Genomic DNA, 72,089 nt, shown 5'->3' with positions numbered 1-72,089 from the left:
GCACACCCTTTCACAAAATAGCAAGCTCACCATAATTTTGGTGAGTGTTGGGTATGGTAGGCATGCAGGGATGAGAAATGACTTGGTGGAAAGGTTTTACATCACTGAATTTGTTGGTAATTCAGAATTAGAAAAGATGGGGACTCAGTTTACTCTTTCAGTAACCCCAAGGTTGGAGTGTAGTGGTCAGAGGCCAGGGGGTCTCCTCAGGACGTCAGGGATGAAAGCCATTGTACATGTGGTGGGTCAGTGGCAGTTCTGGGTGATCAAGAGGATGCCATGGAGTCCTGTGAACTCAGCTGGAGACCCCATGATCTGTGGCCAACTGTGTCTCTCTCCTTTTTTGTAAAGCTGGCTGTCTTGCGGCTGTCCTGGAGTCCCCCTGTTTCTGCAACTCAGTGTCCCCTCAGACAACTCAGTGCTCTCAGACGAGACACTGAACCAGTGATCCCGTGTGAATGCTCGCCACTGTCCCTGTTTTCATTTAGCCTTGCAGCCTCCTGATGCTACAGCGTTCTGTTCTTTTCTCCTCCGCAGTCATGCAGTAGAGAAACTTGCATTGTCTTGATTCCACCTGCAGAGGACTCTCTTTGGTCAAAAATATATGGGTTACTAGGAGTCAAATTGTAGTGTTTTATGGGGCTCTTCCAGAAAAAACCACCAGGCTGGCCAGGCAAGTAGCCCTCAATATCCCACAGGACCTGACGGGCACCCTGCCTCACTCCTCATGGGGACGGCTGTGTTCTATGTGCATGGTGCTCCCTGGACCCAGGCAGCCCGGCAGCTGGTGCTCTCCATGAGGGCCAACAGTCCCCATCCATCGTGGGCGAGGCCTGGTTCATCTTCACTCTGTGGGAAGGGGATTGCAAGATTAGGGGCCTCAGTCAGGCTGTACTCTTTTCTCCCCAGTTCTGGAAGGGATTTAGTGATCCAAAAAGCAGACGATAACCTGCTGCACAACCATTTCTGCTCTCTGGCCCAGTTCTTGGCTTTCTTGCCAAAGACCTGGGCAGGGAAGACATCACAAAGCAGGACTTCTCCCTCCTATAAAAATGTCTGATTATGTTTCAGAATGCTACTTAGACTGAGCTTCCGCTTTGAAGCTGTCCCTGACCTCAGTCTAGGGTGACCCACTAGCCCTGGTTTGGCCAGAATTTTCCCTTTTTTAGCACTAAAAGTCCTATCTCCTAGGAACCCACTCTGTCCTGGCAAGATGGGATGGTTGGTCACCCTCCCTCGCTCTGCTCTCTCTTGTGAGCCTGCATACCTGTAATTGCACACGTCACACTGTGTATTCACTGTGTCTTCTCTGTTAGAGTGTGGCCTCCGTTGGGAGAGGGGTGCAGTCTGGTTCATCTTTATCTCCCCTCATGCTTGGTACTAGTGGGTGCCCCATAAAAATTTGTTGAGCATGAATCACTGCTCAAGGCTTAGATGCTGGATGAATGGCTCTACTTCCCATTGAGGTTTCAGGAGCTGGCCAGGCAGAAATTTGCACCTAAGAATTTGTGCTGTGGATCCCTCAATAAGCCACGTCTCTGACAGGGCCCCTACTTTATTCCTGACAAGGAAAACCTGGAAACTCCAACTTTGCAATGATTATGGGGGCCTCATAGTATAGAACTGCTACCTGTAGCAAAGTCTTATTTAAAAACTATTGACTTTCTTCCGAAATGTTTATTGTAGACAACTGGAAAACACAAACAAAAGCATATAATGATCCACAATTCCATCATGGAGAAAAATCACTTCTTTAGCATATCTCCTTTGCCGAACAAAAATTAAATCATAATTTTGTAGCCTGTTTTCTTATCATCTAATATAAAGCAAACATTTTCCCTTGTGTCTTAGTCTGTTCAGGCTGCTATAAAAAAAATACCATAGACTGGATGGCTTAAACAATAAGAATTTATTTCTTATAGCTCTGGAGGCTAAGTCCAAGATCAAGGTGCTGGCAGATTCAGGTTCTGGTGAGGACCTGCTTCCTGGTTCATAGAAGGCCATCTTGTCACTGTGTCCTCATATGGCAGAAGGGACAGAGAGCTGTCTGGAGTCTCTCTTACAAGGGCATTAATCCCATCATTAGGGCTCCACCTTCATGACCTAATCACCTCCCCAAAGCCCCACCTCCAAATACCATCACACTGGGGATTAGGTCTCAACATACGAATTTTGGGGGACACGAACATTCAATCTATAGCAACTTGTCAGTAGCATTCTTCTACCATATAATTAAAAACAGATTTTAAGAATTTTTGTAAAAAACAAAAGAAGGCTCACCGGTTTTTATTTGTACATTTTTAGTATGCTGAGCAATTTAATCGTAAAACATATAAAGTTAATATATGCTGATTTTTAAAAAACCAGGGCCATTCTAAAAGGGAAAGAAGAACTCCCAGTCCTCATTGTTAATATTTTGGTGTCTGTGTTTCAGACATTTTCCTGTGCACGGACACACACGTCCATGTACACACAAACACATATTACCAGCAAGGCTGAACATCTCTTGATGTGCTTACTGGCTGTTTGAATTGTTCATTTCTGAGGTATTTGTTCACGCAAGTTGCATTTTTTTCTGGTTGGCATTCAATTTTTCACATGGATTCATATGGTCATTTGAGCATATTAGGGCTGTTAAACACTTTGTTTTAAAATTTTAACAATAGCTCCCTTAGAATTTAATTTCTTTTAGACATTTTTTTTTCTCTTTCGAACTTTAAATTTTAATGGAGCCTAATATACCAATATTATCTTTTTAGTTTCTGCCTTTGGCTTAATGTAAGAAAGGCCTCAGCCACCTCTAGAAGATTTTAAAACATCTATGGCTAAGTATGAATTCCCTTTTTATATTTTAATTTTTAATCCAGCTGGAATTCATCTGGCATAAGGAATTATGCAGTAAGAATCCAAATTTACTTTTTTCCCCCCAGAGGCTAGCTAATTGTTCCAACATCTTTTTTCTTTTAATAAGAAATGCCAGCTCTAGCATATATATGTAGTGTTCCTATTATTGTTATTCTCCAAATATATTCTACAATTGCAGTTTTGATTTTTTCCCTTAACCAGGCAAATTTAGAATGGTCTAATCCCTCTGGAGTGGGCTTCATTTGTTGTTTTCCTCTGTGATATTAATCTACTTATAGCTGGTTTTATTCTGCTGTGGTCTGTAAATATGGTCTCAGCTAGTTGGAATTTATTAAGGCTTCCTCTGTGATGTAAGATGGTTCAATTTTTGTAACTTCTATTTTGTACATTTTGACAAGAAGATACAATCCCTGCATAGTATAGACCTCTCTCTCTCACATCTGTAATTTCTATCATTAAGAGTCTGTTTGTGCTTTTTCAAAAGAGGGATTTGAGATTAGGAACTTCGTTTGTTGGGGAAGGAGACCATTTTGACCTTTAGATTAAGTAATTGCTTAGTTTACTAGAAAGTTCTTTTCTCCCCCCTAGTTTTATTGACATACCACACTGTATAAGTTTAAAGTATGTAGCATAATGACTTCACGTACGTATACATTGTGAAATGATTGCCGCAGTAAGTTTAGTCACCTCAAAATAATTTTTTTCTTTCTGACGAGAACTTTTAAGATTTACTCTCTAGCAACTTTCAAATATACAACACAGAAATACAGTCATCATGATTCTTTTACTAGAGAGTTCTGCACAAGTTCTGGGGTCAAATTCTCAGATAATAACACACTACTTTGCTTTTTTTTTATTGAGGTAACGTTGGTTAGTAACAGTATATAAATTTCAGATATACATCATTATATTTTGATTTCTGTGCAGATTACATCATTTTCACCACCCAAAGAGTAATTACCATCCATCACCATACACACGTTGAGGTACTTTTCTTCTATACCCATTTTGTTTAGAGTTTTCATAATAAATGGATGCTGTATCTTATCAAATGCTTTCTCTGCATCTATTGAGAGGATCATGTAATTTTTGTTTTTCATTTTGTTAATCTGGTGTATCACATTGATTGATTTGTGTATGTTGAACCATCCCAGCATACCTGGAATAAATCCTATTTGATCATGATGGATCGTCTTTTTAAGGTATTGTTGTATTCATTTTCTAGTATTTTGTTAGGTATTTGTGCATCGATGTTTGCCAGTGATATTGGCCTGTAATTTTCTTTTTTTGTGTTGTCTTTATCTGGTTTTGGTATCAGGATAATGTTGTCTTCGTAGAATGAGTTGGGAAGCTTCCCCTCCTGTTCAATTTTTTAGAAGAGTTTGAGAAGGAAAGATATTAAGTCTTCTTTGAATGTTTGGTAGAATTCACCAGGGAAGCCACCTGGTCCTGGGATTTTATTTTTTGGGAGATTTTTGATTGCTGTTTCGATCTCCTTACTGGTAATTGGTCTATTCCAACTCTCCGTGTCTTCTTGATTCAGTTTTGGAAGGTTGTATGATTCTAAGAATTTATCCATTTCTTATAGATTATCCATTTTTTTGGTGTATAGCTTTTCTTAGTCTTCTCTTATAATCTTTTGTATTTCTGAGGTGTCCATTGTAATTTCTCCACTTTTATTTCTGACTTTATTTATCTGAGCCTTCTCTCTTTTTTCTTGGTGAGTCTAGCTAAAGGTTTATCCTTTTTGTTTCTCTTTTCAAAGAATCAGCTCTTGGTTTCATTGATTTTTTTCTATTTTTTTTTTAGTCTCTATTTCATTTATTTCTGCTCTGATTTTTACTATTTCCTTCCTCTACTGATTTGGGGCTCTGTTTGTTCTTCTTTTTCCATTTCCTTTAGGTGCACTGTTAGATTGTTTATTTGAGATTTTTCTTGTTTGTTGAGGTAGGCCTGTATTGGTATAAACTTCCCTCTTAGAACCACTTTTGCTGTATCCCATACATTTTGGCATGTTGTATTTTCATTTTCATTTGTCTCCAAGTAGTTTCTGATTTCTCCTTTGATTTCTTCATTGACTCAATCGTTGTTCAGTAGCATTTTGTTTAATCTCCACGTATTTGTGGCTTTTCAGATTTTCTTCCTGTAGTTGATTTCTGGTTTCATACCATTGTGGTCAGAAAGATGCTTGGTGTTATTTTAATCTTCTCAAATTTATTGAGACTTATTTTGTGGCCTAATATGTGATCTATCCTGGAGAATGTTCCATGTGCATATGAAAAGAATGTGTATTCTGCTGTTTTTGGATGGACTGTTCTGTATATATCTACTAAGTCCATCTGGTCTAATGTGTCACTTAAGGCCAATGTTTCCTTATTGATCTTCTGTTTGGATGAGCAATCCATTGGTGTAAGCGGAATGTTAAAGCTCTCTACTATTATTGTATCGCTATCTATTTCTCCTTTTATGTCTGTTAATAATTGCTTTATATGTTTAGGTGCTTCTATGTTGGGTATATAGATTTTTATAAGTGTTATATCCTCTTGTTGGATTGTTCCCTTTATCATTATGTAGTGCCCTTCTTTGTCTCTTGTTACAGTTTTTGTTTTAAAGTCTACTTTGTCTGATATAAGTATGCTAACCCAGCTTTCTTTTCATTGCCATTTACATGGAGTATCCTTTTCTGTCTCTTCACTTTCAGTGTGTGAGTCTTTAGGTCTGAAGTGTGTCTCTTGTATGCAGCATATATATAGGTCTTGTTTTTTTCTCCAGTTGGCCACCCTATGCCTTTTGATTGGACCATTTAGTCCATTGACATTTAAAGTAGTTATTGCTAAGAAAATACTTATTGTCATTTTGTTACTTTTTTTCTGGGTGTTTTAGTAGTTCTTCTCTGTTCCTTTCTTCTTTTCTTGCTCTGTTCCCTTATGGTTTGATGGCTTTCTTTAGTGTTATGTTTGAGTTCCTTTCTCTTAATTTTTTGTGTATTTATTATAGGTTTCTATTTGTGATCACCATGAGGTTCATATATAATAATCTAAGTATATAGCAATCTATATTAAGTTGGTGGTCTCTTAAGTTTGACCTCTTGCTAAAAGCTCTATTTTTTTATTCCCCTCCTCCCATATTTTATGTTTTTGATATCATATCTAACTTCTTTTTTGTGCATGTGTATCCATTACCCTCTTATCATGGAAATAGATAATTTTAGTACTTTTCTCTTTTGACCTTCATATTAGCTTCCTAGGTGGTTGATCTGCTACCTTTACTGTATATTTGCCTTTACCAGTGATTTTATGTTTGTTTTTCTTTTTTTTGGGTAATTTTCTTATTGCTACTTGTGGTCTTTTATTTTCCACTTAAATACGTCCCTTTAGCCTTTCCTGGAAGGCTGGTTTCTTGGTGATCAGCAGCTTTAGTTTTTGCTTGTCCAAGAAGATCTTTATCTCTCCTTCCATTCTGAATGATAATTTTGCCAGGTAGAGTATTCTTGGCTGCAGGTTTTTTCCTTTCAGCACTTTAAATATATCATGCCACTCCCTTCTGGCCTGTAAGGTTTCTGCTGAGAAGTCAGCTGATAGCCTTATGGGGTTTCCTTTGTATGACTCTTGTTGCCTTTCTCTTGTAGCTTTGAAGATTCTTTCTTTATCTTTAATTGTTGACATTTTACTTATAATGTGTCTTGGGGTGGGCCTCTTTGGGTTTATCTTGTTTCATGCTCTCTGTACTTCCTGTGCCTGGATATCTGTTTCCTTCCTTAGGTTAGGAAAGTTTTCAGCTATTATTTCTTCAAATAGATTCTCTTCCTCTTTGTCTCTCTCTGCTCCTTCTGAGACACCTATAATATGGATGTTAGTGTGCTTGTTTTTGTCCCAGAGGTCCCTTAGACTGTCCTCATTTTTTAAAATTCTTTTTACTGTTTAGTTTGGGAGATTTTCTATACTCTTTCATCCAGCTCTCTGATCTGTTCTTCTGTATCATCTACTCTGGTATTGAGTCCCTCTAGTGAGTTTTTCGTTTCCATTATTGTATTCTTCATTTCTGATTGGTTCTTTCTTGTACTTTCAAATTCTTTGTTGAAGTTCTCACTGAGTTCATCCATTCTTCTCCCAAGATCAGTAAGCATCCTTATGACTATTAGTTGGTACTATTTGTCAGGTAGATTGTTTATCTCTGTTTCGTTTAGTTCTTTTTCTGAGGATTCGTCCTGTTCCCTTATATGGAACTCATTCCTCTGTCTCCTCATTTTGTCTCTTTCTCTATGCTTATAACTATGTATTAGGTAGGTCAGCTATGTCTCCCAATCTTGGAGAGGTGGTCTTTTGTAAGAGATGCCTATGAGGCCCAGCAATGTGCTTCCCTCTTGTCACTGGTTTCAAATTTTCCACGAGTGTACCCTGTGTGGGCTATGTGTGTCCTTATGTTGTAGTAGACTTGCTATTGCTGCAGGTGCACAGAGAGGCTAGGCTGTCCCGCTTGCCACCTAGTTGTAATGCTCAGCTGCCTGTGGCTGTTATGGTCCCCTCAGCCACTTTATTGGGTATGGAGAGCCCCAGCACAGTTGGCTGAAAGGTCTAATAGCACATTTCTGCTGCAGTATTTCTGTTAAGTGAGTAGGCCTCCAGTGTGGCTGGTTACTAGGCTCAAGGGCTTGTAATTACTGCAGGCCTCCAGCCTGAAAGCCTATTGTCAACCCTCTCAGGAGTGCAGCTAGGTGGGGTGGGCCCCAGGCATGGCAGCACATAATTGTTTCAGGTGTTGGAAGGTGGGGCTTGTTCCCTATGTTACTGTTTGAGAAGCATAAGTCAGCTGCAGCTGACAAGTCCCACCACTTGCAGGTCTTCACACCCATCAACACAGCCCTGCCCCATGTGCACACTCTGACCCACTGAAGTTGACCCACTCACCCTGCTGCAGAGGCCCCACACACTCAACCAATGCAGGCCCGCCCCTGGCACATAGCCTGCCCCTTGTGCACACCCTGTCCCACAGAGGTGGACCCACTTACCCCACTGCAGAGGTCCTATGCACCCCACCTATGTGGGCCCACAAGATGCCCAAGTGTTTGCTGTTGGGTGGGGCCAGTCCCTAGAGTGGGCCGCCTGCCCTGGTTGAGCTGGATTAAATCAGTGGTCTAGTGGGTGGGGCAGATCCCAGGGCTAACAGGCCAGGGAAAGAACTCCAATGGTGTTTGCCAGTGTCTATGTCAGCACAATTGTACTAGGTCACAGTAATGGCTGCTGCCAATGTCTCAGTCCTTAGGGAGGTGGTCCCACCATGGGGAGGTCTCACCTCTCGCTGAAATATGCCCAGAGCCTAGTAAGTGAGTCTCCTTTCACCGAGGACTGTACACCTTTCTTTCTGATGATTTTAGGTTGCTTTCTGAAATGGGTGAATTTGTGCCTGAGCTCTTAAGAGTGTGTTTTCTTTCCCTTGTGATCAATAACTTTTCGGGACATATTTTCTGTTGCTGTTAATAGCCAGCAAAACCAGATATTATGACACTCATCTCAGTTGTGCTGAATCCAAAAGCTACTTATTGTGGCAAAGCTCTCCCACTCAGATCCCCTACCCCTCCAGGAAAAGCTTCATACCTTAAGATTGCTCCTGGCTGTGATGTGCCACAGCTAAAACATGTTTTTTTCCTCTCCAGAAAGGAATTTCTCCCTCTTCCACCTCAGCCACCCCCTTGTTATGGGGGTTCTTTTTATCTAGTTTTCAGTTCTTTCTCAGGGGTAACTGTTCCAAGAGTATTTGTAAATTTGTGTCCGTGGGAGGAGGTGAGTTCAGAGTCCTCCTACACTGCCATCTTCTACTTTGCTTTTTTAAAAGATAATTATTCTTTTCTTTCAACTATGATGAGCTGTTTTATTTTAGATCTTTCTCTTATGTACAGAATACAGTTGAGTTTAACGTTTTGATTTAATGTGAGAGTTTTTACCCCCGTTGATGGCTTTATCCTTTATATATGCTTGTTATATTGATTGTGTTTGTTCTAATTTAAGTTGCATTGATGGTGGCCCCACTTGGCCATCCTTCCTGGTGGGCAGAGTATACTCTCCTTCCTGCTCCCTCGACACTGGGCTTTGCCATGGGCCTGCTCTGACCAATGCAGTGTGAATGGAAGTGATGGTGGCCAGTCTTGAGCAGGGACTTTAAGAAGCAACTTGAGTTTGGCTTGTCCCTTGAGCTTCTGGCCTCTTGTGTAAGAAGCCCTTGACAGTGGCTGCCTTTTCATTTTGGATGTAGAATGAGATGACATAGGAACCCAACTAAGTCTAGCAGTGCTGCAGCCAACCTGGAGACCTCTGAGCAAGAAATACATGTTTGCTGTGATAAGCCATTGAGATTTTGGGTTGTTTGTTACCACATTTCTCTTTTCTTTTTTCCATCCATTCTTTAAAACTCTTTTCTTCCCACCTTCCCTTCCATCCATTCATCATCAAAAAGCCATTAGCAGACCAGAATGAAGTAGGCAGCCCAAGCAGGGATCAGGGTCTGTGTGCAAGGTGGGGACAGAGCCTGTGTAGGGCTAAGAGACTGGCCATGTATGGGGGGATTGAGAAATATGTTGAGGATAATGGGAGTCAGGTATCTTACTATTGGAAAAGGAGAGAACGTATATGGAAATGGAGACAGCTGGAATTAGGGCTGCCAGATTTAGCAAACAAAAATACATGATATCATTTGGGACATATTTATACAAAAATTTGCTTGCTATTTATCTGAAATTCAAATTTCACTGGGCATCCTGAATTTTATCAGGCAACCTTAGCTAGAAATAATCTTGTAGTGTTGGATTGGAATAGAGTAACTAGCATGAACTCATGGTTTTTGATATATATAGACAAATATAGAAATAGATATAGATGTAAACTTGGTGTGTACATACATGTGTTTTCTACCTCTGTCTGCTCAAAGGGCTTGGGAACAATGATGCCCTATTAGCTATGAGCACACTTAGTATCCAGATCTTGGATCCTTTACCAGAGCTACTAGGAGAAATGGCTTATTCCAGGGCTGGGGCTGGGAAAGGAAAACATGGGCCTGGAACACCCTGTTGTGCCATAAGGTGAGGAACTGCTCCATGAATGATGGAGAGCACAGAAGCCAGCTTGAAGTAACTACCACTGGACAACTCTGGGACAGTTTGAGTATCAAAAGAAACTATAATAGTAACTGATTATAATCCATTGAACAAAATAGAAATCCTTAAGTTCACACTGACATAAATAAATAAATGAACAAATAAATTGGGAGAAGAGAAAGCTCTTCCTTACAATAGAAATAATGATGGTAATAGAAAAATCCCTATTTGGCAATTTTCGTCATAATAATTAGTGCATGCAAGATATGTCAATGGATGCCAAAATTAGTGTGTGTTAGTGTACTGAGGAAGAAAATTTTATGCAATTTCAAAGCATTTCCCTGAAAAAGAATTATTAATCATAAAAGGGAAAAAGTATCTTTGCAGGAGAGACCTGGCAGATACCACCTTAATGAAGTCATCAAAGCTAACACCACTAGGAAGAGCACAAATGGATATTAAGTGCCGCCCAGTAGGGTGCTATGAAGAGAACACGTTATTTGGGATATTCCAGGCAAAATGAAAAAGCTGGCTCTAATCATGAGGAAATATTGGAAAAATCCAGTTGAGAGACATTCTACAAAATGACGGGCCTATAAACTTCAAAAAATGGCAAGACCATGAAAGTTAAGAAAACAGGGGAATTGTTCCAGATCAAAAGAAACTAGTGACTCAGCATGACTGGGTGGAACATGTGGTCCTGGATTTGATTTTTTGCTATAAAGGACATTATTGGGATAATTGTGAAACCCATAATTGTGAGGGATGTCTGGGAATAGGATGTATAGGAATTCCTGATCTTATTCTTTCAACATTTCTGTAAATTAGAAACTCATTCAAACTAATGTTTTTGAAAAAGGTTGCTAATTAAATATCTATTTTATTTTAGGTTTGCTACTTTTTTAGCTTCTTTGATTTTTGTTCTCCTTGATAATTTCAAAAGCGTATATACTCTAAGTTGTTGCTTCTTTTTCCAAATGACGTATTTAAGCTTCCATCTCTCAATTTATTACTTCAGAATCGAAGCAGTATTGATTGACTTTGGAAGATAAAATGAGGAAATTAGCACATTTATTTTTCCTTCTACTCCCTCTTCCACTCCTTTGAAGATGCTCTGAGATTTTTGTCTTGCATTATGTAGGTTTTTCCAGAATGATAAGATTTATAGGTTGTTGTGGAACCATAATAACTCCAGGGTCTTAGATTCAACAATGTGTTTAACACGTTTCAGTATTATTTCAATTTCTCTCAATTGGCAGACTTACTTTTCAGTGGTTTTTAGGAAGGGTGTCTAGGTGATAACATTTCCTGATCTCTCTGCATATTTTACAATGCCTTCTTCTTTATTTTAAATATATATAAAACATTGTACGTTTTTAAATCACTTCTTTTCCTTGCATACTGTAGACATCACTCCACTACTTTTTGCCATTCACGTTTCTCGATGGAAGTCTGAGAGTTATCTGATTTCTTTCCTATGTCAGTAACTTATTACGTCAGCCTGAATGTTGGGTACTTTGTTCATATTTGAAATTCAACTACTTGCCAAATTTGGTTTGCTGGGAGTTTATTATTATTCTTATTTTACTTGGTATGGAGCGAGCCTTCTGAGCTGTAGATACAAATATTTCATTTCACAAAGATTTTTTTCTATTGTGAATTTTAATATTGCTTGTTTCCTTTTTGGTTATTTCCTCCAGGCCCAGCAGTTATGTATATATTAGATCTCCATTATCCGTCTGCCACGTCAACCATAGTTCATCCAAATGCTTTCATCTTTTAAATTCTTTCCTTATTCGTTTCAGTTGATTTTCACAAACCTATGCTCTGTGCTATCATCATAATTCCATAGATTTAATTCTGCTTCGAATAACATCTTAAAATTTTATGCTATCATTTGTCTCAAACATTTGTACTCAACTCTTCTAATTGCCTTTTCTTCCCAGTATATCTTGTTCTATCAGCTTTCATTCCATTTCTTTGATTACCTTGGGAATGTAAGTAATTGTTTTCCAAAAACTTTGATTTCCTAGATTAAATTATCACCTAAATTGTTTTTTATTCATTATATACTAATTTCCATTTCCTTTTTTTTGTTGTTGCTGCAGAATTATTGTCTGGATACCATGTTGGTCATTTTTGAATAAGGACGTTCTCTCCTGGATGGCTATTTTTTCTAAATAGTTTCTGTAGAGTTTCACTCTATTCTTTATCTAGCAATTGTTTGGATCCTCGCTGTCCATCTTGATCTGGAGCCTGCATGGTCAGCATTTACATTTTCTGTTTGGCCACTGAGCTACCTGAGGAGGGTGCAAGTGACGTGGGGTGTGAGAAGCTGCATCCAGGAAACTGGTCTTCCCACTAATTAAATCTTTTTATTCTTCAGTAAATTTTTTGGTTTTCAGAATAGTTGGGATCTAAGCAGGACACAGAGACTATTTGAGTACTTTAAACAGAAGGAATTGAATGCTGGGAATTGGAACACATGGGTAGTGAAAGAACTGAGAAGGCAAATGGGACAGTGAGGCTACCCAGAGAACAGCAACAGCAGGAAGCCCCACACTCTAGGCTGGAGAGTCAGAGGGAGGAGGCAGTGTTACTGGAGTCAGTGGCTAGAGTCACCTGGCAGAAGGTAGATGCTTGAAGGCATTGTCCAGTGGGAGCAGAAGCCACGGAGAAAACACCATCCCTACAGAGCTATCTCCTGAGGCACAGAAGGAGGGGTGAAATACCCAGTTTCTTTCTTCTGCTACCCTTCAATCTGCCAGTAGTGCCTCCCATTGGCCAACTCCTGCCAGAACAAGCTGACATAGGGGCCCAGAAAATGCAGTCTAGAGTTGTCAGCCACTTTGTCGTAAAGACCAGAGCAGGGGCAAGTAGAGACCTGAGGGCCACAGGTCAGGACTGGCTAGATTTTTTTCTTCTTCCCATAGAGGTTCTGCATATATATATAAATATATATATATATGTTTTTTTTTTTTGCTAAGTTACTTCCCAAACCAAATCATTATACACACACACACACACACACACATACACCCAGATAGTGTGAGTGAGATCTGCTTTCTATATTATCTTTTATAGGTTGTTTGGGAATGCTATTGACTTTTATGCATTTATTTATTTTGTAATAAATAGTAAACTGATTTATTTACTTTGTAATTAATAGTCAACTTTTCGGATTCTCAATTAGTCCTAAAACCTTTCAGTTTTTCTAGTTGATGATTTTGGGTCAAAATTTTCTTTCTTTATGATTCCTGTGGCCAATCCTGTGAGACTTCCTGCTCCGGGGAAGTCTTAGGCGACCACAGCCTCAGAAGGAACTCTGCTATCCCAGCTGTGTCTGGATTCTAGAGCCACCTGTTCAGAGTCCTCCAGGTCAAGGAGGCACGTGCTGCCTCCAATCTGATAGCTGCATGGGTGTAATACTTGCAGTGTCATCTCTTTTATGGGAAGAACTGTTCTGCCTTGCTTCTAACCCAGAAGTCCTGCTCTCATAAAACAGCCTGTGCTTCTCCCGGAACATCTAATTCTGGAGCAGTTCTGTCATTTTCCCTGGTGTTTTCCTCTGCTCATGTCCATTCCCAGTATTCAGCCTTATACAATTTCTAGAGCAGGTCTGCAAATGTATGTCACATCTGCTGCCTCTACTCCTTGCTTCCTACTTAGAGTGGACATCATTAATTAAGTTTAATTAACTAAATTGATTAATTAAATTAAGATTAATTTTGTTCATTTTTTGATGAATATGACCTCAGAACACTTCTTGAAATTCTGCCGGAAGGCTCTGCCAGTGGCGTGTGAAAAGGCAACATATTTCCCATCCTGGACCTCTTCGCAAAGTCCAAACTCCAGAGAAAGCTTCAGCAGGTGGTGGTTTGTTACAAGGCAATAAACCCAAGGTGTCCCTTCCAGTGTGATATTGACTGACTGTATGTAGCCATTTTTTTCCTTCAGGGGAAATCTTACCAGGAAGCATTGAACAGTAACAATAACACTGATGACATGAAATAAAGAAAAAAAAAAAAGCAGAACTGCTGTAGATAAAGAGAGAGTGTGATTCAGAGTTCCGTTGGAGGCTGTCTTAGACTGGGTTCCCTGGAAACAGACCCTGAGATGGAGAGTTGCATACAGAAGGCTGCTGGGGAGTGCTCCTGAGAGATGCATCTGCAGAGAAGTGAGGACAGCAGGAGGGCAGAGAGAGAGGCTGACCCTCCGAGGCATTTGTAACTGGAGGCCCTAGCTGATTCTCCAGGCAGCTCTGGGGGGAAATTTGGGTGGGGCGGGGCTCCTCAGAATTGCACCAAATTGAAGATAGGCTAAAACTTTATATCCCTACATCAGCTAGCCATTGACCATGGGCTAATCCTAGCAGCAGGGAGGGCAACCTTGGACAGGCAGCTCCAGTGGGATATTGTGTCACAAACTTAGCACATACTGGTTTCTTCCTGCCACATACTCGGTTGGATCATCTGGCCCATGTAGCATTGCTGATTGGACCTGCCTAATAATAATTTTAAAAGGTATCAGGTACAATAACTTGTCATTTGCTTTGGAAGGGATGTCCCAACATGCCTCAGCCTGCTTGACCCCTAAAAGCTCTTCATTGATCTAGTGGGTTCCTCAGTCTTGTTAGGACTTATCTCCTACCTTTGGAGCTCAGGTCTCTTACCAAGATACTCCAAAGTACTTGCCACTTTCTACAAATCCAGTTGATGAACATGATGTCATTGATATTGTGGAGCAGTGCACTGTTCTGTGAAGTCTCCAGAATGTCCAAGTTCCTTTGGATCATATTATGACAGAGGCCCTGGACGGGAGGTGAGGATTTAACAGACATTGAACAAGGCCCTGGTGGAAGACAATCTCTGTATACTATCCATTCATCCCATGTAAATATGAACTGCTTCTGATCCTTCTTTCTGATGGGGTTGGAATAAAAATGCTAGTCAGTTTAATAGCTATGGATATGCTGAAGATTGTGTACCACATCTGGCAAGCAGACACGATTGGGACTTCTATTTAGTTAAGTCTGTGGTGATCTGTGTGCTGACGCAGCCCCATACTGGCCTGTGAGAGCCGATTGCTACATTTTCTGGAGCCTTGCGAGCTCCAGAGTTGTAAAGCTTATGGTGGGAGCATTATACCACAGAAACTGGCAAAAACTACAAAGCGAGTCTCCCTGCAACCCCTGGAGAGCCAGTCATTAGACATTTTCCTGCATACTACTGTTGGATGTCCACTGTCATCCAGCACCATCAGCACAGTTTTTGGGGGTCGGCCCTGTGGCCGAGTGGTTAAGCTCATGCCCTCCGCTTCCATGGCCCAGGGTTTCACTGGTTCGAATCCTGGGTGCAGACATGATACCACTCATCAAGCCATGATGACATGGCGTTCCACATAGCAGAATTAGAAGGACCTATAACTAGAATATACAACTATGTACTGGGGGGCTTTGGGGAGAAGAAGAAGAAAAAGAAAAAAAAAAAGATTAGCAACAGATGTGAGCTTAAAAAAATACAGTTTTTGTAGGGTTAAAGTGGTGAACTAAATGGGGATATTATGGCGATTACCATTCTTGCATTCTTCAAAATTTTGATGATGGAACTAATTTTTGCCATTCCCCTTGGGATATGGTATTGTTTTATATTTACTGTCTTGGGTGGGGGGCAGTGGGGACTTTTCGGAGGCCTCCACTTGGCTTTCACCACTACAATAACTCTTATCCCACAGATCAAGAACCTGCTATAAGAGTTCTGTTATTGATCATGTATGCCCATTCCAATTATACATTTGGGTTCGGGGAAATGATCACTGGATGGGTCTGTGGGCCCAGTGGACCCATAGTGAGCTAGACCTGGGTCACAACTGGACTGCATATTTCTCGATTGTAATGGATGATACCATGGTGCTTTCTGGCCCTGGGAAAAGGCGATCAAAGTCGCCTCAGACCCGGGTCCAAAAATCCATGTAAGTTCCCATTTTCCCACTTGATGGTTTCCTGGGTAAATGGCTGTAGGTCACTTTGGGGAAGAACTGGGAGAATTATTACTGAATACACTTGCTGTGGTATTCCAGTGTCTTTTATCGTGGGGACCTGACTTCTCTTTCAGTTGTTCTAGAAGTGAGAACTGGCTCAGATCCAGAAGGCTGGCAAGCGATCATGACTTTTTATTTGGGCAGCTGCCTACAAACTCTTGATCACCCATTCTTGATTTCTTTTAGTTATATAATTTGTGCACTATGCTTGCCAGCTGCCCATCAGTCTTTCCCCTAGGAGTACTGTATTATATTTACCATCTCTCCATAGCTTTCTGAGGGTCACTGGCTGCTACTCTGACCTTGCTTTCATTGTGATAACTGTATCACTTTGCTTCAGATGGTGAGGTGCTGCCACTAGTGCTCTATTATTTCATGATTCCCATTGCTTTCATGAGCTCAGTTCTGCAACAGTTTCCTACTCTCAGCCTTAGCTACAGAGGACAGCCACCACTAAGCTTCTCATCAAAGGTGGTGCCCCTCTCATGAGCACATTCTTTACCTCTTTGGTAAGAAAGCGTCCTCTGGGCCCTCCTATGGCACACAGCGGGCTGGTAGGGGGTTTCTAGACTTACCTAGTCTATCCCCTCTAGCATACTCACTTCTCTGAGCTTTGAGTTCTGAGCTTTCCAGACCATTTCCTATTTCAGTTTTGGTATTTCTAATTCATAGGGCCATTCACATGGGTCAACACATTTTCCAAGCTTCTAAGAGCCATCCTAGCAGTGGAGTGCTTGCTAGACTTGTATATTATGGGAGAGTGCTCCATACTGACAAACTGTCCTTTATCCAACTTTGTGTCCCATGTTCCCACATCCCAGTATCCATTCTCATGCATACTTTCTCCATTCCTGCCAGCACATATTGGCCAGATCCTGCAGCTCCTTTGGTGTATAGTCCCTACTCTCCCTTAGCTGATCCAGTGCATCCCATTTAGGGGACGCTGGGATTTAACTTTGTTATCTGTCTGCTCTCAGGTGAGGCAGGGGGATAAGCATTATCTTTTAAGGCTTGGCATCAATCAGGGTCCAATCAGGAGACAGACACTACATAAGTAATTTGAAGAGAGAAAATTTAATCTACAGAATTATTAATTAGCGAAAGATATTTGATTACAGCAAGGGATAAAAGAGGACTCTAAGGAATGTAGAAACAGCACACGTGGAAAGTAGCTACTACTGTTAGGGCTGAGGGAGAGTGAATAAGGAAGGGAATAAGAAAGAACTTAGAAGAGACATCTTCTTCTTGCCAGGCTGAGATCCAGACCTCCTTGGAGAAGGTGTGGCTGCCATGGGAACGCACAGAATGCTGGTGGTGAAGAAACTTTCTGGAAGGCCTAGCTGGAGCTGGTGTGCAGGAAGCAGCTCACTGGGTGGGGGAGAAGATTGGCAGAGGATGCATGGAGGAGAAACTGGTCCACAAGGGCCAGCAAGTAAGTAGCACCAGGTTTCTTGCACGCTGGCAGCCTGGCGAAAGAAAAATGGCACAATGGAACCAGTAAGGGAAGCTCTTTCCTCTGGCTATGACCTCAGAGTGTCACTCTGGTGCCCTTCCTTACTGACAAAGATGTTGCACTATCTGAAAAGGAAGAAATGGTTACAAGATCTAACTCCAGGGTTGCAAAGTGTGACTACTATTCTTTGAAAGGCCTGCTTACAAGATTGGCCTTTGGCTGGCATCTAGGAACCTAGATTTGGGAGAGTTCTCACCATTCCTAGAACTGATAAATGTGGCTCACTGTGCCTACACTGTTTGAACAAACTATATGGTTTATGTTGAACACCTGCTTGCCTTCTGGGAGTCTGGAATTTGGGTATGTGCAAGGCAGGGGGTGCTTACATGGTCAGCTCCCAATAAAAACTCTGGAAGCCGAGTCTCTAACAAGCTTCCTGGGTCGGTAACATTTCACATGTGTTGTCACATCTTGTTGCTGGGAGATTAGGTGCCTCCTGTGTGACTCCTCTGGGAGGGCCCCTTGGAAGCTGGTGCCTTGTTTCGCCCGGACTTTACCACATGCGCCTTTTCCCTCTGCTGATTTGCTTTATTTCCTTTTGCCATTATAAATCACGACTGTGGGTTTGACGATATGTTGAGTCCTAGTGAGTCATCAAACTTGGAGTGGCATTGGGGACCCTTGACACACTAATAGAGACACCTGCTTCATTTGAGGCCTTTTAATGATCTTTAAGCAAGTTGCGGGGCAGTTGTTCTCACAAAGGGGAGTAAACCTCTTCTGTGGGCCCACAGGGCTCAGGGGAGTCTGGGAGCTAAAACTTCTCAATTGCATTTACTCAAATATCCCCATTCCAAGTTTCAGGGTCTGACACTTTTTCTATGAGCGTCCTGATCTTGGCAGAGGAAACCTTCCAGAAGGAGAGTTTAATTTTCTCTAGAGCTCCCCTTCTCTTGTGATTAAGTTCTGAGTCCGATCATTTTCTCTGCTTGTCCACTGGCTACAAGAGATCAACACTTCCTTAAATGTTGCCTAGAACGCCCTCGGGCTCCCACAAGTTTTCTTGAATTGTTGGATAATCATCCTGAGCTTGTCATAATCTTTCTTCAATAAATCAAAAGCCCTCAGCAACAGCTACTCAATTCTTCTCATTGAACGTATACCTCATACTTCTCAAGGGTGAGAGACATTGCACCAGCAGGTGCATCCACTTCCACCAGTGAAAATGTTAACTCTTGCACTGCTGCAGCAAGCTGGCGCCTATCTCTTTCTACCCACTGGGGTGGGGTCCTCATTCTCATCCCCTTGGTTGATCCCGTTGTTCCACCTCCAACATTCCTATTTCTTACTACTATGATGACTATGATTTAATTACATGCATAGGACACTTTTTGGAGCCTACCATGTGATTGCACATAAAGGACCTCCTTTATATCTGAAAGTGTCCTGCACGTAGCCAGCGGAGTTGCTGTTATCTCCAATCTCAGGTGAGGAAAAAAGCCTCTGAGGTGTGGCTAGCCTAAAGTCAGGATTCCACCGAGTGGCAGAGTCAGAAAGTAAACCCAGATTTTTCTGACTCCAAGTCCTCTCTTTCTTTTCTACCACATTGTGCCCCCTCTCCACAGAATGGGATATTTTGGCTTCTGTAGTAGGTAAGAAATTTGCTTGATTTGCATTTTCTTATTCAAATTCTTATGATCACCTTAGTATTGACATAGTTTGTAGCAATCTCCATCAAATACTTTTGACCTAAAAGAATCAAGGGCATAAGAGAGCCGTGCTTGTCAACCTTTAATGTGCAAACAAGTCACTTGGGGATCTTAAATGTTAAAATGCACATCCTGATTCAGGGAGTCTGTATTTCTGAGAAGCCTCCAGGTTGATGCTATGTTCCTAATTCTCCACCACATGGAACAGCTGGGTTCTTGGTAGTTCTTGGGGGGATTAAAATAAGAAAAATGTAGGAATATAGATGTATCTTCATTTCCAACTTTTCCATTTGGTAAAATGGAAAACATGTCTCCATGTTAATTCAATCTATAAACACTCTTGCTAAAAAAAAAATAACAAAAAAATAAAGCTGCAAAAATTATTAGAATTTAGCCAGTCACAAGATAAAAATAATGACTTCTAACAGCTTCATTCAGGCATTTGATATGTGACATTCATATACAGTGAGTCCTGTCCTATCCTGGAATGCCCTTCCAGTTTTGCAAGAATGAGTCAAAAGACAGCTGAGTTTTGACTTATCCATAGAGACCAGAGTAAGTGATTTTGGGGGATCATAGCGATACCGGGTGATGTTTCCGAGACTCAGGCCCAAATCCCAGCAGTGCAGCCAAGAACGTGTCTACTCTTGAATCTCGTCTTCTACCTTGCCTGGCTGGGTGGCCAGCGGTCATCTCCTGCTCTCACTGTCCCTAGCCTTTCCTCAGGTTGCAGGGTCAGGACAGGTGGTGGGGATTGGAGCAGGGCACGGCCCCCCAGAGGTCATTCTCAGGGTCAAAAACTGGGGTAAAGTCCACAAAAATCTAAAGTGGTGATGATCTTGGAAACAGAGGTGGGGCTTCTGAATTCTAGGACATCTGGGGGCTTGATCTCAAACTCCACAAAGTCTGCCTCTGGCTTTTTCAGAAAAAAAAAAGAAAGAAACACTCATCAGGCAATTCAATTTAATCTCCCTCTTCTCTCATTCCTTATACCAAATTGTTACCAAAACCAAATGGGTTCCCTCCTGGCAAGTTAAATCAGACTCTCCACCAGAAGCAGTCGTCTCAAAAGTAAAAGTATATTTGCAGCAAATAGGAGACCATGTGGAATCATTTCCAAAGTCATGGCACCCCCAAACAAAGGGAAGCAAAGACCTTTTATTTCGGATGGGGAGGAATATTCAAAAGGAAGAGGCGGATATTCGCTTGGGCAGGCTCAGTTCGCAAACCTGCTTGCACATACTCTGCAGGTTATGGTAACAAGGCCTAAGCTCCTCCTGGAGAGATCTTAGCATTCAAAATAAAGCAAAGGTGCCAGGTAGCTCTTGTAGTGAGGCTTGGTCTGGTTCAGGGTGCTTGGTGATGGCATCTCCTTAAACATAACAAAAGGAAAAAAACCAATTTGGGAAAACAATGAAATGCTTCCAAACCCACCCTTGAGTTCCTTGGGGCAATTAGTCAGTGACAAAACCATGCAGCCAGCCTCTTGTAGAGTCCTTTCCTTGTCTGCCTTGGTACTCAAATGACAGAATCGTCTTGGGAGTTTCACCTCTCTTCCTTCTTTTTTCATTGAAGTGGCACCGCAAATGTTTGGGCTAGAGGTATTTTTCCCTATTTCAAAATGGACTTTTCCCCTCAAGAAGCAATGATTCAAGGCTGACAATTCAATGGATTTATTTACTTGTCTACCCGTCCATCCACTTATTTATTTATTTGTCATATAAGGTAATAGCTTATGGTACTTACCCAGAGCCAGCTGTTTGCAGGATGCCGAGAGCAGGTGGTCTGGGAGGCCTCTGATGAATTGCAAAAGACACTCACCAGCTGCCGACACTGTGTGTAATGAGCAAACCTGCAAAAATCTTTATTTTCAATTGGATTGTACCTTTAAGCAAGCAAGGGAGACAGCCAGTATAACTACAGACCATGACCAACAACCCACATAAACAGTGTGCAAACACAAGTGATTAATGTACCAGTATTTCAAAACATCTAAAGCTAATGAGTCAGATTTACTAGGGTGCACAAAAGAGGGGGAGAGGGAATGGGGGAGGAGAGAACAACTTAATGGGCCTTAATGGCCTTGAGCTGAAGTCTAAGAATTCTCCTGCCTTCGGTCCACTGTGCCACTGAGCTGGTAAACAAACACCCTGCTGGCCCATGAAGGCCACTTTCTTTCTGGCCATTCAGGAGTGGGGGGCATTCCAGTTTTAGGAGAGAAAGAGGGGAGCAAGCTGGTGACTACGGCGCCCTCCACTGATCTCTGATGATATGCGGGGATAATGGGTTACAAAGACAGACATTAATAAGGTAAGATAAGAGGGGGGAGGTTTATTAATTTTTCAAGTAAGTTAGGATGCCCCAGGGCATGGTAAAAGTGTAAAGAATCTGGTGAACGATGAGGGGCTCGGCTGATTAATGCGAGTCAGCTGTCCTCTGAGGGCCGTAGCAATAATGATGAGATTACCGAAGAACCTACTGAAGACAAATGAGATGCATGTGGAATAAAAACGAAGTGTCCTAGTTACTCTTTTGGAGTGCCTGGTGGATTTTTATGAAGGGAGAACCGAGGTACCAGCGACAGCCCGAGGAGGGGCTGGGGCAGGCAATGCGCTTGTTCTGCTCAAGTTCCTCCAGCCCGGGCTCTCCAGAATTCCGGGCCTGCCTGGGGGAAGGGCTGAAAGGGAAGTGCATCCCGGAAACCCATTCTGCACAGGCAAACAGAGCAGGATTTGGTGCCTCTACACTGTCCCCACGGCCTGTCGCCTTGTCCGGCCTTAGTGCCCTGCCCAGCCCTCTCCTTCCATGCCACCAGTCTCTCTAGGAAGTGCCAGCAGCTAGGCTTCCTCTGTAGTTCAGACTGCCCCCAACCTCCTTCTGCTTAGCCGCTGCTGACCGCTGAGTTTGGAGCTGGAGAAAAGGAAATTAGAATTATTTTTCTTTTCCTTTTGGAAATTGCTCACTAGATTTTATATTCTCTCTCTCTCTGCATTTGTCTCTGCATTTGTCATCTGGCTTGTGTACTTGTCTTCGCTGGACTACCTCCCTAGATGTCTCTGTTTCTGTACCTTTCAGGTGAGGCAAAGGGAGGGGAAACAGCATCCCCACTTGACCCTTGCCTTCTACACCAGGGTGCAGAAGATTGACGGTGACCTTTGAAGTTCAAAGTGCAGAATTATTGGAGGAGCTTGCTAAAAAGGCAACTTCAGGTCCTAGCCTTGAGAAGGTTCGGGTTAGGTCTCAGGAATCTGCCTTTTTAACAAGCATTTCACAAGTGGTTCTATGCTACTGGTCCTCAGACGATAGTTCAAGAAACACTTTGAAAGGGCATGAGATTGACTAAGGTTGCCTCTGATAGGCTCTTCTGAATGTGAAGTTGCCTAAAAATTCACCATGGATAATTTGCTCCTTTACATTGGTTCACTAAGACTTGAGGAGTTCGGGTTAAAATGCAAACTCCCTCCTCTTGCCCTCTCCCCAGGCAGGGGCAGCCCCTTAAATTGTTATTTCTAGATATGACCACCTTAGTGTGAGTCTATTTATCAGGTTAGAGTAGGACCTTCAGAGTCATAGGATCAGTTTTAAAAGAAGCAGACAAGGGAGCAGAAAACATCTAGAAATGCAAAGACTGTCAGTGGGGCAGAGAGGAGGATGGGAAAAGGAGGTAGTGGGTGAAGCCAGTGGTTTTCAGCTCTTTTTGGTTGTAGTGTGGGGGACTGGAATTGGCCATCCCAAGATATGTCTCTTTGGCATGAGGATTATTTGGGTTGGTTACTTAAAAAACTGCAGACAGGAAAGCAACTCTGAAAAGTAGAATTTACTTACCCTTTCTTAAGAGACATTTACATTTGTAAGGGAAATCTCCATCTGTAAAGGTGTCTCCCTCTTTGTACCAGGAAGAAGGAGGGATGAACTTATCTCTAGAAACTCTTATCAATGCAGAAGGCAAGGACTTAAATCTGCATAATAACCTGACCCTGTTTACTGTACTTGTCCGGTAATCTCCCATAACTGACTCCCCCAACCCCCAACATTCTCCTTTGTCTTTAGCTGAAGATGATATTTAAGGTGGTGGCTTTGGCCATTTTGGTGAGTTGCTCAAGTTGCCTGAGCCTCTCCCACGTATACATGTTATAAAGCTTTGTTTAATTTTCTCCTGTTACTCTGTCTCGTGTGACTTTAATTCTTTCTCCAGCCAGAAGAACCCAGAGTGGATAGAGGAAATGTCTTCCTCCCCTACAGTTGCAACGCATTTCTTTTCAAGTGAAATCTAAATGGAAATCCCAATATAGGAAGCCAATTAAATGACAATTTGCTAATACACATTTGTTTTATTCCAAATTTGCAAGAATGATCTTTATAAAGTCAATAAATTATAAAAATGAAAGTACTTGAATGAGCATGAACATTATCAATCGGAGGTTACAGATAACGGTTCCAGCCTTAGATCAGCTTCTGGAATCAGTAGATTTGCTCAGACAAATAGCTGCAAATTATATTTGTGGACAGCTGGCTTTGCAATTTTGGGAGACCTCTTTAATCAAATTGATCTGAATTCGTGCCTGAGGAATAGCAGGAAATTTGTATTTTAAAGTTGGATCACCTATGATATTTAGTAAGTGCTCAAATTCCTCTTATAGAAAAGCCACTCAAAAAACAACAAGAACTTTAAAATAAGAGCTAAAACCATGTATGACATTGGGCAACGTGGCTTACTATTGCATCAGTGCAATTGCCCCACAACAGGAGATCCCCAAGCAGACTCAGGGACCCTTGCATGGCGTTTATTTGGGCCCTTCCCCTATGTGCTTTAAGGGTGGACTTCTTATACAGTTTATATAAACAGTCATGCCCGGGCCCCAATTTATGAAAACACCAATGCAGTTTTTAAACTTAAAATTTGCATTGAATTTACATAAAAATGTACTGTAATGTGCATTTACATGTATTACATTTATGGACATGTGTGTTACATTTATGCATATTTAAATGTAATGTACATTTAATTTACATTAAAATGTGTAATTTTTTGGGGGGGTGGAGGGAGAGAGTGGGGGTAGGTGTCACACATTTGAAATTCATATTTAAACAATAGGGTTAACACGAAATACGTGTAGACCCCTTGGAGGCTCTGTGAGGAACATAGGATTTGAAAATAAGAGGACTGGGCCAAGACTTTGCTTAAGACAGACCCTGTCATTGAGTGAGGAGGTGGGCAGCCCCGACTGGACGTTAGGAAATGTCCAGCAAAGATGCTTTGACAGGCATTGGATTTTTCTTTCATCCAGCTATTTGTCTAAGAAGCTATAATTAGAAGAAAATAGCAAGGAGTAAATGAGAGAAGGATGTGGTGTAGAGAGAAAAACAAAGAGAGGGAAAGAGAATGAATTGTGATGAGTTAGAAATGGCTGGATGAAGAAGCTCATCCTGGCATGCATAAAGATGAAAAAAGGGGGACTCAGGAAGTTCTGGAAGGATGTGAGAGAAGAAAAAGGAAAGGATATGGGATGGAGAGGAGGAAGGGATATCAGAAAGGCTGTTGGAAGGGACTAAATTACAAGGAAATGTGGAAGGGACTTTATTGAAATAATCCACGAATTCGTGATAACGCTGTGAGCTTCCTTTTATGGGCCTGGCAAGAGAATAGTTGCTCAAAGGACTTTGTCTTGGAAATCCATTGTGGCTCCCCGGTGGCCTGCACTTCACACAGCTTTAAGCCTTGTCCTTTCGCTCGCTGGCATTGTTTCTCTCTGCTTGCTCCCTGTGGTCTCTCATCTCTTCTCAGCTCTCTCCCACTCAGCCCACCAAGGCCTGGCTACCCAAGTAGAACAGACTTTCATTTTCCTCAGGTTCACACTGTGCATACTGACTAACCCGCTTCCTGCCTCTCGAGTGGCCCCTCTTCAGCTCCCAGCACCTCTTATCTCTATGGTAACGGAAGACACGACCATCATCTGGATTTTGCCTCAGAGAGTTGGTCTGTACAAACAGGCTTTCCTGGGGTAGCTTGTCCTTTTGCAGTTAACTGACATGCCTGGGGAGAAGAGCCGTCCCCAACAGGATGGCAGGCAACGGCCTCCAGATGTGGGCATTTGGCAAGTCTGAGCTGAAAGTCTCCATAAAACTATGATGTAATTAACAGACCCCGGCAGCTGGAACAATTCAGCACCTCACATTGATTTTCCACGTCTCCTATTTACTTTCGGTTTTTGAACTGTCTGCTGTGACAGGAAATCAAAGAATTATAATGGTGTGCATGAGGCTGGGTCAGCATTTCCCAGAGAAATCCTGAGACTAATCAGTTTAGTATCCCTCAATCATCTCTTTTCACTCTTAAATTAAAGCTGTCCTCCAAAATGCTAAGAAATGGCAATTTATTTGGGGATATTAAAAAAAATCAATGTAGTATTTTAAAATTTGAGAGGAATGTTAAAAATAAGGGAAAGAGTAGGCCCCAAGTAATATTAGTGGAATCTATTTTCTCCTCCAGGCTTACTATGAGGTTGGCAAAGACCCTTGGATGTGGAGAGCCAGAAGGGCCATATTTGCCCTTCCCAAGTTTCATAGACTTGGAAAAGTTACCTGGTGGAACCGAGGAAAGGAGCCTTGCAAGGTTTTTCAATCACTGGAATTAAGAAAAATAATTCTCCCCATATGTGCTTATTCATGAGCTTTCATGTGATACAGGATTGCCTTTCTTATAGTCTGTTACTGTATTTCTAACTCTTGTCAGATGTAAGTCAGAATCTTGGGTTAATTTCACTTTGGATTTAAAACTCTGGAGAAAATAGGCAGAGAGCTGGGATTATGACGGAGAAACAGGTCTCCATGTGAAGTCTGCCAGCTCCAGATTTCTTTTTCTGATGTGCCTCGGGCTCCATTGGTGTGGTTTTTCTTCAAACTCACTGGAAATCAAGAGACAGATTTCATGTCTTGGTCATACTGTAAGGATGTGTTTTTCATCTTTTTATTGACTCAAGTAATATAACCCTTTTATAAATAATTAGGAAAATAGAGAAAAGAAGAAAATTGCCTATAATTCTCCCACTCAAGCACAATAGCTATGATAGTTTTAGAGCAATTACTTTGGGTCATTTTCAAACGCTGAGTTTTGATATGATTCAAAGCATAACGTACAAACAACTTTGTATTTTAATCTTCTACTTAATGTATGTCAGAAGCATTTCCCATGTTATTATTAGCTTCAGTAAATATCTTTTTAATTGCTGCCTGAGCAGCTGGAACATTTCAGTCCCTCCCATTGATTTGCCATGTATCCCATGAAAGTGGAGACACCATATTTATTTCACTATTTCCATATTTGGGGACAGTAGATCAAATCCATTTTTCACTGTAGTAAATTCCATGGTAAGCATCTTTATATATAAGACTTCTCCATATATAGGATCATTTCTTTAGGCTAAATTCCCAGCAATTATGGGGTCAAAGTTCATGAGTATTTTATGACGATTTTTTCCTGTTGCTCTTCAAAATTATTATGGAAGTTTATAATATCACCTAAAATGTTGGTGGAATCATGTTTTAAAAGGGTCTTTTACCTACTGAATAGGCAGAATTGGGAGCACTTTCTGTGTGTGGTTTGCTGATGCTGACAAAAATCCCAGAGAGAAACATTTTGGACTTTAAAGGCGTTCCCCCGACCATTGTGTTTAACACACAGAAGTGACTTCATTATAGCCATTTCTTCTATGTGTGCCATAAAGTATGAATTCTTCACTTGGCTATAATGTTCTGTCTCATCAAACCTCATAAAACTAATTAGTGTCACACCCCCTCTGTTTGGCTGTGAATTTTGAAGATGATATGGATTTCTCTTGCACGTGACATAGAATTTGGTGGGTATCCCCTTGCTAGGAATAATACCTTTGGAAAATAGGAAAATACCGAGTGGAAAGAAAGTACATTTTCTGGGAAAAGAATAAGAACCCAGAGAGACGGAATGAGAGTTGTACCACAGAGTCCCAGCAGCAGACGTTCTGGGTGTTGAAAGTCCCACCAGAACAGCTGCAGAAATGTAGAATCACATCTGGGCGTGTGACGCGGCGGCATCATTACCTACCGACAGCAAAACAGCCAGATGCCTCCAATTCATTTTAAGGACCAAGTTTCAGGTCTGAACCTGTGAACATCTTCACTTCCTGACTGACGACTCATCAATTGTTCACGCAGTTCGTGAAAATGTGACCTCACGGGCACCTTAAGGACAGATCTTCCTGGATGCAGCAGGTAGAGGCAGAACGCAGCTGCTGCACACCCAGACCCGCAGCTCAAGGTCTGGCGTGCTGCTCGAGAATAGAGCCATCAAAGCTCTCCACACAGTGGCTGCGTGTGGCCTGTCGCCGATGTATGAGGCTTCCCAGGGCTTATTCTGTTCTATTTTCCCTCTAACTCTTCAAGTCCTCTCTCTGAGACACAGAGAGATTGAGTGCCTCTCCCTGTCTCTCTCTTCCCTCCTCCCCGTCTCCCGAATATAAGTTTCTTTCCCTGGCAATTAACCAAATAACCAGATGATCATTAGGGTAGCAAATGGTTTTTAGACTCTTGGCTGAATACTGTGATTTTTGAGTACATAGCTATTTTCTTGCATCATTTCTCTCGTCTTATACTGACAGTTACTATGACAGTCCAGTGAAAGCGGCTCCTGGTGACAGGGCTGCAGCCTGCAGACAGACTGACCACAGTCTCAGCAGCCTGCCCCCACCCTGGCTAAGTATAAAGTGTGCAGAGCAGCTTAAAGGCCCCAGGGGGAAAGTCATTCAATATATAAATCTCAATCCCAGGGGAAAAAGGTTGGTCAATGTACAAATCTCAATACTTATGATGGTCAAGGGACAGGTTTCTCTCAGGAGCAGCCTGTCCACCCGGCCTCATGGAATGAAGGGAAACCAACAAGAAACATTTGGTGAAACATGGAGACTCATGTGTTAGGATCAATGTTAACAAGCACCCGAAGAAACAAATAAGGGTATAAGATTTGGAATTTCTACAAAAACAGTGGAAAGTAGAGCCTATTCTTTGAAGTCATTCACATCCATAAAAATGCTTCATCTCACTTAACCATCACGCTTTTACCATTATCTTCTTATAGAAACCTCACATTTATTATTAGAAATGTTTTCATTATGCCAAGAAGGCAAAATCTTTCATATGGAGCTTGCCAGTGAGGGAGGCCAAGGAAGTTGTCTGCTCAGGGCACTTGAGGTTTGGATCATCTCTGGTTGTCACTCAGCATCCTGTGCAGTATTCTACCGTCAAGGGAGAGCAGTAAAATATAACAGAGCCATAAACGTGGGTAAGAGCCACAAAAGAGGCTTTTTGGGAGAGAGAACTGAGGGAGAGAATAGTCAGATAAATGCAGAGTTGGACCCAGGTTTAAAAAAAGGTAATAATATTTACTGACATTTATTGAGTGCTTACTACAAGTAGGACAATGTTCACAGTTTTCTGTGTTTAGGTATTAAGCCATTTAATTCTCATAAAAACCTTATGAGATAGGTAATATTATTATCCAACTTTATACAGGAGGAAGCAGAAGCACAAGGAGGTGAAATAACTTGTCCAGAGTTTCAAAGCGGAATCTGGCTCCAGATTTTTTGCAGTTAACCACCATGCTCCACGTGTCTCTTGTCATCCTGCCTCTCCGACTGGCCAGTACTGTGCCAGGGTCAAGCAAGAGGATGCTAAGCCCAGAACTCTGGGCTCCTGGCAGCTAAAGTCTTCAAACATGGGTGACTGGTTATGTTGAGCAAAAATGATCCTAGTGTTGAAGAAAAGTTAGAGTGTTGTTCACATCCATTGTAAACTATGGTGGATGTCTCCTACTGAAACAGTTCTTATTCAGTAACAATAATAATAAGATAAAAGAGTATTTACTGAGGTGTGTACTCATTGCAGTAGGAGGAACAGAGAAGTACGAGATGTATATCCTGCCTTTAAGACACTTATATTTGGTGAGAAGACTAGCAGAGGTAGAGGAAAGATGAAGTAATGTTCAAGGTGAGGTAATAGATCTTATTAGAGCTAGGAAGGCTTATACACAATGTGCAAGGCTAAAGGGGATAAGTGCCTTGAAACTTAACTCTTCAGCTACTAGGGTTCAGGGAAGTTATATGCGACAGGGGGAGATCTGAACTGTATTAGAAAAGTTGCAAAGGACTCTGAATATAGAGTAAAAGAGAAACTTTCCAGGAATTTGGAATTTTGAGAAAAAAGGTGAAGATGAGAAATGATTGTCATGTTTAGGGAGGCGCCATTTTGTGTACAGCACGATGCAGATAAGGCTTAAAAGAAAATGTAGAATCAGATTGCAGAAAGTCTTGGTTATCTTACTCAGGAAAAGTGGAATGACAAACTGCTTATAATAAATGGAGTTCCACAAACTCAGCCAAGAATGAATGGACCAAAAGGATTGGAGCCTGAGTTTAAGGGCACTTAGAAACCCTATGTGTTTTGTTTTTCATAACCTGGAACTTTTAGCAACTCTGTGGAATGTTGTCTTATATACTGATCATGGATTGATAAAAATCTCTTTAGCTGTATTCCAGCTCAAACGGCACAACAAAGAGGGATGCTCCAAAGGATTCCATGTGACAACCTTAACCAGAGAAATACCTGTTCCAGAATGACCAGTAGAGGTTTATGACTAGCTCTTCACTATGAATTTATTAAAATCAGGAAAAAACATGAAAAGAGGAAATCTGATTTGGCCTGACTCAAGGTACATATTGAAAATTCAGTAGACTGACCTCTGTGGCATGAAGAGGTGGCCTCTCAAGAGAACCTGAAACATTGTAAATGGCACCCAACCTATGGGGTAACCCAACTTAGTGACCGTGTCAGAAGACTTCTGTCCATGAGGCAGCTGTAGCTCCTCCACCTCCAGGAGAGTATAATTTAGACACAGCTAAGAGTTCAGAGCTGGAGCGGGCCACACAGTTTATTTAGCCCAACTCCTCATCTCAAAAAATGTCTTGGCTCCCAGTTGGGGTAAGTGATCTGCCTGAGATCTCTCATTTTTGCTAGGGAATGGCTGTGAGACCCAACACCAAGCCTGGCTATCCGCTTTGGCTGACTCTTCTGCTACTACCTGAGGACTTAAGAACTTCTTTGGGGCTTGTAGTCTATGATCTCTCCTAGTGGCAAATCTTCTCAAGACTAAGGCACCAATGTCATTCTTGAGGGCAGCATATCTTCACAGCTGACAGTCTGAACAGTTAACAGATATAGCTATACACAGGTAGATGATCACAAGGACCAAATATAATGGAAAAGAGTTGAAGTACAGTTGAAGGAAAACTCAGATCCTGCATCTCTGTGTCTACCCGCAGGGCTGGTGTACACACCCGCACAACTGCATGGAGCACCAATCCCCTGGGGTCTGATGTGAACAGTGTCCCCTTCAGTTGGACAATGTGGAGTTGGCTCACAACCATCTCAGGTTCTTTTTTGCCAAACTCTCCCAGAAGTCAGTACATTTTCCTTAGTTCCAGTGTTATTTTTCTCTCAGTCCAAGCCAGAATCTTTCCTACATAATCTAAAAAGCAATTTCTCTCTGCCTGATTCCCCAGTGTCCATCTTCCATTTCTGACAAAATAGCACCCATGCCTGGCTCAGCCTGGGTCTCCCCTCATCATTTCCAGTTTCAACAGAAGTCTTCCTGATTATTTATTCCAACCTTCTTACCTCCCTATCCACTCTCCTCTCTCTCTCTCGCCTACCTATTTCTATATATTCATCTGTCTAGCATTCTTTCTTATTTTGTTAAAGTAATCTATATGAACATAATTTTAAAAAGGCAATACACCAAAGGCTTATAATCAAAACCGGTGGCACCCAGGCTCTAATTCTCCCTACCCCCTATTCTCTCTCTTCCATCGGCAACTGCTTCTAGCTCTTTGAGCTCATTTCTTTTGTACCTGCGTTATCTGTAAATAACTTGCTAATATTGTTAATTCTTGATTTACCTATTTTAGACATTATTTACTTTGGAGTATGGTGGGAAGTGTTTCTGTGATCACTCCCTTCCCCTCTCCCTTTCTTCTCAGCTGTTTAGAGCACCCTAGGTTAGTCATATTCAGGGTTTACCTTATTGTGGCTATGCAAATATTGTTCACTCCTGAGCCAAATACGTACTATACTTAGCTTTAGTTTATTGTACTTTTTCTCCAGAAGTTAATAATTACATTTTCCCCCACTTGCTTAGTATTCTACGAACCTATTACTAATTTTCCTCAAATCCTCTGACAGCTGTGTAAAATGTTTCTCGTGCAGTTTTCCACAAGTTAGGTATATCAGATAATCTAGAATTCTCCCGGCCCACCTCTGGCTAGGAGACTCTTCTCCAAACCCCTGCGGTCTCCCTTGGTTGCTCTCCAGGCTCATTGCCCACTTGACTTAGGATTCCTCTTCTACAATTTCCTGGGATTTATTTTCTCCTCTCTCCTTTCCTGGATTCCAATTTTGTTTTTTCATGATAACTAAGGAAGAATTTTGGTGAAGCACTAACTCCAGTTAACACCAGTTAAGCACTAACACCTTGAGAAAGGGTGTCTGGAAGGTATAGTATTTTAGTTTTTATCTATCTGAAAATTTCTTTTTCTACTCTTATACTTGATTAGGAACTTGGCTTCGTATAGATTGAAATTGTTTTTCCTCAGAGCATCAAAGCCATCGCCATATTGTCATTTGGCCTCAGTGTTGCTAGTAAGAGACACAATGCCAGTTTTATTTCCTTTGTGATGGGTTCTCTCTCTGCAAAATTAAGACCATTCCTATACCTGGTATTCTGAAATTTCATGGTATTTGTCTTGGTGTTTCGTTGTTTTTGTTTTTGTTTTTATATATACTGTGCTAGACACTCTCCGGAGATATCCCAGTCTTCAAGTTCTGGGAAATTAAAACTCTTCTTTGATTATTTCCACTCCTTTATTTCCTCAGTTTTCTGTTTTTGGAATTCCAGATGTTGGACACATTGGGTTGGTCCTCCAATTTTCTTCTCTCCCCTCTTGTCCATTTCTTCTTTGAGCAGAGTTACTCAATCTTATCTTCCAAGTATTCTACCGAATATTTTCTCTATTGGGTAGTATATATTTACTTGCCCAAACTCTTCTTTTGCACTCTGATTATTCTTTTTTATTGTATCCTATCTTGTTTCATGAATCAATATTTTCTCAAAACTCTCTGGTGATAATGATTGTAGGTTTTTTTGTTCATTTAGTTTTTCTTCTGCTCTCTCTACTGTGTTTTCTTAGCTCCTTAAAAAATAAATATGATTATTTAGTTCTCTTTTTTTGTGTTTGAGGTCTTCTTCAAATGTCTGGTGATCTTTGTCCATTTATGGTTAAGAACTGATGCAATAAGAAGCCAATAGGAAACTCTGTGTGCATGGGGGTAGCTTGTCCCTCAGAGAGTGTTGTCAGGAGAAGAGCTGGCTTACTTGATGAAGAGTATTTTAAGTGGAATCTCTGTGGATCTTTTCTCTAGGCCTAGTCAGTCTCTTTGGAGAATTATTCCTTATGTTCCTGCCTGGGAGGTGTACATCCAGACACTCATGTTCTGGGAGCAGAGATAGGAAAGGTGATCACAAAACAGGCTTTCCTGTAAGTGCCTCGTTTTCAGCCTAGCACCTGGCTCCCCATCTGCTCTGCCTGTTGTTACCTGAGTCTGAATCCTCTGGTTCAAGTTCTCTGAAGAATACATCCTTGTCCTCCTGGAATGGATGGAGCAGGGATGGTGGGGGCCAGTGAGCAGCGCTGGTGTTTCATGGGGAAGAGACATACATATAGTGCATACGCAGACTTTCACTCAGTGCTTTTGCTCTATGCCCAAGACTCACCCCCAACAATGGAGGAGCCTGCAGTGTCCACATGCCCAGCCTTTCCAGGGTTCTGGGGATGCACCTGCACATTCTTGGGTTATAGCTTCTTCCACTCTGCTGAGGTAATTGCCATTTCTCCCTTCCTTTTTATTCCCCCCAAATATGTTGACGGTTCTCATTTACTGCTGTTACCTCTTCAGTTCTCTTTGACTTGTGGGTTTATATCTTTTTAATTCTTTCACTGTCATTTTGTTCAGGTTTTGGATGAGAGAAGAGATAAATGTATAAATTCTACTTACCACGTTTGACCAAAATTCCATTCTTTTTACCTGAATTTCAAAAATCACACATACAGAGGGGATTTTAGGCACAGAGAACATCATATGTTGTAGTTCTTGCCTAGTTTACAGTAAACAAAAATTTCTTTATGTCTCAGAGTGCCCCCACAGAGTGCAGCCCTGCCAGGTGGCACCCTGGCAGGCAGTTGGATCTACTGGGCTTTAGGATCCTTCCCTGAGCCTGGCCAGAATGAGGCCAGGGCCAGAGACACCTCAGGGAGTCTTCTCTCCATGAGCAGCTGCTGAAGCCTCAGGCATGGAGCATGGGAGACAGACTTCTGGGATGGCTTTTGTGTAATTAATTGAGGTCTGGAGCAGTAATTTTCCTATTTATCCATAATGCTTATACTCCAAACTGCTCTGTCACATTTATTAAAGGGAGAAATAAATAGAGAAACAAGCCAGGGGTTGTGTTTCATGGCAAGCTTGTCAAACGGGAAAGGTTCCACATAAGCGTTTTCCTCTTATCCACCTGATTCAACTTGAGAGCAGACAGTTACCAGTGAATATTTTTCAAGTTGTCACAAGGTGTCCTGTAGAGACCTGGACAGAAGCAATTCTTGTTATAAAAATGCGATAAATATAAGTAACAAGAAACAATCAAGAAAGTGCCATACAGAAAATACTGTAAGAACAAAACAATCGTAATAAACAATCCACTCTCCCCTCCAAAAAAACTGACAGACAAAACCCACTCCATTTTTTTTAAAACCAGGGGAGAAAACTTTGCTTTGAGTGGCTGAATTTCCAAGATCCTTAGGAGATTTATTAGGAATTGATTTGTGACTGCAATTTCTTTTTCTTATTTTAATCTCTGTGATATTCATTAAATGTTATTGTTATGTTATGAAAAATACAATGGCTTCAACAGAGAATTAAAATCAGGGCTTAGATGCACTTCTATTTCCTTTCGGGCAAAGCTTGGGAAGCATTTGGATGCTACCTGAAATATGAAGGTTCTGTTATGGGCTGAATTGTGTTCTCCCTCCAAATTTACACATTGAAGCCCTAAGCTCTGGTACCACAGAATGTGACTCTATTTGGAGATAGGCCCTAGAAAGAGGTAATTCAGGTTAAATGAGGTTATCTGGGTGAGCCCTGATCCAATCTGACTGGTGTCCTTATAAGAAGAAGAAATTTGGATACACAAAGACACCAGGAAGGTTTGTACACAGCAAGAAGGTAGCCATCTGCAAGCCAAGGAGAGAGGCCTCAGGAGAAGCCAAACTGCTGACACCTTGATCTTGGACCTCGAGCCTCTAGAACTATGAGAAAATGCATTTCTATTGTTTAAGCCCCCCAGTCTGTAGTATTTTGTAGTATGGCAGTCCCAGCAAACTAATGCAGTTTCTAGATCTGTCTTCTACCATATTGGATTTAAAATCTGGGTGTAGCAAAGATCATAGAAAAACAGAATCAGACACTTCTCAAAACCAGCTTTTGCTAACTAATAGCTGAAAAATCAGGTATTAGATCATGATTGCTAAATGTCTCCCTCATGGAAGCACTTTGGCCCTATCATCTTGAGCTGAGGATCTAAGGGGTTGAGTTGGCCTGGGCTTTGGCTTCCACAGTGGGAACTTGGAGTCTCAGACTCTCCCTGGAGTTCCCCTCAGGGCTGGTCCTCAAGTTGATCATGTCATGTCTTTGAACCTGGTAGAGGAGGGACTGGAATGCCTGGAAGCCCGCGTGGTGGGCTTGACTGAAATGGAAAGTCTCAAAGAAGTAAAGAGGAATGGATTGAGGGCATTTCCTGGTGGTAGGTGTCCCTGATGGAGATGGATTCAGGGGTCCATTTTCCTCTCTGACCCACCAACTGGCGTGAAGAGAAATAAACCTGTAATGTTGGAATGCTGACCTGACAGCTTGATTTGAATTGGCCTCTCACTGAGAAGATCTTTAATTGTCACATCCTCCTGGTGGCACCTGGGTGATCTTATTTCCATTATTCAGGCTGAGGGAGAAAGGAAAAAAGCACTGAATTCATTTAACTATATACTGGAAGTCCTTGTATTTTGGCAGTAGCTGGGCTGAGGAAACAACTGGGCACTGGCCTGTTTCCCACATTAGATCTACTTTCTTCTCTGCCTCTGATGCTGTGTAAACCCCATTGGAGTGTCATGGCTTAAGAAAGCCCATGGATGTTTGCACTTGTGATGTGGTTTCTAGTGGATACTCTGTGAGTTCACTGAAGAGGAACCAAAAGAATGTGGGAACCAAGTTAATATTTTTAGGTTTTATTTCAATAGGCAGTTTTGCCTGCGATTCTTTCATGTGAGGTGGATGTCTTGTTCAGGCAGGAGAATCAAAGGAAGAACTGAAATCTGAGGGCAGCTAACAAGACTGGAGGCAAGGAATGTTCATTCTTCCTGAATGAGTCTTTATTGCAAGAGTGCTGCCTTTTCTCTGGTGCTTGTTAAATACTGTATTTATGCTGTGTATTTGTATACAGTGGGATTAAGGGACCAAACGAATTACTGATGATGGTTGCTTGAAGGGGTGTTTGACTAGGAGATTTACACAGCGTTCTTAATAATCTTTTTTATTTATTTATAGAATGTTATCATTCCAAACGTACAGTGCTGCCATCCCTCAGGAAAGCTGCTTTCTATTTGAGGACCACCAGCTCTGCATGTTGATTTGAAAAGAGATAAAAGAGCATCTGGCCACCATAGCACAAGATGCACATTCCCTCCCTCTTCATTATGCAGAGAGCTGATGCAATTTTTGCCTCTTTCCTATTTATACAAATAAAGAGAACGATTTGGGAAATATGTCATGCTGGCATTAAACACCACCAGTCTTGCTGGGTTGAAATGTACACGTTCCATTAACAACAATTATATTGTATAATTAAGGTTTTGGTCCCCAAAGTCTGACTCAGAAGCTTCCTCAAATATTGATGGGTTTATCGAAGATGTGTTAAAATAAATACACCCCTCCCATCATTCCCATCAACTCCCCACCCCTCGCCCGCCACCTAAAAGTACCACCAGTACCTGCGCCAGTGACTTGGTCCGCAGTGAACGTGGTGCTGAAGTGCCCTCTAGTGTGGCTGTGGCAGAGATTAATGTGAAAATGGAAAAGAAGCTTTGAAATGGCAGATGCCTGAAAGCAGAGTCATCAGGACATTCTGTGCATTTTATGGGGATCTCACATATGGGGTCCACAAGAAAGAAACTGGGTGCAAGTACATGATTTAGAATGAACCCCCACCCAGAATGAGGCTCTCCATGTAATCTTATTATGCTGTTCTCCATCATTCTTTTTGGGAGGCTCTCACTTTAGGTTTAGGTGGAAATTTCCTGAGGCTTATACGGTCTTGGCACACACATATGTGTAAACAGCCACAGGGAAAGGGCTAATGAAGTTCAAGCCCTTGCACCTGGGAGCACGTCTTGACGCCCCCCCCCCCCCCCCCCCCCCCCCCCGCAGCCTCAGCATGTTTCACTTTCCCAGCAGCCCAAGGGAGCTCTGACCCCTGGCTCATCAGCAAATGCTGCTGGTGGGGACCATAATGGATTTCTAAGGGCAATTAACACAGTGACAGGGTTTATAAATGACAGATTATGACAACATTCCCTGCTATCAGGTTTTTTCCTTTGATGACCACTTGGCTATCAATTATAGTCTCACCAGCCAAATCCTACATTTCTCCCTGTGGTCAAGACTAAAGAAAAACAAATAGCTGAAAATCCTAGAGCTGACTCACATCTTAACTAGGAGAAGACTGTTGGCTCAAGTGCCCCAGTGACACAAATCAGGTGTAGGGGAGGCAGGAGCAGGTTAGAATGAGGCACACCTGAATCAGCGACACCAGTCTGGTTAGATACAGATCGGAGTGGATGGTTTTCTCTTCTAGTTCTCTTTGGTGGGACTCTGTGAGCACAGAAATGATGTGAAGAGCAACAGTGTTCACCTTCCTAACTTCGTGAGTATGCACATTCTGAAAAAAGTTGTGTCCAGGAAATGTTGGGCTGGGGGGCTGCTCCATCATTCCTGGATGGGTAGCATCTGGATGCTGTTAGAAACAAGATGACAAACTCCAATGGAGTCACTTGTGCTAAGCTCCACATCACCAAACTGAGACTTAATTAAGGTTTCAGCTCTTCCAGAAATGGAATCTTAAACCAGTCATTCAGGAATCACCTAATCAGCATTAGTTAGGTAACCTGCCATCTCCTAAAGGAAAGTAAACTTGCAGTAGCCAATCCACTTTTTTGCCTAGTATAACTTCCTGGTTCCTGTTCCCTTCTGCCTAAAAAAGTGTATAGCTCCTTGGAGCTCTTTTCTGTCTGCTAGATGGATGCTGCCCAATTCATGAATCATTGAATGAAGCCAATAAGATTTTTAAAATGTACTTGAATTTTGTTTGGTAACAGTGCATATGTCTGTTTCCTTGTGGAAGGGTCAAAATCAAGGAGATTTTCTTCCAGAATTGTGTGATTGTGGAGGTGCCATCCGTAGGCAGGCCCACAAATAACACATAATTTTGTATTTAGTTACCCTTCAGAGTTCCTAGGAGAAAAATGGTTCAGGATAGAAGATGGAAGTATGTCGAAAATTCTAGTAGGCTTCCTAGAAATCTGGAAGCATGAGCAAGCTGTAGAGGTGAAAATTTTCGGGAGGTTGAACGGACATAAATGGACAAACTCGTACTAATATTAAGGTAATTACAGCAAGGTGAACTATTTTGGTAGACTCCTGTGGTAGAAACTATTGATTATTTATCCCAAAGCAACCACCCCCTTCTTCCTTCCTAGTAGCACACCGCATTTGTTAAGAAATTGGGATTACAGGAGCTTCAAAGACCCCTCTCCAGACCTAGAGGCAAATGTTGATTACAGTAAGGTGATTGTGGGTGGTGTACAGGAAGCCTCTGGGAAATGTCTCCCTTGAAATATATACAGAGAAGCATGAGAGGAATGCTTCCTTCTTTGCTGGATGTCATGTCTGCATGTACCATCTGGAATGGCTAGAGCCAACTCGCAAATATGAAGGAGGGCTTTGTCAACCCGCTGAGCGTGGCAGAGTGGAAAGACACAGAGCAGCCAGCTCCTGGGAACTGACCACCTCCAGACTTCTTGCTACATAAGGAAACATTTTTCTCACGGTTTAAGCCACTTTTCATTGGGTTTTCTGTTACTTACAATTGAAAGCATCTCCACGGATACAACCACTGTTGGGAACAGTGTATAATAAGAATGTCTTTGAACAATCAACACAATCAGAAAATAGTACCGATAAAGCAATTAAATAAAATGAGGAGACTGGATGACATAGTCTTTGAGCTCCCAATTAGTTCTGACATGCCATGCTCTAAATCCTTGGATCCTCCTGTCATGGAAGAAATTAGTGATAACAAGGAAAGTTTGTGAAAAATTTTGAGCTAAAGTATAGAGCAAACCTTGGGCACTGTGAGTGAAATGTTTATTTTGCAATTCACGTGCTTGTGAAATGTAGACACTGGAATTCTTACTTTACAAAGTAGAGTGTGAAATATGTTGAGACTTCTGCTTAAGAAAACCAGTTATTATAATTGACAAGAGAACTTCAAATTGTTTCCAATTGATGTATTTTGAGTTATCACATTCTATTTGAGAATATTCATCCATATGTCATCTTGAGCTAAGCTATGAGTATATGCCATTCGCCCTAAAGGTGGAGTTGATAATGTGAGTTTTCTCTCATAAATAAGTAAATAGAGTTTTCTGGGGAGAGTTAGGCTACACTTTTTGTAATGTAGGAGTGTACTTTATAATATACTTATCAGGTAATGTCACCTTTAATTTACTTTAACGTTGACAGCCTCGATAAGGGAAAATAAATGAAGTCTGGATATATATGAATAGAGTTTACTGGTGTAGTAAAATAAAATTTAGAAAAGGTTAAATTAATTAGGTACCTATTAAGCTATAGGCATATTGGTGACCAGAGATAAGCAGTTCACAGAAAATGACTATAATTATAGGGGGAGCTTATTCTCAGGTTCTAAGTCTATTTCAATTTCAAATACTCTGTCCTATTGTGAGAACAGGTGAATTGATTTTTGGCTTGGGAAATACGGTCTGTTAGAGAATACAGCTTGCATTAACTCTACCTTGCAGCAAGCACTCCAGTTGTGTGTGGAGGTGAGGAAGAAGGCAGGGGTAGATGTAGGGGGACCCGGTGGAGCCTCAGGATCTACAACCCAGATCTTCCCCCTGGACTCCCCCACCGCCCAGCAGTGGTCACTTGCTCCCCTGGGGTACTGAGAATGCTCTCCTCAGTCATACTGCCCATCACCTTCTACTTCTGGGGAAAGGTTGCAGAGCAAGTTTGGCATCTTTGCTGACTCCTCCCCACCAGAACCTTGGCCTCCACCAGTCTTATACATTGTTCTGTGAACGTGATCGGTGCATGGGAGAAAACAGCAGAGTAAATAAGTTGGCAGGGAGCTCTTGAAACAGGTAACTTGAAGTACAGCCCAAAGAATTGTGTTGGAATAGGTTCTCACTTCCTTCTTGACTCCTCAGAAAAGGAGGCTGGAAGGAGAGGAGACAATTCGTATTGAGAAGATGACACAACGTTCGGGAGGGGCACCAAAAGGAAGAATGGGTTTTTAAGGCAGTGAGACCTAGGTTTGAATACAGATCTGCATTTGTTGTGTGACCTTGAACTTGAACACTGATGAATCGCAGTTTCATCAACTCTAAAGGTGAGGAGGCTGATGCTCTTGCAGGGTTGTGGTCATCAAGGTTGACGTGATAGCTTACAAGGAGGAATCCAGTATAGCACCTGGCTCAGAGTTAGCATCTAATAACTATTGGAAAAGAAATCAAGAAATGTGCTACCTGGTGACTTAAAAGTGACCTGAAAATATGCCTTAAAAGTGACACAGTATGAGGAGAGCCTGCATTCTGATAAAATGCAACCTGAAACCTGTTGGATACTAAAATGAATTACAACAGCACAGTGAACCCAAGAATATAATTGCCACCCTAAGAGATGAAGCTTTTATTTTGATGATGTGCTCTGAATTAGGAAGTTTCATTGATTAGGGTCCTGAGGTGATGACTTTTTGAAGCCCCATTTATGATTTAGTAGCAACATTATTTGAAGAGTTAGTGTCCTTCTCCCTGTGTGTCTTGGGGTCAACCATGAATCTTACATAGAGAATTTCACAGACGAAAAACATTTCTAGGTGTCAAATTGGACAGCTTTCCAGGCAAGCCTGCCCAGTTTGTTACAAGCAGCAATGCAGAAACCAAGTTGATCTTTTACCCTTTTTGCACTTTTCTTTTCAATTTAAAGCAGCTCTGTGGAATTGTGTTTCTCTCGGTGATTATTTCCCTGGCACTGATAAAGTTCATGGATTGTCTAGTGGTCCTGTTTTTCTTTGTCTCTTTGCTTTGTTCTGTGACACTGGGTCATCTTAGGAAAATAGGGTACTTTAAGTGAATCACTAACGTTGTCTGTGGGGTTGTTTTTCGCATAAGAACCCTCAGGAATGGAGAGTTAAAAGTGACAGTATTGGCACTTGAATAATATCATTGAAGCAGGGGTGACAAACATCATGTGCTGATTGCTGACCAGATCAATCCAAGTTGTGAAATGCAGAGCATCCTCTGAACTGAAGGGTGAAAACACCTCTGAGAGGCAAGCAAGACACAGCGTGATGCCAAAGGAGATTGATGGAGAGTGGCTGCAACTCTCAGAATGCTGGTGTCTGGGCCCATGATGACCTTTGTCGAGATGGATGGGCTGAAATGTGACCATGCTGGGACTCCAACTGCTCCTGAGATGCCTTTACTAGAGGAGGGATGTCTCTTGGTTGGCTCTCTGGGGGCATATCTGGGATCTAACTCATGAGAAAGGGATTTTCAAAAAAAGAAAATGAAGACCATCAAACTTTTCCCACAAAACCGGACATGGCTACTTATTCAGAAGTCATGCCTACTACTCTCCCACGTTACTCATTCCTTTTGTGACGTATGGCTTGAATTTGGACCCCTTATTGTCAAGTTTCCAAGAGTGTAGATAGTATGGGGCAAAAACACCTCAACTGCAAATTTTTATACAGATCAGGAATGAGTGTAAGGTCATAGAAATCAATGAACACAATTATATTTTGCAACAATTATAATAAGCCCCTATGACCAATAATTGCAGTTTTTGCTGCCCTACCAACTGAACAAAACGATGGCTAGTCCGTGTTCTCATGTGACTTTCAGCAACATCTCCAGCAGCTCTGTTGTCAGGTGTAGGTTGCTGCCACTCCAGGTCAAAGATGTACCATCCTCAGGTGCCAATGTCACCTCTACTCTAGTCACTCCTGTTTTTAAGGTTCTTAGTGTATGTTTTTCTGGGACTGGAATCAACAAGTATCTTTCACTTGATAGTGGAGTGAGGTGAAGGTTAACACATTCAGGTGGGCTCAGGGACAACCAGCCAAATAGTGGGAGAAATAAGGGCAAGTGTCTTTTCTAGACTGGAACTTCACCGGCTGCCCAAGCTGTTAGCATTTTTGGTTGCTCATGGAGGCAACTACTTCAACAATGATAGACGCTTGAAATCACACTATTCAAATGCCATCCTTGAAGGGATTTGATCCCACTAAAAATGTATGATTGCAAATACTTCTAACCTTTCATCTCTATATATGTTCATAATTATTTATCTATTCCAAATAATATGTCAAGCGTTTCTTGGTATTGCTTAATGTGTCCGAAGAAAATATTAATACAGTCAGGATCCGGAGCAAACTTATAATCTAATTTTGTTCTCTTATAATGAGTTAAGGTTATATGACTGTCTGAAGTCACTATTCATTTATTTCCTGTTTCAGTGAATATTTATGGAGCTGCTTCCGTGTTCCAAGCATTGTGCTAGGGGCTACGGATAGAAAGAGAAGGGCAATGGATAAGGCGTGATCTGCCTTCAAGGAGCTCACAGTCCACCATGGAGGCAGACCTGCATCAAATAATCACAATCGAGTGATTGTGACACAGTGCACAGTGACAACGGAGATGGGTCGAGGACCCTGAATCCAAGCCCAGCACTGTTGCTGCTAGAGTGTGGGGTCCCTCACCACCCATGTAGGGGAGGACTTACAAGTTCTCAGGAAAAATAACGCTTCAGTGATCTGAGAAACTGTCTACAGTTTAAAGAGCTTCATCAATGCAGAGTTGCTTATGCTTTTCTCATATACCATTAATTTCAAGCATTTATTAACAATCATGAATCTGCTACCAAAACTGAGAAATAGCTTTATATCAATACACGCTTTTTAGTTCACAAAGGGTTGACTTTCACAGGCAATTTCTCATCAAACTCGAATAACCCTATGAGGTGGGTAGAATGGGCTTTATTACTGTTATTTCTGTTTTTCAGATGAGAGATCTGAGGCTCAGAGAAGTGAAGGGACTTTCCGTAAGTCATTGTGCTAATTAATTGGCAGATGTGAGTCTATGTTTTCTAACTGCTTGGACCATGAGTTCTCTTTGTCTATGTTAAAATGTGAGAAGCTTCTTAGCCTCATTTCACACATTGTTTAAAATGTATACTGGGCTGCTCCTTCCTTCCTTTTAGAGATTCTGGTCCCTTAGATCCCGCAATACCTCACTCTGTGTATTTCTTATATATTTCCGATTATCCTTTCCTTGTCTCCAAGGAGCCCTCCTTCCTCTACCTGCCAGGTAAGTGCTGGTGTTCCCTTGGGTTCTGCCCCTACTCTATTCTCTCTCTCCACACTCTCTGGGCAATTACAGACATTTTCATGAAATCACTACCACATAAGGTGATAATTCTGAAACCTACATCCTCTAACTCTGACCTCTCCCCCAAACATCAGATTTAAACATAGCAACTGCCCGCTGGACATCTCCCCTGATATCTGCGAGTACTGTGCACTCCCACTGAGCTATTCTTCCTTCCACTTGACACTGGAAGCCTCACTGATTCTTAACCCACTTGGTGTCAGCACCACTAACCGAGTCACCCAAGCTCCCAAGTTTCTTTCCTCTTCCTCTCTCATCACATCTAATTGGATCACCACATCTTGATTTGGTCCCCTAAGTATATTTTTTGAAATCTGTTCCCTCTTTCTCATTCATGCTGCCACTGCCCTGTGTATTTAAATGGATTTTCCAGTGTGTCTGTGGGTTTCTTGAGAGCATATTGAGGAATATATTTGAGTGATATATTTACTCATGCATTACCTCCCTAATTCACCCCACAAAAATTTATTGAGATAAATAGATTTCACTGCTCCTGTGAAGAACTGGGTTGGTCCTTTTGAGGAAATTAAAATTGACCTGAAACTCTAGCTTTTTCTTGTACTATCTAGGTTAATTAACTGTGTAGCACATAGCTCTCAAGCTGTAGCACTTTCAGATTGGGCATTTAGCTATTATGTGGCCAGAGAGCAAAGATTAAATGACAATTCTTATCCATCATTCCCAAAGTAACCTCTTTCAAAACCACCACCTAAGGTTCTGCTGAACAAATGCTTAAGGCTTTGATTCAGAAGACGTTTTGGTCACCCACAAGTCTCTGATTTATCAGACTTTTCCAAAAACAAATGTTCAAATTCCAAACTGTGCTGGGGTGTCAGCAAAAATGTTAGTAAATCTATGGTAATTCTGACAGTAGTTTTTTTCTTCTTTGTGAACTTTATTTATGTGAAAATGCCCACAATTTATAAAATTAAGTCTTATTTAGTAATATGTTTATGAATATCTTCAGTATCATATTTATGGAAGTCTTTATTGTAATGAGTAAAGATGAGCAGAGTTGGAACTGTCCTGGAGATAAGCAAGCAAAGAAATCCTGCAAAAGAATAGTCTTTCCTTTAACTAGCCAACTCCTTTGATGCATTGAAAATGTGATTCATTTTCCAAAATATTGAAGTATAGGCATGTTTCAGAAACATATACTATGTGTCAAGTAAAATATACCTACTAGGTATTATAGTGATGAGGAATTTGTTCATGCTAAAGAATGGTCTGACTGTGAGGATTTATAGTCCCATCTGGGTAGGCCTAGAATGTCAGTGTTTGGGTTTATCCAAAGTTTATCAGGTCCAAGGTAAAAGAAGTGTGGTGGATTAAAGAAGACTACAAATTCCTTGCCTTCCATTCCATTGAAAGATGGAGACTATTTCTCTTCCTCTTTAATCCAAGAGGAGACGCATTTTGACTAATGGAATGGGGAGTCACTTCTCAGCCTGGGGCCCAAGAGTTCTATAGCTTCATTTTCCCTGCTTGGGACACACCCCCTTGGAAGCCAGCATCTGTGTGAGAAGTGTGATTACCCTGAGGCAAGCAAGCTGTGAGGAAGCCCAGGTTAGCCATGTGGCCACCGGAAGGCACTGAGGTACCAGGTATGTGTATGGAGCCTTCTGGAACTTCTATCTCAGTTGGGCCGCCCACTGAATGCCACTGAGCAACTGACCCCAGCTAATGCTGCACAGAGCAGAAGAACTACTCTGCCTATCCTTCTCTGAATTCCTGACCCATGGAATTAAGGACAAGTAAAAATTGGTATTTTTAAGCCTCCATGTCTTGGGATAGTTTGTTGCACAGCAATAGATAACAAAAACAATTGGCTCATACCACCAACCATCTTCCCCTAAGAAAAGTTTACTTAGGAAACCAATTCGATTGGTGAATGGGAGAATCAGGGCAGAGACAGTGTTCTTAAGGATGGCCATGGCTACATTTCCCAGGCTTTTTCTCATTTGATCTGAGTATCATCTCCCCTTGCCAGTCTGAGAAACCATTGCCCTCCATTTGTCTCCTCAGGAGCTCCATTTTTCCATTTTTATAAGATGTTCTTGTCAGTTCTTCTGATTACACCAAGTTTTACATCAAATTACAACTGGTTTATGTCAGGCAGTGAGCCTCCAGTAGACACTCAACAGGACAATTCAGCAAAAAATGTAATGAATCCCTGCATTGTGTGAGGCCCTCAGCTGGGCAGTGGGGATGCAAGCACAAATATGCAAATATGATATGGTTCCTGCCCTCACAAAGCTTATAATTTATTAGGAGGAGCAAAGTCACATTCAGATAATTATAATTCCACTCAGACTCTGATGCTTGCCTGGGGACACAGGAGTGCTTATTTATGGCTTGGTGGAAGATTTCACAGGGAGGGTGACATTTGATCCGGGCCTGGGAGAGTGGGTAGGAGCTTGGCAGGAGAAGATGTCTATCAAAGTCATTCCAGCCAGAGGGAGTAGTATGAGTGAAAGTCTGTGATGAGCTTGGGGGCCTGCAAGGTGTCCAGTGAGGCTGGGACACAGCAAGAAGTAACTTGGGGTCCGATTGTTCAGGTCTTCAGAAACTCACTCCTTTAAAGATTTTTTTTTTTAAATTTTTCCTTTTTCTCCCAAAGCCCCCCGGTACATAGTTGTGTATTTTTAGTTGTGGGTCCTTCTAGTTGTGGCATATGGGATGCCGCCTCAGCATGGCTTGATGAGCGGTGCCATGTCCGTGCCCAGAATCTGAACCGGTGAAACCCTGGGCCGCAGAAGCAGAGCGCACGAACTTAACCACTTGGCCACAGGGCCGGCCCCAGAAACTCACTCCTTTAGAAAAAGAGTTAGAAATTTTCATCTTAAAAATTGGTGAGCTGTGGAAGGTTGAGGGGAGAGGTGGTCACATCTGTGTTCATATACCGTTGGCCAATGGGTCTTCTTTTTCCTCCCATCCCACATACTGGAACCCTTTGTTCCTAGACTGATGATACCGTGTGGAAGAAATAAACAGATGAGTAACTGAGAGCATGCCCTTGGAGGAAGGTCGGTTGATAAGCTGAGAAGCAGCCAATCACTAAACCACATAAAAATAGGGGAAATATATTTAAATGACTTTTGTTTGATTGCTTTAAGAAGAAAAAGACTGCCCAACTCTTAAAAAGTGTAACATTTGCCGAAAGCAAGAAAACGTAACTTTGGGGAGATTTTTTTCCTGGTCTTAGAAATCAGAGGAGGGATTGTTCTCAAAGCACTCAGGATGGTCTTTATCGTGGGGAAAACGGCAGTTTCTCTCCACCTGTGTTGTGTGCCGGGGTAATTACAGGTTCCCTCAATCAATTACAAATTAAGCATTGCTTTTTGGCAAGTGTCCTCTTTCACCTGAGTTTATCTTGAAAGGATTCTCTGAGGTCTTGGTAAGCTGAACTTATTTGAATTTTGCAGCATGAATATTGACAAACAGGTTGCTATCTTATGCTGGTTTGTGTGAGAGTTGCTAAGAACTAGAAAACGAGGTTGACAATCCTGGTTCTGTCACTGAGCTGCTGACCCTACAACCCAGAGGATAAAGGGTGGTGCTCTCCCTGCCCTTGAGGAGCAAATATTGCAGGGGGGAGAATGACGTGGCACGACGTGGAAATGCAGAGTCAAGATGTTTAACTGTCGCTTATTCAAGAGGTAAGTCTGTAATTTGTGTGTGTGTGTGTTATTTATTTTGGGGTTTCTGTATCAGAATTAGGCTAGCTCTGTAAAATGATTTGGAAAACTTTTTTTTCATGCCATGGAATAAACTTTGGTATAAACTTAGGAATTATCTATTTCTTGGCTGTTTGTGCCCAGCTGGTGGGGACAACTTACGGGTCTAATGCCCTTCTTGGAGATAACTTGTTGACAGTCGTTTTTTATCCTCCTTTTTTATTTCTTGGTTATTTGTCTATTTTTGTTTCCTGCTTCTTTCCAAGGGAATTTTGACAATTTGTATTTTCTTGAAAATCAGCCGTTTCATCAAGACTTCATAGTATTCTGTTGTAAATGGCTTCTGTATCTGTTGTATCCCTGTCTCACTCTTGATTTCGTCTGTCTTAGTATCTTTTATTTTTCTTCAATGAATTAGCTACAGGACAGTCAATTTTATGTATTTTGTCGTTACTTGAACAGCAAGCACTTTCTCTTCCTCTTCTTGACAGACAGAGGGCAGAGAACTGTTCTAATCTCTCCATCAAACGTCTCAAGGCCCCGCTGTGTGAGAGCTGAACATTCTAGGCACATTATCTTGCAACACCGATCTCTGTAGTTAAAACCTTTGGCTATGAGATGGGAGTCAACTTCTTCTCCTTCAATTTCCCAATCAGGTCTTTATCATCCCTAAAATCATGTTTAGTTTCCACTCAGATGATGAGTGTTGGGAAAATGGTGTCACATTTCAGATGTGGTAACTTTGCCCAGATATATGCAAAATGATGCAGGACTCACAAGGGAAAAGCAAATCAAGAACACGTGTTTTTGCAGATAGGATGGGGTGTAATCTGTCATAATCTTCTTGTCCAGTTTCTTGTCTCATACACCCAGATTCGCTGGTTTTTTACCTACCATCCCATTAGCAGAATAGTCATCAAAGGCAGTGGGGATATATTATCCAGGAAGTGCAACAGGGTGTAACTGAACAGTAGGCAAATTTTACCTACGGCTCCATCTTCCATACCTGATGGCCTGCATCTGGGCCAGTGTGGTGGCTCAAGGCTGTGGCTGGGCACAGAGGCAAAAAGTGGCGGGTTCAGGGTGCCAGGGCCTGTGTCCACACCACCTTGCCCTTAGCAGATTGAGAGCTGAAGCCTGGCAACAGACACCACCCAAAGTTGGAAGAAACCCTGTGTTTACATCTCAGTGGGGATTCTTTAAGACCAGAATATCTCCCTAGCCTAAAAGAAACAAACTTACAATAATAGAATTTGAGAGAGATGTAAATGGTGGAAGATTATTTCATGTACAGTGATTTATCCAGTGTGAACCAATTACTCCAAGTAGTAAGGCAAGACTTGCATGTGGAGCAGTTTTCATGAAACAGGCAGTGAGTGTGTGTGCACCCAGAAGGGCACTAGCAGCTCCATTTACACATAGCAATTTTACTATAAGGCCCATTGGAATGCCTTTTTATTTTGTATTTATCTCTCTCTCTCTCTTTCTTTCTTTCCTTCTTTCTTTCTTTCTCTTTCTTCCTTCCTTCCTTCCTTCTTTCTTTCTTTCTTTTTGGTGAGGAAAATTGGCCCTGAGCTAACATCCATGCCAATCTTCCTCTATTTTGTATGTGGGATGCCACCACAGCATGGCTTGATGAACAGTGTGTAGGTCCGTGCCCAGGATCTCAACCTGCAAACCCATGGCTGCTGAAGTGGAGTGAGCAAATTTAACCACTATGCCACTGGGCTGACTCCTGGAATGACTTTTTAAAAGAAGGACTCAACATGAGGTAGTGGAAGGACATAGAATTGTAGTCACAGGACCAGGATTTGAGTCCTACTTCCATAATGAATAAATCAGTAACTCTGGGTAAGTGTTTCTTAATCTCTCTGGGCCTTGGTTTCAACACCTCTAAAACGGAAATAATAATACCTACCTACCAGAATAGTTGCAAAGATGTAAATCAGTGAGATTAATTTTTTTAAAAAAGGTAAGATGCCTTGCAAACTGCAAAGTATCTTGAAAATGAAAGTTATTCCTACAACAAGCATTTGTTAAGACACTATTGTGCACAGAAACTGTATTAATGGTTCAGCAATTTACCAGGTACATCTTTAAATACTTCGTACCATTTTAGCCTACCAATTGAGAAGTTTCTGTGGGAAAGCCTTTCTCTGAAATAATTCTATTTTATCTAGGAGCTCTTCCTTATCCGGTTGGCTGAATTGTAGAGACAGATAAGGACTTTAAAGCATCAAGGAACATGAAGATTTTTCAACATTTGCTCCTTACTTTTATTAATAAAAAGAGAACTGTGGCAAGCGTGCTTGCTTCAGTGAGAAATAATGAGGGAAAATTGTTCACGGGGCTTACTTGGTTAAACGCAATTAAGCCAGCCTGTAATTTTTGTATTAAACTACTGGTAGTTGGGAACCAATATTTGGAGGTACTCATTAAATAAATTACCTAGATTAAGGAGTTTTCCTTGACTACAAACTTGGGGAGGAAGGATGTCTTTAAAACCTGTGGTCTCTTAAAATAAACACTAATGCACAGCTGGTGAATAGGTAGCCCTAGGCCTCGGCAGCAGGGCCTGTGGAAACTGTTGACTAGATCCCACAGCACATCAGAGGAGGGAATTACAGGGGGGTTGGAACTAGATGCTCCTGCTGCTTGGGCCTCTTCTAAATGTGGGGGAGCTTTGGCTAGCTCCCTGAACCCTGTTTCTTTATCTCTAAAGAGGAGTAATAACATTCATCTGGACTATTGCACAGGGATGTGTGGTGGTCTGATTCAAGACACAAATTACAGGAAAAGCTGAAACAAAGAGGCTTGGTGAGTTCTTCTCAAATGTCAACATGTGAAGAATCACCTGGGGATTTTGTTCAAATGCAGATTCTGATTCTGGAGGATCCAAAGTGTGGTCCCTGCTTCTGCATTTCTGACAAGATCCCAAGTGATGCTGATGCTGCTGGCCTACGGACGGATCACGCTTTGTGTAGTGTGGGCTTCAACAATAAAGAAAATTTAACTGCAAGGTCCAGGAATAAACACTAGCCTAGTTGAGGCTTGTTCCAGCTGCTCAATACAGTTATGAAAGTACTAGCTTCCTTTTGTTTCTTCCTGTGTTCTGTAATGTCAGCTTCACCTGGAGGCTGGCTCTCCTCATGGAATCAAGGCGACTGCTTGGAGTTCCTGGGGTTTTGATTCAGACATCCTTGACTGTGGTCAGCAGAAAATTCTTTTTGCAATATTTCCAGCAAAAGCCCTAAGAGTCATTCTGATTGTACAGAGAAAATAAACTGATTCAGTTAACCCAGGACATAGGCTCCACTCATGGAGCTGAAGATGGTGTGAAATTCTCTGAATCAGGTGGAAATCAGGCCAATAAAAGGAGAAAGTGGGTACTGGTGAGGCAGCCATGGAATGTCTTTGGTAGATTCAAATAAAATAAAGTTTTTAAAAAAATCAAATTTATTTTAACAAATGTTATAGCATATAAATATGAAATATTATAAACAGTTTGTATACTTTCCCATCTGATTTTGGAAACTTCTTTGAACCAGGAAATATCAGTTTTTGTTAACATTGAATGTTTTAGAGATCATGACACTCTTTTGGAAATTCCCAAGATGTATTTTTATTTATTAGTTTTAATACCCTTAATTTGGCTTGTGTCAACAGGAGTCAGTAAGAAGGGTTGAAGTGAATAATGTCCCTATAGAAAGATCAGAAAATCCCCAGCACAGTGTAGGGGAGGAAGACAGTTCCTCTATCCTCTAGGTCCTTCTGGTTGGTCTAAGAATTAAATTGACATGAGACATAACAACAGGAGAACATAACGAAAGCTTTATAACATGTATACATGGGAGAAACCCAGGAAAACTGAGTAACTCACCAGAATGGCCGAAAGCCACCACTTTAAATACCATTTTCAGCTAAAGACAAAGGAGGTTGTTGGGGGTAGTGGTTTGGGGCTTCAAAGAGGAGGAAGGTAATTTGCATGGAGATGGAAATGTAAATGTTTTCTAAACAAGTGTTTGCTGGGGTCTCTGTGGACAATGGGACCCATTTTACATTACACCACAGTTATCCTATGGTATGAAGTCTTTCCTGGAACTGGCCTTCTATCTTAAATTCTTTTAGGCAGTTAGGGGGAATGTCAAAGTTTCTCTCAGAGTCTTTTGTTCTTAAAAATAATCAAGCCAAAGAGACACATTTGGGGTGGCCAATTCTGATCCTTCACAATAGGAAAACGCTTTTAAGGTGTTTTGCAGTTTGGTTTTTAAATTTAGTCATAAATTTTACTCTTCTGTCCAGTTAGACATGGAGGGGCAAAAGGGAAATATGGAACCAAATAATTGTAGCAAATGAGAATACCAGGAGAATAGAATATAAAGTCAGACTGGAGGTGGAACTGCTCTCCCTAGGACAGAAGGAATGGTTTGTTGATTAAGACAAAACACATCAAATTTATGAGTTGTCCATAGTTGACAATGGTGAGCTTCTTGCTAATCTTGCCATTCCTATGCCCAAAGCTTTCACAATATTGTTCTGTTTTTCACTCTGACAATGACCACATGCTTGCCACCCAACCATCCTGTCATAGTAGTGCAGATGAAAACCAGGAGACGTTTGTGTTGGGTACAGCATTTCCACGGAAAAGCTGCCAGAGCTGAAATGAAGCTCTCATCAGGAGCTTTCTCTCCATAGATGGACTTGCCCCAGTGCCATGATGGTAACAATCTCACCATCCTGCCAAATAAATTAAAGATAAATTCTAAGAAAGCAAGAATCCTAATCAGATTCTTTCTCCCTAGTGCTCAGAGCACTGTAGTTTACTGGAACTTTGTGTACAAACACCACAAATAGACCCAAGGGATTGTGGTAGAGGGCAGTGTCTATGTACACAACAGGGTTGGCCATATAGCTGGGTGTAGATGTGGTCCAAGCCGAATGAAGCTATGGATCTGGGTGTCAGCCCTTGCAAAGCCTAGATATCTTTTTAGGTAGTGTGTAATTAACAACTCAACCTTACCCGAAGAGGAAAAGAGTTTTATCAAAATTGATGGTAATCTGGGGAACCCTGAACTTGCAGTTGGTATGAGAAATACGGGTGGTCTCGTAGGCTGTAGCCCTTAACTTTGCAGTTGGCATCAGAGGTAGGATTCTCTAGAATGACCCTGACTCATTGAAACATGTGGTTTGGAAAGAGAAAGGATGAGGGGCCTTGGATGGGTGAATCTTTGATTCCTGAATGGCTGCCTGGTCATCCGTGATATGAAACTGTGGTTGTGCTGGAATCAGTTACTAGAAGTAAAAGTTACCAGTGAAATTTAGAGATGAATCCAATTCCCAAGGATTTAGCTGACTGGATACATAGGAAATGTAAAATAATAAGAAACAAGTTATATATACAATCCCTTGGCTACTATTATCCTTAATAGCTAAAATGAAAGTAAGGAGTGTTGGGCAGATCCTGACTGTGAGCCAAGCTCAGATTTCTGCTGTGCTGATCTACAGCTTCTAGCCCAAGGGCTGCTACCAAAAGGAGAATTATGCTGAGACAATAGATAGCACCCCTAGGACCTCTGATCACCAAGAAGTAGTCCAGGTGGGGAAAGGGCAAAACCAAAATCCAAGGAACTAGTGGAAACGGGGTATAGCGTGAAGGAGTTGTTGCATTTTGTGCATTGGTATCATCAGCTTCCTGAAGACCCTTTACTAAAATGGGTTGTGAGTGACTAACTTAAGGGTGGTATTTTTGGTTTTGGATGCTGCAGAGTAAAAGAGCATGTTTGGGTTAACATAGAACTCAGCTCACTATTGAACAATCATAGATGGCTGTACATGATCCAGACACACAGCAGATTGTTCCCGAAAGGACAGCTAGCCTGGTGGACTAGATAAAAGCTACTGCAAAGTGAGTTTAGCCTGAGAAGAGGGCTGTCCAAGTCTTTCTGCTCACGCCAAGTGGAACATCCCAGATGGAACAGCTGATAAGCTTCGTATGCAAGCCATGCTGGGATGCTCAGGATATCTGTACATTGAATGTGCCCCTTACCCGAGGCATAGTAAATGCTGTGATGAAAAAGAGTGAAGCCAGGTACCTGAAAATTACTGCAGATATTCAGTAAGAACATGATTGCCTTTTGACCTTGTTCCCAACACAGACATAGATGAATCTTGTCAATTTGCTGTTTTCTTATTTAACTTGAGGGGTGACTCGGGTCTCAAAGATTTGTGAGTTCTGCAGAAGAAAGAGAATGCTTTCCGGGGAGGTTGCGATCACTGTCTGGCTGGCCCTCAGCAGCTGTCATTGAAGTGCAGAAGTCAGATTGCCCAGGGGCTTAATGGGAGTGGTCCCTTTTTGTTTCTCCAAAGCTCCTCCTGACAATCCCCTTAGCTCTATAAAACTCCCCTTCTTTCTGTTCTTGGGGAGGTTGATCTGAGTGAACCCAGGCTCCCACCTTTTCGTTTTGGCCAATTTGGATAAACTCTTTCTCCATCTGCAAGCACCCATGTCTCAGTGTTTGGCTTACAGCATGTCAGGCACACAAATTTCCGATCAAGAGATTCAGTATCGGGGCCCCCTCTGCATGGACACCCCACATAACATTGCTGCTGCAATATTGAGCAACAGTCTGAGAAGCCTTGTCAGATTTGTTGTCTCAGCTTCCCTTAATGGGTATGAAAAATTAGGATGATTCACAAGAAAAAGGGGAAAGACAAATGGGAGAGTCGAGGTAGTCCACCTAGCAGGTTATAAATCTTTAGATGGTTTTTGAGAAATGAGATGAATAAAGTAGACATTTATGGGTTGAAACAAAAGTCTTAATGCAACACTTTTGGGAGTTGAGTGAACCAGAGGGAACCCCTACTGGTTCCCAATATTAAAGGACCCTATAAAAATCTGCTCTATTGAACCCAGTGTGGAGGAATTTGAAAAGCTGGAAGGTTAGGATGATAATGAGAAACCTGACCTGGGATCACCTGGGGCAATGGTCTGGCATACTAATCAAGATGGAAATTGACTGAGGAGCCAAGATCTTCTTCAACCCCTGCCTGGGGACCCAAGGCCATATGAACACATGTGGGCAAAATGGCTGGTGGGGTTGAGGGAGAAGAGAATTATCTGGGGCTTCTTGACATGGGATCCCAATGCACTGTGATTCTAAAACTTGTTGGTGAAGTTCTAATAAGATGTACAGTGAGATTGGGAGGATATGGAGATGCAGTGGTTGAAAGTTTGGATTCAAATTGGAATGTGAACTGGTTATTTTATGTGAAGTGGTTGCATTTCCTTTATGTTAACATTCCTTCCAGAGGTGGAAAGTTTGGGTGAAAGTAAATGACAAGTGAAGAAAAGGAGAAATAGTAGCTAAGGGTAAAGGAATGAATAAATGAGTTATGCAATAAGGGAAACCTAGCATTACGTTGGTGACTCCAGTGAGGTTCAGAGCAAGAAAATAATATTATCTCTTAGCTTGGTTGTACCAGATGTCCAGAAGGGTGAAGCTATATGTTTGCCAAGACCACCCCTGCCTTTGGAACCTCATAAGGTCGAACAGAAGCCTGCAATCTGGAGTGGCATTGCCTTGGGAGACAATGTGATCATACAATATGATGATGAACTAGATCGAAGGTTAATGAATGAGCAGAACTCTATTAATGTGCCAATATCGTTAGACTCTTATTTTTCAGGTACATCTACTACAAAGGCTATCACTTGCGAAGGAATTTTTGGGAGCTGCTCTCCACTGGCCCATTGAACCATGTAGCATACGACTTCCAGTTGACTGATCAGTGTGTAACTATAAACCCAGATGATCAAATGTTTAGAAAGGTTCCTGGCTATAATGGACAAAATATACTTGTGACCTGCCTCATACGCAATAGCATGCCATATGTAAATCATATCATCATTGTTTTTGTGGATGGAAAACTATTAAACAGAATTGAAAAAAACAAATAGGTGCTGATGGGACTACAGCAGAGGCACCACAGGATGGGTCTGAAATCCTCCGGGAAGAGCCCCACCTTACGAGTAGGAAGGCTATGGGGAGGCCATATGACTTACTCAAACTAAATTACATCTAGCTGTGACTACCACTCATCTAACCCTAAAATGGAGGACCTAACATTTTTAGGTGTAAAACACGTATTCTAACTGCATGCAGGCCATTAGGACACAATGGCAACAAGATGAATGATGAATTAAATAACAGTAGCCCACAAGACAGAACAGGGTCCTAGGGGAGAGAGGTTCTGATCTAGTCATCCTGGGACAAGCTGAATTTGCTTTTTAAAAAAAATTTTTTTTTTTTAGGATTAGAATTCGCTTTTAATGAACAGTGACATTCGGATGAAAAAGACTTATTGACCAGAAAGAGTAAATTTGAAGGATTCTCTTCCCGGAGGAGGGCAAGGGATGAGAGTCAGTCTGAAAAGATGATGAAGCGTTAGTGAAGTGGGTCAGGCCAAATCAAATTATGCTAGATAATGCTAGGACCCAGTGTTGGCAAAATGCTTGTACCCTGACCCTGGGCCTCTTGACTATTTTAATACTGATGGAGGCCAAAGTAGCCATGGGATAATGGGCCTTCATCCCAGCTATTGAGGTTTGGAAGCACAGCTATGGGAATCTTCTGGTCCTCCAAAGCTATGGAAGTTCTCCAGGGGCACTTGTAATTTACATCAATATACTATGACTGCCATCACTCCTAGGATAGGTCAAAATAAGATATATCCTCTAATACAGTTAGCAGGGATAAGAACTATTCTGAATACTACCCATGTCCTCCCCATAGGAGGGAGGTGGGCCCGGCCATATAACAGCATCTAATGGAAAATGGTCTTAGTACAAGCCTATGAACTGAGACAGGGAGAATGGCTTTGTCTCCAAGTGACTTGGATCCTGGAAATAATGGCCAATTATAATAGCACCTGTCCATAGTAATATCTGGTGTATGGACAAGAATTGATTGTGCTGGAAAGAATAGCAAAGACCTCTGTAATTCTTACTGATTTTGTTCTGTAATAAAACAGAATTGTACCATGACCAAACTGTGATATTTGGCATTGGTGGTAAGATTCGACTACTTATGTAAATAAGCCTTATGATTACACTAATCTTAATAATAAACTATATTCAGAGATTGAGTTAAAACCACCTCAGGATGTAATTAATACCAATGGAAAATGACTGGAAAAAGACAAACTGGATATACTAACCATCAGATAATTGCTGTGCTAAATAATTCTGCACAAGTTTATCATAAGGTACAAATAGCAGTAGATGAAGGGAGAAAACAAGTAATCAAATTGGTACAAAATGTGAAAATGATTGTAATGGTTTTAGAGGATGGATTAATTTCTTTAAACCTGCCTCTGCCCAACACTGGCTCCTCCAACTGTTAGACCTATTCATATGAAACTATTGCTGTCTCTGTCATATAAAAGCTATACTAAATGTAGATGCTCAGACAAAAGTGATCATTTCACTATAAGAGATCCTTGGCCAAAGGCCAGGGGTGGCCTGTTTAGTAAGGAATTTAAAGTTACTCAAGGTGAGGTCTGGCATTTGCCCTTATCTCCTGGGAGATGCTCTCTAGGAAATGTATCTTTGTTTACCTGGGGGTTTGTGCCACAACAGACAGTCTAACAATGTGATTTATGATGAGGGCTTGGGGCCACATGATGTCTTCTCTACCTCTGGAAGGGAGCCAGAGAGGCTGGAGACCAAGGTCAGCCATGTGTGCAGTCAGCCATGAGTCCACAAGAAAATCTCTGGACACCATGCTTGGGTGAGCTTCCTTGGCTAGCAATATTGCACACATATTGTCAGGTATCATTGCCAGAAAAGTTAAAACTGCCCATGGCTCCATGGTGAGAGGACAACTGGAAGCTCCATGTTTGAAACCATCCTGGATTTTTCCCTGGGCTGACTTTAATCTGTATCCTTTATTCTTTCACTGTAATAAACCATAACCATGATTTTACAGCTTTCAGTGAGTTCTTCTATTTTTGAGCCTGAGTGTGGTCTTGGGAGCCCCTGACCCCTGCAGTTGGTGTCTGAAGTGAGGGTGGTCTTGCGGACTAGATCCCCTAACTTCACAGTGGGTTTTTTGGCTTTATTCAGACCACTTTTTCCTATACCCAACAACACCGTCCACTTCTTCAAATATGTCTCTGCTAGAGACATTATCCTTTAAATGGTTCCTTGGATGCCATTACAAGTATGGCATAATCTGTACTAAAGCACCATTAAGATATTAATACAGATGTATGTGTGAATTAAAAAGTGACTCTAAATGCATAGTAACCAATTTACTTCACATTAATAATTCAGCTATTTTTATTTGTTTCTAAACAAAAAGCAAGGAGGACCCAGTCCACAGAGCAATTGTAATAGTGCACACAATTTTTATTAAACGAAAATAAAATCTTTTAAAGTTCTTGGCTTATGAAAATCACTCTTTTCTTCTATCGAGTTTCTCCTCTTAAAATTTGTTCTCTCAGGCTGAAGTTAGAAACTGACAAGACCTACTCTCCGACATCTCACGTTGGGGCAAGAGAAGAAGACCTCATCCGGGTCCTTAAATACTAGTCCTTTGAGTAGGAAATCAAACCCACCTCTAACGAGAGTGCTATTTATTCTAGTCCAGCTGTTTCAAATAAGCATAGTAAAGTGATCGGAGATGAACTAAAAAGAAAGAAACTGGCAAGGCGTGCTACGCAAATAATTTTCAAAGACTCTTGAATTGCACATTTTGAAGATTTTCATGCTTGGGAATATAGGTATCCATGATTCACAAAGCACTCTACAAAATAATATTCTTGGCCCCCATTCTGTAACCAGGAACAAAACAACAACACCCCCCCCCCCGCAAAAAAAAAGAAAAAAACCCCACCAAATCATCAAAACCAGGGGCAGGGAAATAACAACATTATTCAGAGTCATGGAGGAAATCATGAAGAATGCCAGATTCAGAGCCAATGCCCCAGGCAACATTTTTCTGCTTTTCCATTTTTGCATGCCTTGATATTGGATTTCAGCTGTGGTTATTTAACTTATAGGCTGATCGTATATTCAGCTTTTGCAATGTGTCATGGGCCCTTTGCTACGGATCTGGTTCTCTGTCTCTTAACTCTCCTTACACTGATTTTGCTTTGTCAGCACACTACATCAGGAAAGTCTGGTTATATGACAGTCTAAACACAGAAAGAGAATAAAATCACCTGGAGTTGGATTGTGTGCAAAAAGCTTGCTCGTTTCTAAAAGAATTCACTAGTTCTATTAGTCAACTCTTCCAGGTCACCACAAATGATTAATTTAAAAAAATTTACAGACAAGTTTGAGAAAAATTTCTATTTGAAAAAGCAATGTTTTCAAACTTATTGACTCCCAATTTTTACCTATGTGGTATTATAATAAAGTAATTTAAAATATAAATATATAGTAAATATGAAATGAATATATAATAAAATAATTTAAAAATATACAAAATTAAAATTTGTATTTTTATGCTTGTAACCCTTACAGAAACATAAAATTAACCGAAAATTTCCAAATAAATGCCTCTCAAAAAATCCTTCCAAAAATGAAATTCAAAATTTCATGTTTACATTAATGTGGCTGGTGATGTGTTTTTCTGGAAGGAACTCCCCTTTGTAAAATACCTATGGTGTTGAGTGCTACAGCCTAGGTATTTATCTCTGGAAGCATCTGCTACTGTGTGCTGGTGACGACTCAGTTCCCTCACCATTTTCTTTAGTGGCATTCCTGGATAAATGTTATCTGCGTGTCTGCTGGTCTTCGTGTGACATGAACACATCATATGCTTAACAAAGTCACCTCAGTTCTTTCCACATTAACTCATGAATATCAAGAAGAGTTACTCAATGCCAAAGAGATTCTGGCAGCTCCCAACTGTACTTGATAAGTTGTTTATTCACGTGATTCAGAATTTACATGGGTTAATTTTTAAAGATAATCATCAAAATGAAAACAGAAAATTAACAAAATAAAACTCTTATAGAGGAATTGGGGACAGCAAAGATTATGTCTCTTGGTCCCCAGGACCCGTCGACCTGACTTGAGAAGCACTGTTTGAAAGGTGTACATGTGTGTGCATTTTGATTTAACAGTACTTGATCTACTAATACTCTCAACATGAGGCAATTGAAATATTTCATTGAGTTGTTATAAAAATTAGTACAGAAATGTTGTATGTGAAAATATTTTGCAAGTTATAAAGCAGCATGAAGTATGTAGTTAATTTTTTCTACCTCTTTCATTTCCTTCTTCCTCAAAGACATATGTAAGATGCACACTGAGTCTTATTGATATATTTCCCTTTTAAAATTTTGTTGCTTTGGTCTTTTTTATTAGTGTATTGATCAGCTGTCATCTATTACTTCAGAGGCAAGCTTCATCTGACTACTTACTGCATTGACAGAGATACCAAGAGACCCTTTGTAACTTCCTGCATGTTTGGCAAAGTGTTTGAAATAACAATGATTCAAAAAGGACACTTCTTGAAAACTTCCTTTTGGAGCCCTAAAATTTTAGTTTATTCCACTGTATCTGATAATTGTGCTACCTGTAAAGAAATACGTGGGGGCAGTACATGGTACTCAGGAGTATGTGTAGGGGATGGAAATACTTCACAACAATCTCTGCTAATTGTACTTAAAGGAGAAGGGGAAAGGGAGCCAACTGTCAGGATGTGCTGTGCACCAGACACTCACTAGACACTGTCTGTATTGTTGGCATGACTTCCCCATTGTGCAGGGAGGAAACGGAGATTCGGAAAAGTTCAATAACTTGCCTAGAGACACAGAAAGAACTGGAGCTTTCCCTGAGTAAAGCAAATATTATCAACCAGTAGGTTATGGCTTTCCATTCTTTTCTTTTATCCTCTTCTTCTTCTTCTTGGTCTCAAACAGGCATGGTAGTTTAATGTGTTGAGATGCTAATTTATGCCTTTGCTCTCAGTGTTAGCGGAAACGTGATGGAATTATCAGTGTATTTCCTGCCTCCATTCTATCAAGAAGTCAATTTTCATTCTGAGTTTTGAGCTCCTAGCCTCAGGGATTTGTTAAAGGCTTTTGTGTCAGGGCCACAAAGAGGAGTTATATAATAAAGTTGTGTGACCTCGGGGAGATATATAATCTCTCTAAGCCTCAGATTTCCCCATCTGGAAAATAGGGATAATTACAGTGCCATCTCATAGGCTTGTTGGGAGGATAAAATAAGGTAGTGCCTGGAAAGGTCTATGATACATATATATTCCTCTCCTTGGGTGTTGATTTTGGGGGCTATGCTGACTAATGCATAACATGTTTGGAGGGCTCTTTATTAGGAGAAAATTATAGTGAGTGTTTGAATGGATGAAAGAGTGTGCTTACTAGAGTGGGGGCAAATTCTTGGAGATCTAGAGAGGTGTTTTGGGGTGGGCAGGGGGCATCCACAAGGTGTGGAGAACTGTGCTCTGCTTCTAAGCCGTGTCTTTCCTTGGGGTGGGAAGGACTACAGCCATGAACTGATAAGGCCCCGAGTAGAGTGATGATGGAGAGGATGAAGGGAGCGCCACAGTAGGGCCCTACCTGAGGGCCAGTACCTTCGGCGTAACTACATCTGGGTGTCAGAAGGATGGTGGTGAAGATGGGAAACTAAGCACTGAAAGGCTGGTTCCTTCCTCAACTTTCTGTATCCATTTCAACTCCTGATTCCACTGAGGGACAAGAGAGCTCCAGTAACGACCACCACTGGGCATCTTGTCTTCCCTGAGCCACTGGGCCTCAGAGACTTGATTTGATTTAGAGAAATTAAAACACGGTGACATTTTTCACATTGCATCCCAAATTCAGACTGGGTGTAAATATTTACTAATTTTTGTGTGGGTGTTTATAAAAATTTCAAAAACTTAGTTTCTAAAATTTGGAAAGTGGAGAAAAACATAAAGAAAAAAATTAAAATTGCCTGTAAACTTTCCACAGAGAAATAACCACTCTTACATAATATTTTTCTGAGTTTGTAATATGTGTATATAATACATACATAGCTATATAAATGCTTATACTGTGAATAGTCTTTATCTTATTTTTCATTTAACACTTGGTATTTTCTCATATAATATAAAAATCTTCGTAAAGACCATTTAGATGCTGAGTGATATTCTATGTTAAGAAAGTACCTTAGATGTTTTAACTAATTCTTTATCGTTGGAAAGTTAGATTGTTTCCAGGTTTTTACTCTGTTAAATGCTGTTGTAATGATTGTCCTCATATAAATTTGTGTCTCATTCCCTTAGAAAGTTAACCTAGAAGCTGTTCTTTCTCTCAAATTTTTTCTAGTGCAATATTTTATTTGATTTGTAAAAAGCTCATCCTATATTTTCTTAAACCTACTCTAGATCCAACAATATTTATTCAAAGAGCCTTCATTTCTTCATAACATTTTCTCCTCACCAGTTATCTTCAAAGACACTCATTTTGCGGTGGTTGAAGACTGCCCATTTGGCAAATTAACAAGATTAGGAAAACTCCCATTCAGTCATTTAAATTAAAGAGTTTCCTCAGCTGCAGCCAAATCAACACTCCCAAAATCCATCCAAAATTAAGGTTATGTTGAGTATTTGCTTTTGATGTTGTTCCCACATCTGGCCATACCCAACTCTTGCTGCCATCACAGGATCTACTATTTTGCTCAAAAATGCCTTCAGCAACACAGTAAAGGGAGTAGGAAGCTGGGGCCCTGAAAGTAGTAGAAAGCTGGTGCTTCATCATAACGTGCACACATTGTTGCTGCTTTTCACTGTTTCCCGGAACTATGTCTGTGTGTGTGTGTGCATGTGTGCACGCGTACGTGTTTTATGTGTGTGTGTTTCCGGAAGAGAGGAGTTTCCTATAGGTGTTTTAATTATCCAGAGTACTCAACTATCGGAGGCAGTACCAGGTAATCTGTAATGCTGGATATCTGAAGGCACAATGGGTCCTCACGACAGACCCAGCAAGGGATACGCCCTACCCCAGAATTCTACCCTTGTTCCTTCTAAGTGCTAAATTCATGATTTTCCTGAGAGTTGCAAGTTCAGTTTGCAATAAGATAGAAAATAAGACTCAATGATATCATGACCTTAACAAAGGAAAGCTTCCCTCGCTGGTCTGTGATAGGAATGTTGGCTCATCAAAGGTGATTGTACATGGAAGATGTATTTGTCCATCCTTGTCTGGCTCAGCTCACTTCAGACCAGGCCCTGCTTCCCACAATCAGAGCCAATGGTGCATTTTCCTTGCTTCTGATGAAAAGTAACAAGGACTTTTGGTTTTAGGGATCAGATTGGAGAGTGCTTCTCTTTGAAGCTTTCATAAAGCCGGCAAGAATTTCACACCATTGTGAGTGCGGCAGGTGAAGAATTTAACAGCTGGTGGGAGTGCAAATTAGAGCCAATTATAATTTGATTGACCTGCCTTGACAATAAAACTGTCTTCCCTAATTTAAAATGCCTAGCAGGATCCTCTCTGCCCCGGTAAGCTGGTGATTTCAAATGAAGAGCAGTACAAACTAGGAAATTCTTTAACAATGCTGTGACAGTAATAAAGATTTATTTATGTAGCACTTTTTTCTCTTGGACTAAAATGACTATGTTCAAACTGAGGAATAGCATGCTATGTACAGGAATGAAAAAGGACCAGACTTGGCAGAAATGATTCTTGAGGATGGTGGCAGTAGAAATAGAAAATGCATGTAAATTTTGGAAAATGATGAAGAAAAGGGGAACTGTCTCAGTTGCAAAGTATAAGGCCAGTTGTCATAATATTTGTAAAGAAACCCAATGTAGAATTTAAAAGCACAGTGTTTGGAACTGTTTAACAATGACAAATGAGAACACCCTTTTTCTTCCTGTGTTTGATTCTAAAAGTTAATTTATTCCATCACCTTATTTAAATAGGTCAAGGAAGGGTTCAGACTCGAGTTCAGACTCAACCTGCTCATTCTCTATTTCTTATTCACACTAGCTTGGGTTTGTTTAACTATTTAAAATTTATAAGGAAAGAAATTGGTTGCTCTGCATCTTCCACTTTGCTTTGAGTCAAATCTCTGGGTCATTTTCATTGACCTCTAACTCCGATGCAGGTGATCTGAAAGCCTCATGCTTCTGGCTCTTGGATGGCAGAACTTCAAGGAGCCAACTCCTGTCACCGACCAAGCAGAGATTGAACAGATCTACTCTGCAATCCCAACTCCGCCACTTAGGCCCTACTTGATCTGGGGCACATTACTCTCTGGGTCTCAGATTTTTCATCTGCAAGACGGAAACAATAAAACCTACCTTATGGGGTGTTGTGGTGATTACTGAGATATGACAAAGATTTGCTCCTTGACCAAACTCTAGCCAGGCTCCTCGGAGCCCTCTTCCCGACCAGGCCTTAACCTTGGCCTAGAAAGACTTGAACAAACATGAACATAGTTTCTAATAGCTTAAGGCTGATCCCTAGGTGACCCTAGCCCCCCTTACAGGGCCTGCCTGAGAAGACCTGAGGATGCCCAAAGAATTTACTGTTGTTCCAGCCAACACCTGAAGACGGGGCCCCTGTCTCCCAGCCTCTGTGGGAGAGTAGGAGCCTAACTTCGATAAGCACCAGTTAGCAAACCAGATGGGTTTGGACCAAACCCTGCTTCCTGCTTTTTCTAACATTCACTTCCTTGACTCTGCTGAGCCCCTTTGCTCCCCTCTCCCTCTTCCTCTATCCTCCCTTTAAGACACTCAGTCACCTCTGTCAAAATCAGTTCAGCTGAGTTGAATTCAGTTCATGCCGAACTCTTTTCCGTATTGCAATAGCATGTTAGTTATTAAAATCTGTCTTTACTACATTAACTAGTGTCTGGCTTTGTCTATCTTTGACACATATCATATACAAAATAACTCGGAATAATGTCTGGCCCAAGTAGCTCTGAGGAAGTGGTGAGATCCTCTGTCAACCTCTGTCAGGACCTGCTTCTCTTTCTATCACTGAGGCTGCCCAGCCTTCTTGCTTGCTTCTCTCTTCTTGCTCCCAGTGAACCTCTTCAATGAGTATGGGAGGGAAGATGGGGAGTGAGAAGTGCTTTTCTTGCCTCCTTGATATTGTGCTTAGAGTGAATTTCACTAAGTAACAGTGTTCCACCTGTTGATGAGGTTCTATAATACTAATATAACTTGGATCCATTGTATGTTAAACACACTTTTGCATTTGGCTTAGAAATTTCACCTGTTTTATTGTATAGTTTATATAAAAGTAAGCAATAAAGGTTAGGAAAATAGCTGTAACAAAGGCCCTGAACTTGACATCATAGCAAAAGGTATGGAGACTTTCAGGTTTTGGATGCATTGTATCAGTATGGATACAATCTGAGTTTCATTACCTTCAATTTTACGACAAGTAAAGTTGCCAAAGGGAACAGAAGCCTGAGTTCAAATCAATCAGCCTAATCTACAGACTTGTGGTTTATAGCAATCTGTATACTGCACGTAACTGAGCTTCATCTTAATGGTTACGAACCATCCGGAAGCTTCTATTTAAAAAGGTCAAATAAAGTGCATGGGCTTTGTGACAGTGTTATCTCTCCCCTTTTAAAATTAATTCTGGATATGGATTAGGGTTTCTGGAAGTCCAGTCTTTAAACAATGAGAGCTTTCCTCTATTATTAATGTGGCTTCCAGTGTTGCTTCGTAATAAAAAAAAATTACTACTAATAAAGATCTATGTAGTGACGGTTGTATGTATCCTTGTACTCATCCACGAAACTGAAATTTCTTGTGGGTAACACATCTGGTTTAAAAAAATTACTTATAGGAATATTAAATGGCAAGCCAGGATCCCAGTAACCAGTTCCTGGAGTGCAGCCAACCCCCAAGCAATGAAATAATGATTTCTGCAAGCAGGCTTGACTGGACTGGACCTGTGCAGATGATGGAGAGGAGCAGGATGTTCCAGCAGCTGCTGTCTGGTGAACTGAGACAAGGTGGGCAGACAGATGCCATAATGACCCACTAAAGAATAACCGCATGCAGTACAACATAGCTGTGAAACGTGGGGAAACAATGGCAGCAGATGGGCAAAAACCTGGCTCGCAGCAAGCAGGGAGAGGCAGCTCATTTATAGCAAAAAGCCCTGCATGGCTCAGGGAGGGACAGGAGTCCAGACCCATCCCAAGCCTGTAAATAGCAACAGGCCCTATAAGCAGCATTCATCCTTTTCAAATATTTATGGACTACTTGCTATGCATACCACACTTGCCTACATACTATGTGAATGCAGGGATGAAGATAGGCTTACTGACTTCAAGTTCAGAGTCTAGTGGACAAGCAGTGGGTTTCTGTCTACATGTTACAGAATTTGGGAATTATATTGTCACTGACATCACTGGCATTTAACATTCTTCAAATCTGGTTGTTCTTTTCCTAGATCTTGGATGACATAACTTCAAAACCAAAGGAGATGGAGTTATAGAGGAATAGAAGGCTGCAAGCAAGATGTGATGAGCCACATCTCCAGCAACTTTGCTTCAAGATTGGCCAATAGCTAAGCCTGTTGAATGACAGTATTGTTCTTCAGTTTTAGTCACATGCACAGAGTTACCTCCCTATGAATACTCTGCAGGAAAGATGACCAGCCCTTATCTGAATTTTAGCTTTATCCAAAAAGATACCTGTGCGAGAAGGGGTGGGCATTGTAGTTTCCAAATGCAAGGGGTAATTCCATTCTGTGTGTGTGTATATGTGTGCACGCACACACACACATGCATGCTGGATTACATCTTGTATTCTTTGGTTCCTGAGTAAACATTATTTACCATCATCATGGTCATCATCATCACTGAGTTGGCAACTAAAAACTAAACTAAAAAAGTCCTTTCCTGGCAGTTGAGTACTTTTAATAACTGGACACAAGCTATTGTTTATAATGAGTATTAAAGAGAAAAGAAGATTGAAGTACGATGTGAGTTCTGCTTAAATATGGAGACATCTTGGATTCCAGCTAGAGTAGTTTGTAAGGGGTTATGCTGTGGAATTGTTGCTCCTCTCTGTTTTTTCCACACTAGAATAGACTGACATGACTTGAAATAGTTTGGCTGTAACCTGTAGAGAGTGGAACATAGATAATCACCTATAAATCGATTATTGGAATAGCTGCACCTTGGCACGTTCTAGTTTGGCAGATTTAGTCTTCCTTTGGAAAATGAGTTCAAAGAGAGAAGCATGCCTCATTCAATTTCATCTATCACGTTTTCTTGTTCCTGAGATGGCATGAAGACATGGGATTATGGAGGCAAAATCTCTTGGAAGGGTCTCCTCTCTGAGGGACATGAGTAGTTCAATATGTTTTAAGCAGAGATTTCTGAAATAGAAAGATTCGATTGGAACCAGATATTGGCCAAACTTTGGAAAGTCTTAAATGCCTTAGCTGAACCTTAGCTGGTTTCATTTCCTTTATTATAATACAAGAATGGGAAATGGGAACCTTTAGGATGAAAGGCCTATATTTAAGTGTTATAACTTTAAAAATTAATGGTTACTTGTAGATTCTGCAAAGAGATTTAAAGATGAGAACACCATACATTGGTTTATGAGAATGAGTATTATTGATGACAATAACTTGCGAACTCACAATTGGGAAAGGAGATTTACAAAAGAAGTTTTTCCTATGTAAAAACAGAAGATTGATGTTCCTGGTCGTGGAATATAAATTCAGAAATTAGCCCATTATTTCACAACTTTTATAGAGATGTGACATATACTTCTTGGGAGCTTTTGTGATTTCTTTCCATCTTTAGAAAAAGGTGTAGAATAACACTTATTTTAAAAATTATTTTTTGTCCTAGTTTCATAACGCAAAACCATGGTAGGTGTCCAAAAGTGGCATAACTCGCCTAAAAAACAGCAATTATATTTGATCACTCATTTCTTTCATTCTTTTACCTTTCTTTCACCAATCACTTATAGAGCACCTTCTTGTTGTAGGGCATCATGCCAAGCACCCAAAAGAAGGAAACACACGATCTTTGGGGAGTCACAGTCTCTAGGAGAGAACAGAAAGTAAACAGCTGAACTATGATATGTAAGATTAAGGAGCAAACACTCTTGGAAAGACCCATTACGTGAGTCTGGAGCAGGGTTTCTCAATCTTGGCACTATTGACACTTTGGGCCAGATAACTCTTGTTGTGTGTGTGTGTGTGTGTGTGGGTGTGTGTTGGGGGCTGCCTTGTGCACTGCGGGGTGTTTAGTAACATCCTTGGCCTCCACTTACTAGTTGCCAGTAGCACCCTCCCCAAGTCAGGAACATCAAAAATGTCTCCAGACATTGCCAAGCATCCCCTGGGGGCAAAATGGCCCACCATTGAGAACCACTGCTCCAGAGAATCATGCAGATTTTTAGAGATTAGAAAGATTTCTATAGATTTATTTAAAAATTATTAGTATTCAGGGGTCTGCCCAGTGGCATAGTGGTTAAGTTCATGTGCTCCACTTTGGCAGCCCAGGGTTCATGGGTTTGGATCCTGGGTGCAGACCTACACACTGCTTATCTAGTCATGTTGTGGCATCATCCCACATACAAAAAGTAGAAGATGGGCACAGACATTAGCTCAGTGATAATCTTCCTTACACACACACACACACAAATTATCAGTATTTATTATTTCACCCATTTTTTTCCATTCAGCCAACATATATTTATTTATTTATTTATTTTTTTAAAGATTTTATTTTTTCCTTTTTCTCCCCAAAGCCCCCCGGTACATAGTTGTGTATTCTTCGTTGTGGGTTCCTCTACTTGTGGCATGTGGGACGCTGCCTCAGCGTGGTCTGACGAGCAGTGCCATGTCCGCGCCCAGGATTCGAACCGACAAAACACTGGGCCGCCTGCAGCAGAGCGCACGAACTTAACCACTCGGCCACGGGGCCAGCCCCCAACATATATTTATTTTAACAGTACTGGAAACTAGCATGGAGAGGATATAGTGAAGACTTTCTTTTTTTTATAGGAGATAAAAGACATCAGGGACTCTGTGTGAAACTCACTTACCTAAATAGTTTATATATTCTTATGATTAAGAAATAGGGTAATCTAGAAAGAATATGGCATAGATTACAAACTCTATGAAGCAAGCATCAAATCTGTAGTTCAAAAACCTTTATTAAGGAATGATTTATATACCCTGAAGTTCACCCATTTTAAGCATATAGTTATATAAGTTCACTAAATTTGTACAGTTCTGTAGCCATCACCCAAGTCCGGTTTTAAAATATTTCCATCACCCCAAAAGTTCCCTTGTGGACGTTTGCAGTCAATATCTGCTTCTGCCTCCGCAGTCCCCTCAACCATTGATCTACTTTCTGTTACTATCGTTTTGCCTTTTCTAGATATTTAATATAAATCATACAATATGGAATCATATAAGAGATAGTCTTTTCTGTCTGACTTCTTTCAATTAGCACAATGTTTTTCAGGTTTATTCACCTTGTGTGTTACCAGTAGTTTGTTCCTTTTAATTGCTGAATAGTATAGATAACCGTTTTTATTAATCTATTTACCAGTTGATAGCAGTTTGGATGGCTTCTAGTTCCTAGGTATTATGATTAACACTAGAATGAATCATCTCTGTATGGATATGTTCTCCTTTTCTTGGGTAGATACCTTGGGGTGAGGTTGCTGAGTCATTTGGTAAATGTATGTTAACTTTTAATAAGCTGTTAAACTGTTTTTCAAAGAGATCATTGCATTTTATATTCTCACCAATAATGCATGCAGTTTACAGTTTCTCCCTTTCCTTATCAACACTTACCAGTGTCAATCTGTCTGATTTTAGCCATTTCAGTGATTTTGCAGAGCTATCTCAAGTGTTTTATTTTTTTCTTAATGAGAAATGCTTTTGAGCATTTTTTCATGTGCTTCTTTGCCGTTTGTTTATATCTTTGGAGAGGTATCTTTTCAAATATTTTGCGATTTAATTTTTTTATTTTATGATTAAGTTGGGAAGGTAATTTATATATTCTAAATAGAAACTGTTTATGAGATACATGCTTTGCAAATATTCTCTCCCAGTCCGTGGTCTCTACTCATTTTCTAATGGTGTCTTTTGAAGAGAAAAATTTTTATTTTGATGAAATCCAATGATGGACTTTTCCTTTTCTAAATGGTGCATTTGGTGTCTGTCATAAAAAAGATTTGCTTAACCTAAGTCACACAAAGATTTTCTCCTAGCAATTTTATAGTTTTAGCTCACTCATATTTAGAGCTAACACCTATTTTGAGTTAACTTTGTGTTTGATGAGAGGTAAGGTCAAGGCTCAGTTTCAAAATATATGAATAACCGTTTGTTCACTATAATCTTTAGAAAAGACTATTCTTTCTCCATTGAGTTCTCTTGGAACTTATCTTGAAAATCTATTGACGTTGACTGTAGATGTTCTGGTCTATTTCTCTATTCTCTTGCATTTATGTATATGTCTATTCTTATTCCTATATCATGTTGTCTTGATTATTGTAGCTTTATAGTAAGTTTTGAAATCAGTACACACACTAACAAGTTTGCTCTTCCTTTGTTTTTCAAAATTGTTTTGGCTATTTTATGTCCTGTGTTATTTCTACATAAATTTTCTATCAACTTGTCAATTTCTACAAAAAATACTTGCTGGGATTTAGGTAGGAATTGTGTTGAACCTTAGGATCAATTTGGGGAGAACTGCCATCCTAATAATTTGAGTCTTTCAATACATGAATGTGGTATATCCTCCATTTATTTGTCTTCTTTAATTAACGTCATGCATTTCTTTTTGTTAAATTTATTCCTAAGTATTTTATTATATTGATGCTTTTGTGAATGGAGTTTTCTTAACTCAGTTTTTTAATTGGTTGGCACTAGTATGTAAAAACGTCTGCATTCATTTTTGTATACTGATCTTATAACTGTGACATTGCTAAACTTGCTTATTAATTCTAGTAGCTTTTTTGAAGATTCCTTAGGATTTTCTACATACGAGATCATGTCTGTATATAAAGATGGTTTTATTTCTTCCTTCGCAATTTGTATACCTTTTATTTATTTTTCTTGCCTTATTCCACAGTGTTGAGTAGAAGTGGCATGAGTAGATATCTTTGTCTTGTTCCTGGTCTTAGCAGGATAGCATTCAGTCTTTTACTAAGTGTGATCTTAATTGTAAGTTTTTTGTAGATGCTCTTTATTAAGTTGAGAAAGTTCCCTTTTATTCCTAATTATGTGAGGATTTTTATCATTAATATGTGCTGTTTCTTATCAAATGATTTTTCTGTATCTGTTGAGATGATTTTCCATTTATTCTTGACTCTATTTTAGTAATTTCTGTCTTTCTAGGAATCTTTATCACAATCTCAAGTTAATATTGATTTAATTTGAATAAAATATAACAACTTTACACTAGTAGAGCTACATATCCTTATCTCTCCTTAGTGCTTATGTCATATATGTTATATTAATTTATGTTATGAACCTATATTGTAATATAGCTTTAATTCTATTACATATAGGTTATATATATATGTTATACCTATATTATAGTATAGCTTTAATTATGATATAATATAGCTATAATTACATTATTATAATTATTGCTTTAAACAACCTTTTGTTTAATAAGGAAATAGCATGAAGAAAAATGTGTACAATCTTCAGTATTCTATATTTAGCCATATATTTACTATTTCTAATGCTCTTCATTCCTTCCCATGGATCCCAGTTACCATCATCTGGCGTCATTTCCTTTCAGCTTGAAGGACTTAAACCTTAGTATTTATTGTAGCACAGGTCTGCTATCAAAGAATTTTCACAGCTTTTGTTTTTCTGGAAGTGTTTTTATTTCACCTTATTTTTGAAGAATAGTTTTACTGAAAACAGAATTCCTTGTCGACACATTTTTCTTCCAGCCCTTAGAATTAGTTATTACACTGCCTTCTGCCTTCTATTGTTTCTGACAAGCAGTCAGCTGTTAATTGCATCATTATTGCTTTGTACCCGGTGAATCCTTTTCTCTTGCCACTTTCAAGTTTTTCTCTTTAGTTTTGGCTTTCAGCAGTTTGACAATGATGTATCTATATGTAGTTCTCTTTGTGCTTATTTTATTTGATGACTTTGAACTTCTTGGATCTGTAAGTTCATATTTTTCCATCAAGTTTTGGGAAATTTCAATTTCTTCAAATATTTTTCTGTCCCTTTCCCTCTCTCTCCTCTCTTATTGGAGCGCCCATTATACACATGTTGGAATGCTTGACATTACCTGGCAAGTCTCTGAAGATTTGTTAATTTCTCTTCCATATTTTTCCCTCTCTGTTCTTCAGGTTCAATAATTTCTATTGATCTATATTTAAGTTTCCTCTTCTTTCTTTTGCCATCTCAAGTCTGCTGTTGATCCTATCTAGTCAACTTTTCATTTCAGTTATACTCTTCTAGAATTTTTATTTGGTTATTTTATATTATTTTTCTTTCTCCATAGAAATTCTTTATTAATTAATTGTTAGCATATTTTTCTTTAGCTCTTTGAACACAGTTTTCTTTAACTCTCTGAACCTATTTATAATAGGTATTTGAAACCTTGTCTTCTAAATCCAACATGTAGGTTCACTCAGAGTCAGTTTTTAATGACTATTTTTTCCCCTTTGAATATAGGTCATACTTACTTGTTTCTCTACATGTTTAGCAATTTTTAGTTGAATATTGGACATTTTATTTAATATATTTTAGTTACTCTAGATTCAGTTTTGTTTTATGGAGTGTTGTTACATAGATTAATTAATAAATTTCCTGCACTTACACTGCAGAGTTTGTCTTTCTTATAGTGTGCATCTGCTGGTTCTCTGCCTATTTGTTTATCTTATTTTTATTCTTTAGCCTGGCTCACTGGGAGGGTCATTCCTCCATCTTTATAGTTTAGTGGTCAACCAATGATTGGGGCTGAAGTTGTGTTCAAACACTTTGAACTCATTAGACTTCCATCCTGTGCTAACTGAGTTGTGTGTGACTGAGGAGCATATTCAAAGGTGTAGCCAGTTCTCAAGTGTCCCTTGGTCTTCCCAATTCCCAAGGATCCTTGGGATCTCCCCAACACATATGTAGTTTTGCAGTCAGCCAGGTGTGTGAGAAGGAGAATTTATCTTAATCCTTTTGTGATGCTCTAAATTCCAGTGTCTCCTCATTATATTTATGGCTGGTTGGATGCTCACCTTAAACTGGGAAACACAGTATTGGTTTAGAAAAGCCGCTGGTTTTTATAGTCTATCACAAACTAAATCTGCCATTTTTAGCTGTACAGCATAAAGG

The 72,089-nt window shown here is 40.7% G+C and overlaps 1 long non-coding RNA gene and 1 pseudogene across 1 annotated transcript; one reads left to right on the top strand and one right to left on the bottom strand.

The window, feature by feature from the left end:
- The first annotated feature begins 21,278 nt into the window (after positions 1-21,278).
- LOC123287402 (uncharacterized) lies at positions 21,279-65,732 on the top strand. Its single transcript, XR_011504492.1, has 3 exons — positions 21,279-21,463; positions 64,590-64,758; positions 65,202-65,732. It is a non-coding gene; the product is annotated as an uncharacterized lncRNA (long non-coding RNA).
- Positions 47,080-47,913, bottom strand: LOC106822862 (ras-related C3 botulinum toxin substrate 1 pseudogene; annotated as a pseudogene).
- Positions 65,733-72,089: the final 6,357 nt, after the last annotated feature.

Source organism: Equus asinus, chromosome 7 (genome assembly GCF_041296235.1).
Source record: "Equus asinus isolate D_3611 breed Donkey chromosome 7, EquAss-T2T_v2, whole genome shotgun sequence".
NCBI classification, from domain to species: Eukaryota; Metazoa; Chordata; class Mammalia; order Perissodactyla; family Equidae; genus Equus; species Equus asinus.
This window is presented reverse-complemented; position numbering and strand designations above follow the sequence as displayed.